General features: G+C 39.0%; 1 protein-coding gene across 1 annotated transcript; it reads right to left on the bottom strand.

The window, feature by feature from the left end:
• Positions 1 to 8729: 8729 nt before the first annotated feature.
• On the bottom strand, positions 8730 to 33639 carry LOC143942910 (uncharacterized). The gene is made up of 6 exons (XM_077464329.1): positions 33558 to 33639; positions 30717 to 31058; positions 19976 to 20287; positions 13811 to 13948; positions 11201 to 11235; positions 8730 to 10410 (listed from the first exon to the last, which is right to left on the bottom strand). Exons 1-6 carry the CDS (start codon positions 33601 to 33603, stop codon positions 10384 to 10386), a joined length of 900 nt encoding a protein of 299 aa, XP_077320455.1. The 5' UTR covers positions 33604 to 33639; the 3' UTR covers positions 8730 to 10383.
• Positions 33640 to 60948: the final 27309 nt, after the last annotated feature.

The raw sequence follows: 60948 nt of genomic DNA, 5'->3' as shown, positions 1-60948 counted from the left end.
ACTTTTTAAATGTTTCTCTGGCAATAATATCTCTGGCACAGGAAGTGAAAGGAAAGCTCTCCAATGGGACACAGGAAGCAGGGCTACAGTGCAGACCTACATTGCCAGGAGGCCGTCAATAGACGTCCTCCCCTTTGCACACTCCCTGCGCGCCCTCTGCAGGGCGTGTGCAGTGCGCTCTGTGATCACTGAGTCAATAAGACCCGGATGATCACCGATCAGAGTAAGGGGCCGATCTTCTGATCACATCATTTGATCAGCTGTCAGCCAATGACAGCTGATCACGTGATGTAAACAGAAGATCGGTAATCTTTTTTTTTTTTTTCACCTCACACTGACAGTGTGAGGAGAAAAAAAAAGCCGCTCAAAGGCTTCTATGTAAGGGACATCGGAAGAGGCACAGCCACCTCATCTGTGCCCACTAGTGCCACCTGCCAGTGCCCACAGTGCATTCAGTGCCCACCAGTGTATATCAGTGCCACATATCAATTCCCACGAGTGCCACCTATCAATGCCCACCAGTGGTGCAAATTAATGCTTCATCAGTGCCACCTAGCAGTGCTGCCTATTCTTCTTCTTCTTCTTCTGTTCTTTCGATGTTGACACAACACTATCTCCCGCTGTAATGCTGTGGACACAGTGGGCAACGACTTATATAGGCATTGGGAGGGGTCACCGGTTGATGTCACCGGGTGACCCCACCCCTTATGACTTCACAGTTCCAGCATGCCGGGACTGTGACACCATAAGAGGCGGGGTCATCGGGTGACATCACCCGTGACCCCGTCCAATGCCTATATAAGTTGTTGCGCACCATTCCCACAGCATTACAGAGTTAAAGAGGTCATGGTGATCTGGTGAGTAGGAATTTCACTCACATCCATGCTGTGTTTTCTCATGAAGTTTTGCCATTGGTGATGGTGTAAAGATTGAAGTTGCACCACAAAAGATTTATGGACTTTTATTTTTTGATGACATATTTGTCTTTTTAGGAAATATTGGTTTTAAAGAAATATTTAAAATCACTGTTATTTCAGAACTGAATTATTAATTAATCATTAAATACTATTTAGCTAATCACCATGTACTTTATTTGTTTATGCACAAAATGTAGTATAATTTCAGAAAGTTCAAAGTTCACAGCAGCCCCTATTACTGTACACCCCAAATCAGATAAGGTTAGCACTATATATTTATAATTTTCTAGAACTAGCTCATTTAGCTATTCCATAGCACAAGGTTCTTCTATTTCTCACTTATTATCAGAAGGTACTTGGTGCTTTCTTACTACAATTTTTTTGTCTTTGTGAATATTTAATAAAAATAATTATTTAATAAAAAGCATTTAGGAAGCTCACAGGGAGATACACATTTTGTCACCTTTGAAGTTCCAACCAACCACATACTATATCTTTTGGGAGTATTGGCATGGCTGGACTTATTGGTCCTCTGTATAGTAGTTGGAAGATTGAGGGTAAGATTTTGCTAAAATAATAGATTTTATGCTAGTCGGGCAATGTGCGGTGAGTAGAACATGATCTCTTACCTGTAACAATTAATGTGTTGGCCGCATAAAAGGTCTGGTCCAGTCCAGGCTCGGAGCAGTAATATACTCCGGAATCAGATTTGTCCACATTTTTAATTTCAATGGCAAGCTGTTTTTCTTTGCAGTTTGGTACAATTCTTTCTGATGGTGATGATGGTGCTGATGATGATGAGCATGTGCTTCGTCCCACATCCTGTAACCCTCCATCTTCCTTTTCTTTATACCACTGCCAGTTAGCATATTTACTGTCTAGAGTCATGTTACAAAGAATGGTGGCTGTCTCTCCAGCTTTCACAAATTGGACATGAGGAAACTTCTGGGCAAGTTCACTTGTGAATACACCTGGAAGAGACATGAAACCTACAACATTTTATTCATTGACCAAAATTGCACCCAGGGCCCTTTTATCCCAAAATGGGTCCATAATGACACAAAATCGCACTTGCGTCCCTTTTATCCCAAAATTCCCAAAATCGCACCCCCGTCCCTTTTATCCCAAAATTCCCAAAATTGCACCCCCGGCCCTTTTATCCCAAAATGGGTCTAAAATGACCAAAATCGCACCCCCGGCCCTTTTACCCCAAAGTGGGTCCAAATTGACAAAAATCGCACCTCCGGCCCTTTTATCCCAAAATGGGTTAAAAATTACCAAAATCGTACCCCAGTCCTTTCGACCTGATAATAATCCAAGATTACTAATATCGCACCCCCCCCCCCCCTTTTAACCCAAAAATAGTCCAAAATTGCCCCCGTTGACCTTTTAGCTCGAAAATGGTCCAAAAATGACCAACATCACACCCATTTCCCTTTTAGCCCAAAAAATAGTCCAAAATTTGGGGGGGCGGGGGGGGGGGGTTGTTTACTCGCCTTTTGAGAATTGACCACAAGTTCTCAATAGGATTAAAGTTTCAGGAGTTTTCTTGCCATGGGCCCAAAATGTTGACATTTTGTTCCCCAAGCCACTTAGTTATCACTTTTGCCTTATGGCAAGGTGCTCTATCATGCTGAAAAAGGCATTGTCCGTCACCAAACTGTTCTTGGATGGTTGGGAGAAGTTGCCTTCAGAGGATGTTTTTGTAACATTCTTTATTCATGAAGAAATGGGTGATAGGGTGTGCTTATGTGATTCTAATATATACCTTGATTAAGGCCATATGACATGGAATAAAGTGACGTGCAAAACATGTAACAATGTTAATATTGAGTACCTAGAATAGTACTATATAGCGTGAAGTAAAGTGAACGTGTGCATAAAGTGCGCCAATGATTAACCAATTGTGATAAACATAAAATGTGATTAATTATTGATTGGTATAAAAATAGTAAAGTCCATAACATATAAGTCTTGATAGCAGAGAAGAATTCCTTCACCGTTTGCATAGGATACACACCTAAAGTGCTCAAATATAAAAACTGCTCACCAGATGGATATGACCTCTTTACTTAAAAAGAAGGTCTTTTGCACTGTAGGGAAATCCTAATTGGATACCCTTGGTTAATGGATAAATCCTCTGTAATGTGTCCTCCTCTCCTCCAATTTATCTCATAAGGAAACAAAGGGACAATTGCGATATGAAAGCTGCTCGCCGCTGGACTCACATCCAGAGCTGGCGTGTGTTCCACTCTTGCATGGGAGAAAACCGGAAGCTGGGATCTGGAAGTGGTGTGACCGGAAGTGCCTCGACGTACATTTCATAATACGTCATCAGGAAGCGTACCGATCAATGGGCATGCTCGCCTTACATGTCTAGGAAGTGACTGTGATTGGTGGATCTGCAATTTTCCACCCTCCACATTTGCAAATTGTTCATATGGCTCTCCATTGATCTTAATGACTATGCATTGATCACCCATGCTGAATGTTAAAGACCCTAATTTGGAAGAAATAATAATTGAACAACGTTACAGATATATATATATATATATATATATATATATATATATATATATATATATATATATATATATTATACCCTGTTTCCCTGAAAATAAGACCTACAAGGACTTTAACTAGGGCTTATTTGGGGGGTAGGGCTTATTTTGCAGCCATCACCGACAATCACACTAGGTCTTATTTTCGGGGAAACAGGGTATATATATATATATATATATATATATATATATATATATATATATATATATATATATATATATATATATATATATATATATATATATATATATATATATATATATATATATATATATATATATATATATATATATATATATATTTATTATTTAATCAACAATAAAAAAAAAAACAATAGTGAAAAAATATAGCTTTAAATGCACAGTCCCATGATAGGATCAGCAATATAAACTTTTTGGTGAAGACACAATAGTTCGGTGCACAAAAAATTGGTGGTGACTTGAAAAGTGAGGTGATTCAGTACAGTGCTCCAGATTCATCCACCGCACCCCTGTGCTGTGCCGTTACAGCAGCAAACACGCACTCAGTGTAGATTTGCCATCTGTCGTGTGGAAGGCTGTTCAGCATCTCACACCATCCAGATGTAGCTGTAGTAAATAAAGCTCACAGGGAAGCAGAGGAAGTCTCCAGAGTGTAGTATTTATTGGATTTGTATGTTAAAAACCAAAATAAAATGAATTATAAAAACATATGACACAAACATATGTCGACCCAGTATCGAATAATGGCCTAAAGTCAGCACTAGTTTCTCCTTCCCGACGTGTTTCGTCCAATAGGATGTTATAAATATATGCTGTAATGGCAGCCAGCTTTTACAATGAGTGTCCATTTCACAGGGGTGCAGTGGATGATTCTAGAGCACTTTACTGGATTGCCTCTTCACTTTTCAAGCCACCACCAATTTTTGTGCACATCTTTGCACTGAACTCTTGTGTTTTCATCAATAAGTTTATATTGCTGATCTTATCATAGGACCGTGCATTTAAATCTATATTTTTCACTATATTGTTTTTTTTATTGTTGATTTCCATTCAAGATTGGACTATATATATATTTTTTTCACTTTAGCATTTTTTCCCTTCAACACTTATTTGGACTTTATTTCAATGTGCTGTCCATTTATAACACAGTATTCACATTACTTTTGGCGCTACAGACTTTTTCTTAAGTTGACTGAAAATGATGTGCCACCTGACTCCCTTGTCGGCAGCACCACTGCTTTTTCTACCAGTCCCTCTGCATGTGTTTCCCAGATCTCTTTGTTCTCTAAGCTCATTCACCTGTTAGTAGCAGTGCCCTGCTTCATGGTCCGCTCCTGGCCTCCTGATAGGGGTTCTCCTAACGCCTCGATAGAAGCCGACCTGACTCCTGGGACAAGACCTTCTGGCTACTGTCTGGGGCACCTCTGATCCCTGGTTGAGGCCTCTACTCTCTTGACCCCTGAGTAAGACCTCCTGTCTCCAATTGGGGAGCTGTCTCCAAACAGGGAACCCTAAGCTATCCTCAGGCTTGAGTATAGAACAACCCTGCACACCTCGGTACTCACACAGGCTGCAAGCTTCCAGTAAAATCTGGACACAGGATTGAAGGTTCCATGCTACGCAAGACACTTTGGAACCTTCAAGCTCCATGCCCCAATGCAGGTTTACAGTATCCAGAGAAAGCCAAAATAACAGCTTTCTCTACTCAGAAATTATAATCTGGAACCTCGCATTAAGCCCTAATGTGAATCCTGTGCCAGTTTCTTCTACGTTTCCACAGTGGCAGGGTCTGACACTGTCACATGGTCTAGAACAGGGATATGCAATTAGTGGACCTCCAGCTGTTGCAAAACTACAAGTCCCATCATGGCTCTGCCTCTGGGTGTCATACTTGTGGCTATCAGAATCTTGCTATGCCTCATGGGATTTGTAGTTCTGCAACAGGTGGAGGTCCGCTAATTGCATATCCCTGGTCTAGAATGAATACATTTACCAGTTCATCGGCTATATGTGAGAATCTTGCATAGTATGTAACTACACTCAAAGTTTTAATGCAGAGCAAATAAAAAAATAAAAAAACAACATTAAAATAGGGTCAGACTTGATGGTCCACTTAGTCTTTTTCTGCTGTCACTCTTCTATGCCTCTTCTATTTTAGCAATGTGTTTACTGTTTTTGGCTAACACCTCTGATTGCAAAGGACCTGTATCAACAAACAGGATGTTGCACTTAACGTCCACTATTTCTATAGTTTGCAACCACACATCATGTGACTACAGTTAAAATTGCATTAAAAAAAGCATGAATATTCAAAGCTAAAGAGAAGCATTAAAGAAAACCGGAGACTTAAATGCAGTTCAGCTAGCCATTTTACAGGCTAAGACAATATTTAAAGAGTAGCTCACCCCAGGGGAAATGTCTTTGTCATGGGTGGTGAATCAGATGAATTCTCTTTAATTGTATTCAATTTAAACTGTGATAGTTCTACCCAAAAGTTTCTAGGACTCATTTGGGGAAGGGATCAAAAAGTCTCTACAGCATTGCATTCCATTCGAGAACATGTGTAACGCATGGGAGGAAGGGCTTAGGGGCTCATTTACACTTGTGGCAGTCATTGCCACTCCTTTAAAAAGTAATGTTGGATTGCTTTTTATTTGTCAAAGTATTTTATTTTTCAGAAAAAATCATATCATTGTATCAGCAAACAGGATGTTGTGCTTAACATCCACTATTTCTATAGTTTGCAACCACACATCATGTGACTACAGTTAAAATTGCATTAAAACAAGCATGAATATCCAAAGGTAAAGAGAACCGGTTACTTAAATACAGTTCAGCTAGCCATTTTACAGGTTAGGAGAACATGTGTAATGCATGAAAGGAAGGGCTTAGGGGCTCATTTACACTTGTGACAGTTAAAATTGAATTAAAACAAGCATGAATATTCAAAGCTAAAGAGAAGCATTAAAGAGAACCGGTTACTTAATTAATTAACATTACTTAATTAAATAAGTAATGTTGGATTGCTTTTTATCTGTCAAAGTATTTTATTTTTCAGAAAAAATCATAACAACTAAACTCTTTCATAAAGTATAGTAAGGATATGTGGTATACAAGTCATGTATTGTCAGTAGACGTATAAGAGATGGGACTTGGCTAGAAGTCAGAAGATTGAGCAATTTTGTCCACCAGCCGTTGGCGTACTATGAAAGACTTGTACATATGACACTCCAGGCTGAGGAAGCCGCCAGGGGTAAAAGGTACTTGGTTCTGGAGAGTTGGCCCGTCCTCGGGGGAACACCGGGCCCCACCCCCGACACCCCGAATGGGATCATGCTGTGCCGGAAGATGGGGCACCCACATTGGATTGCTTTTTAAAGAGGAAATAAACCCTGATGGGTTTACTTCCTCTTTGATTCCCTGCAAAGGTAAAGCATAATGGACTACTATGCAGTAGTCCATTATGTGTCACTTACCTGACACAGGAGCAAGCGAAGTCACCGCTGTCCCCTGTAGTCCAGAGCCTCCATCTTCTTGGTGTGTCTTACTGCTCCGCTGCTGTCGTTCGGCGAAGCCACGATGACGTCACTCCCATGCCTGCGCGCCGCTGTCTACAGCACATGCGCCCTAGACAGTGGTGCCTGTCTTTCGCCAAATATCTCCTAAACCGTGTAGGTTTAGGAGATATTTCTTGGACCTACAGGTAAGCCTTAATCTAGGCTTACCTGTAGGTCAAAGTGGTTTGTAAGGGTTTACAACCACTTTAAAGGCATTACACAGGCAACTCAGAGGCAAAATGTCTGTTTCTTATTGCTTGTTTTACCCTTGAAGGCTGCAGCACAAACATGGCTGGAAGCTTTTTTTAATGTGCAGCTGGGTGGTCAAAGCGCAGTAAAATTACAATAGCTTATTTTTACCACTGTCCCAACCGCCTGCATAAATGAGGCCTATTAGTGTGCTTATTTTTCTTACTGTTGAGTCAGCAGCTGGGGGTAGGGATGAGACCGGCTGTATAACTTAACAGCAGTATAGAAGCATGAGGTCACCATTCTAGCTAGGCCTTCTAGAAGGGATGCTCGAATTATGAGACTAACTTTACAGAATTATAAATATGTTGGCAAGCAGTTGGTGTAGTGCGTGTGGTATGTTAGGGTTCAGCTTTTTAAAGTTTCAACTCTGTTTAGGATTCCTGACTTTTGGAAGCAGAACAAAGTCTAATTTTGGGAGTAAGAGCCAAAAGGCCCTAGTTCGGACTTTACAGGCAAAATGGACAAGAGTATCAATTTTACTATACTCTTGTACATTTTGCCTGTAAAGTCCGAACTAGGGCCTTTTGGAACTTACTCCCATTTTTCCCCCCAAGTTAACTTTATACAGATGTGGCCTTAGGAGTGTTTTTTATTATTTACAGTATCATTTTGATAACTAGTATAAACAGCAGACCCCAAACCTAGTATAGGATGGAAAGCATCATTGTCCGCTGCATTGTTTCTGCAGGACATTCATGGATCAATATAATCGTCAGGAATCAGCAGCAGAGGTGGTCAGATCTGTGTGGCTACACTTAGAAACATGAGACCAAACCATATATACAGTATGTATTAAAGTGAGTTTATTAATAGTAAAACAAAAGACATCCGAACACCAACAATCAGCTAACATAAAGATATAAGTGAACAATTATCAGAATGACAAAATGGCTAAATACCTAACAATAATAAAATATATACAAAATGAGGAACACAAGTCACAGGGAATACCAGAGATGTAAGGAAGGGTGAAACCAGGACTGGAATCAGGAACAAGGGGAGCAGATATAAAAAGCATCAGGGTTGCAGGATACAGGATGCAGAGCAAGAGCAAGATCAGGAGCAGGACAAATGGCAAGTACTGTAGCATCTGACTTAGTACAGCAAAGCAAAACACTTACAGTATGTTCTGCGAATGCACGTAGGTCTGCGAGTGCACATAGGTCTGCGAGTGCACATAGGTCTGCGGGTGTACGTAGGTCTGCGAGTGTTCTGCGAGTGCACGTAGGTCTGCGAGTACACATAGGTCTGCAAGTGTACGTAGGTCTGCGAGTGTTCTGCGAGTGGTCTTCGAGTGCACGTAGTTCTGTGAGTGGTCTGCGAGGGGTCTTCGAGTACCTGCGTGTTGTCTTGTTCAGTAACTGTGTATTGTCTTGAGTATTGTCAGGAAGCTAGTTGTTAGGTCTTTTGGACAGGGTATAATCCCCAATCCTCATTAAAAAGCACTGATTGCTGTATAAATGACAGTGGTCCCAAAAATGTATCAAAAATGTCCGATGTGTCCGCCATAATGTCGCAGTCACAATAAAAAAAGTTGATCGCCGCCATTACTAGTGAAAAAAAATTATTAATAAAAATGCCATAAAACTATCCCCTATTTTGTAAACGCTTTTCATTTTGCGCAAACCAATCAATAATCGCTTATTGCAATTTTGTTTGCCAAAAATATGTAGAAGAATACATATTGGTTTAAACTGAGGGAAAAAAATTTTTTTATATATTTTTGGGGGATATTTATTATAACAAAAAGTAAAAAATAATGCGTTTCTTTCAAAATTGTTGCTCTATTTTTGTTTATAGCGCAAAAAATAAAAACCACAGAGGTGATCAAATACCACCAAAATAAAGCTCCATTTGTGGGAAAAAAAGGACGTCAATTTTGTTTGGGAGCCACGTCGCATGGCCGCGCAATTGTCAGTTAAAGTGACGCAGTGCCGAATCGCAAGAAGTGGTCTGATCTTTGACCAGCAAAATGGTCTGGGGCTGAAGTGGTTAAAGTCTATGATTTTATAATCAGTGGGTTTTTATAATCCTCCATTTGATAGAACTTGATAGACTAGAGAAGGAATTGGCTATGGGCCGATCAGGTTTGCTGAATGTACATGTGCTAACAAGGAGCATATTGAAACGTGGAGAGAAGGGAGGGATAACCTTATCAGTTTGGTGCTGCTCCCTTACTGGCCAACCACAAGCTAGGGGCAGTGAGGGAACTAAGCTGCATTGTTTACAGAGACTCTGAAGGCTTCTAACAAGTATGGCGTGCGGGCACTCAGATTTATACCAGCTTTCAGTTTCCTCTGCTTTGCCCTAATGCCATGTCATTTTCACTGGGCATTACTTCAGCACAGTGCTTCCTCATCCGGATCAAGATTGGGAGTTAAGCGTCTCTGGGTACAAAAGTGGTTACCATTCAAATGTCTACCAAACAAAATGCTTCTTAATGCTTTCATAGGTTTTCCAGTTTTACACCTGGTGAGTAAACAATATCCTTACTTCCAGCTTTTTAGTACAGATTGAATTTGGAGGTTGAATTTCTCCACAATTTGTTAGACATGGGCGCCGTCAATAAATTTGTTTTGTTCTGTTCCATTACGGTTCGTATTTAAATGAATTCGTACTTCGTATTTCATGTCCGAAATTCAATTTCAATTCGTACAAAATATAAATTGTCGTTAGGTTCGTTAACTTGTACGAACGTTCGTTACGATGAATTTAAAGGCAAAAATATACCTCAACATGGCAGTCGATGCTGATGGAAGTTTGGTTTTTATCCGAAATACGAAATTCCGTTGAAGAATTTCCTATCTGAAATACGAATTTTCATTAGATGAGGGGCTCCCACCATCCCTGTGCTGTTCTGACTTCCTCCTGGGGATTCGTAAACAAAAGTTCATATTTCATACAAAATTCGGTCGCATGTCATTTCGTATTTCGGATCCTCCCGAACGTACGATTTTAGAGAAATTCGTACGAATTTGAGATTCGTACGAAACGAGTCACACAGGTCTACAATTTGTCACTTTTGAAAGAAAGAATGGCAATACAAGTCTGAAAATTTCCCTTCAATTAAACCCTGCAACCCCAAAGGAACTTGTAGAGGCTTCAAGTGGTTGATCATCCTTTTACAGGAGCATAAGTGACCTGCAAAATAAACACAGCAAAATATAACTAATGTGCCAAATGGTGTGCACTAGACTTATGTTCATGTTTTTCTGGTAGAGAAAGAAAAGGAGGTAGAGGAGAGAAAGAGCAAAAGAAAGAGAGAGAAGGAACTAGTCTAAAAAAGACACACAGAAGAAAAGGAGGGATGGGGGAGAGTAAAAAAAGAGTCAGAAAAAGAAAACAGAGAACAAGAAAGTATAGAGATGCCAGCCTAATTTTTTTCTGCTTAGTAAATTAATACCATTTAGAGCAGGGTAACCAGAAATCACCAGTTTCTGGACACAGTCCCTGATTTGAGGATGCTTGCCACACCTGCCAAGTGTCCCTGATTTGGTCCTTATTTTAAATATCTTTAACCTTTTTTCAAATATGGCATGAAGTAGATGCTGTCTGGTCCTTCCTTGTGGACATGTGTGTTTGTAAATAAGCATTGCCAGGTAAAGGGGAGCAGGGATGGTAGGGGAATTTTTGTTTGTAAGGTAATCTACCTTACACACTTCTCACCCCTGAACTCTGTACTTAATGTACTCTTGACCTAGAGTAGAGTGGGCTCAGATTTTATTTAACATACCCCTTTAAAACCCTCTCACAGTCAGCACAATATGGTCAAACTCACAATTCGACACAGAGTGCTTTGTTTGCAGCTATTGGTCTTGTTGTTGCTTTACCACTGTCCCACCCCATTCAAAGTGGACATGGTCAATAGGTTCCTTCAGATTTCAAATAAAAAAATCTGGTCACCTTAATTTAGAGATGCTTCTTGACTTACCATCTCATCCTCTGGACGAAATCTCACTGCTCGCTCTAGAGACAAAAATAAAGAGTAACATTAGTTAAATAAGTCATAATATATAAGTATAGAACCTTAAAAGCATCCTTTCCATCTTTCTACAATCCTGTTTAGTAAAAATCATCTGGTCTAGGTGCTCACTCTCTATTATACAGTGCGCCCTTATATTCACTTAAAGTAGAACTTGCACTAAAATGCAAGGAATGCTTATTATATCAGCCCCAAATCCAATTGTTGTGTGACTTTTTTAGGCCTGTGAAAAAAAAAGGAAATATACTTACCTTCCTCCCACTCAGCTTCCTGTGGTACCAAGGCTGGGGTGATGTCACAATCCTTCTTGCAAGATTCTGAGAGTACTTAGAATACTAAATCTCCTCGCTGTATTGAAGCATTGTTTATGAGATTCTGCATACCTGGGTTTCCAAGGACCATGTAGGAAGGATTGTGAAGTCACTCTCGGCATTGCGGAAGCCAGCTGTAAATTAGGTATATTTTCTTGTTTCCCAGTTTTTTTACACTATTATGTGACTATATAAGATGGTAGAGGCCTGATATAACAAGACCTTGCATTATAGTGCAAGGTCTAATTTAATTTCCCCCCCCCCCCCCACATTTGGTGCTTCCAGGTATGGAAGGAGCATTTGACACATGATTCTCTCCTACCCCCCGCCCCCACAGTTCAGTGCTGACTGAGCACTCATCAGGTCATGTGGGATCCCTGGACCGGTAAAGCACCAATCCAATGTCTCACAGTGGGTGATCATGGGACTTCAGGTCAGCGGGACCGGGGGGATGAGGAAGGGTATAGTGTAAGTCTACCTTACAGATTTTCTGTAAAGGTGGACTTACACTTGAAGTTCTAAAATGAAAGGACTGGTGACTCTCAAGTGTTAAGTAGTCAAGATCAAAAGCATTTTTCTCACACTTTACACATTGAAGGAGCATACAATGCAGGGTGCCAACTGCCAATGGTATGCTCACACTTAGGGCATACCAGGAGCTTTACTGGGATGTGGACACTTACAGTACATATGGAAAATATTAACCTAATAAGTTGTTGACTCAAACATTTGAGTGTTGGGTATGGTTATGGCACTATCTGGGTTAAAGCTTAAATTATATTGAGGCCTTGGAGTGAGGAAAGAAAGCCCTTTGCAAGCTCCAAATTGCAGTTGAGCTTACAGAGTGCTGAGGTTTCTCCCTCCACCCCCATGTGATGGCCCAATCACCATATCTTTCCATACCAGAAGAACTGGTTTACCTCTCTCTTCCCTCCCAGGAACAAAATGGAAATGCTGGGGAACAAAAAATAGATGAGTACTGTATATAGGGGGACTTCAGTATGCCCATATGAGCAAAGCAGAGTATTACTATAAATGTAAAGCTTAGCTTAAGGTTAAATAGCTGTGAAGGATTGCATTTCAGAATTAGGATAGCTTAAAGTGGTAAATCCTAAGAAGAATGTCAAGGATCTGAGTTAGCTTTATTTTTTGTTAGAATATAGAAGGGGTGGAACCTATGTTGGGTATTTTATACTATGGCCTCATGGGGAAGATTCTCTCACTCCATTTGACATGATGAGAAGTTCAGAAGGCAATGAAATACCCCAAGTTGTCACAGGAGTTGAAGGAAAATAATCTAATGAGGAAACTTGTTCTGGGGACAGTTATTTAAGAGGCATATCCTAACTTTGGGAGATCTTCACTCTTTTCAAAATGAAAACATTTTAGCTTTACATTGACTTCATTTTTATGGGGTAATTTAGGTTAGGTGTTAAGGTTAGGGGAAAGGATGTCTTATGTGATAGTGGGACAACTGTTAGGGATAAGTTATAGCTTGGAGGAAAGGGGTGTTAAATGTGTGCATAACCTGAACTTTGTTCTCAGTCTGTATTTACCTACACAGAGTATAAATGGAAACCACAACTTCAGTAAAACAGTTTATTCAGTTATTCTTAACAGTTATTCTTCTAAAAAAGCAACCCTCTCAATGAAGTACATGGTTTGGATACTGAAACTAGAGGATTTTGGTAGCAATTGAAGAGCGGTAACTGGGTCTTTTGGAGAAGCTTGGTGCTATTAGTCTCCTGCCCGCATGCCAGTTATGACAGTGGAGGGCCTATTGCCTGGCTGCATCTCATTTGCCCAACTACCTCTGCCTCATTTGGTTTGGCCTGAGCTGCTGAGAGAGGGAAGCATAATTACATAGTTAGTCAGGTTGAAAAAAGACATAAGTCCATCTAGTGCAACCATTAAAAGGGGGTTAAAAAAATCATACAATCCCATATACGCAATTCTATACCCACAGTTGATCCAGAGGAAGGCAAAAAAAAAACAGCAAAGCATAATCCAATTTGCTCCAGCAGGGGAAAAAATTCCTTCCTGATCCCCCGAATCAAATATTTCCTTACTCTGAAGCAGAGAAACCCTGAGCATGTTCAGCATCGGAGGAGAAAGGAAATAAAGAGGCCTCTACCTGCATCTGAGTATGGTGAGAAAATAGGCACTTTTTTATCAAATGACTTTAGTCCCAATGGCTGCATGAAGATAAATCTAGGCAATTTACTATCAATATTTAGCATAAACTTACCAGGACGAGTTTGCTTGTTTGGATCCTGTTTACACATGCTTCCCTGTCTTTTGGCAAGAATGATCTGATGTATCACTAGGAGAAGTACCACAAAGCCTAATCCCACATACAGGACAATATAACACTGACTTTGGTCATCTTGAAAAGTAAAGACACAGGATGGAGTTAGATGATGCACTACAACAATAATTGCTTTTAAAGAGTTTTTGGATTAGCATACAAACAATATAAAAAAACAAAACAAACATAAGTTAGAGGTGTAAGTGAGGCCATATTTATCAGCTCAAATCTATTAAAAAATATAAAGGTCAAAAATATACTATGCTTTTACAGAAAACAGCATGTTTATGTATAGCAGATAAATATGGCAATTTATAGGGTTTAAAAGTATGTTCATTTGCTAGCCGTTCACCACCATGATAGTGAAAATCATTGGCAGTTCCTAAAAGTGGAACCTAACAATCCTAATCAGGGCTTAAGACTAATATTCTTATTTGTAAAGTACATTGGCCCATTTCTGAATAGGAATACATTATACAATTGACAATTACCCTTGTCCAAACCCATATGGGGACCTATGGCTGTAATACCCACTATACAGAAGACACATTTAATTGTGCCATAAATTTCTATTCTCAGAATAGTAAATCCAGATATGTGGGAAATAATTTGAATCAGGTGATCACACAGATAGCAAATGTGCCAGATAGCTGCAATGATTGGGCTAGCCATTCAGTAGTGTATAACTAGAAAATATTCAGAGAGCCAGTCACTTACCATTTTATAAATAGGACCCAAGGGAAGCCTCTCTCAAAAGGGGTTCTGTAAAACTCTAAGGTTCCTTTTGAGGTTTCTAGGTGTTCCCTGAGCAATGAGCAATTTCTGCCTCTAAGGTGAGTTTCCCACTGACATTAAAGATCTTTTTAGCAATCTGTGAGGGGGGCAATGCTTTCAATTGACCACAAATGTAAACTCCATATTTCCCACTGACTTCCAAACTAGTGTACCATGAGCTGTAGCTATATTCATTATTACAATGGTTCTTTAAGACCAAAAAATGATTTCAAGGGTTCTTTCATGTTAGAAGCAGTTGAGAGGGGTAGTCTGAAGGAGTGGGGTACTATCTATGTGCACTATGTATTAGGTATATAAACAGTACTTGAATTTGACAAAACAGTATAAACATATTACAAAATAAAGTTTCTAAAAAGGTTTTAAATAAACACTTAAACACTTTTGGCAAAAAAAGTGGAACGTATTTAATTTAATTACGGTATATTTTGGAGATATAACTATAAAACACAACAGTGTAAAGTGAATCTCTTATTTGCCTGTACAAAGTAGGGAAAAGATAAAGGAGCTTATTTACTATAGGAAAAAAGGCTGTTTACTTCGCAAGGACATTTTCCTAATAGCTTAATGAATGATGGAGTTCTTCTGACTTTCCTCATCCATGTGCAAGCAAAATAGTTTTTTTTTTTTTTCATTTTCCTTGCACATAATCGGGTGTTCTTTGCAAAGTGAAATTTCACTAAATTCACTCTAAGTTCTGGAGAAAATTATTTTTCCATTAGCATACCAACCTTAAAATGTTAGTCATAATGGCTATAAAGATTCTTTTTTTAAAGTATAGCTAGGTAGTCAATTTCAATTGGACTTGTTCTGGTAATGTTGAAGGCATTTCGGGACTTATCCAAGTGGCTTCCTCATTTCTGTGGAAAGGTACTCGGATAGGTAGCGAAAGGTCTTCCAAATCACAGAACAAGTCCAGTAGAATTTAGCTAACTTCTACTAGCTACCTTTGCAAGATTTATAATTACGATTTGTCATCCTCATTGGGGGCATTTACATTTCTTATGGGTCTGGAAATGATGGTGGATCTCTCCAATGGTGACCGAATGCCAGCAAAACTTTTTTTTTTGTAAAATGGAGAAAAGTTGAAACCTCTGTCATGTTATAATTATTGTTTGTGGTTTCCTGTTCCGGTGCAGTCACAGGGACATGACGAGATGTTAAATCTTACCAACTGGGTCACAAACAGTAATAAAAATTGAACAGAAGTATTTACTCTTACCAAATCTATCCAAAACTACCATTTATTTGTTTTCTTTTAAATGTTTTGCTTGCATCATGAATATTAAATACTCTGGTTATAAAAAAAGTATATATATATGCCCCGTACACATGATCAGACTTTCCGATGGGAAATGTTGGATGTGAGCTTGCATGTTCTCAAATTTTCCGCCAACAAATGTTTGTCGGATTGTCCGATCGTGTGTACACAAGACTGTCTGACAAAAGACCAAAGTACAAACACGCATGCTCAGAAGCAGAAGCAGCCGGTCTTGTAAACTAGCATTCGCAATGGAGAATTAACATTCGTGACGTGGCAAATTATGAAATCTCCAAATGCAGCGCACAATTCTCTTCTTCTCTAATGGGATAATAATAAAGCTGCTTTGCTGGTGATACTGATGGGCTTAGTGCAAACAAAGTTTTAAAGGCTTTTTTTTTCTAGTGATATCAAGAATATTATTATGCTTTATTTAATTTTTTTGGGCAAGTTACCACACCATTATCCCCTAGCTTTTAAGATCAAAGATACAACTATGTTGCTGTCCCTTGTTAATTTTACATTACATTTTATAAAATGTAACTGCCTACTCCCAAACTGTCATTTGAAGTAAAACACATAGCCAAGTATTATTCTCCACAATTTTGTTATTGTGCATTAAAAAAAAAAAAAAATAGACATGCTATCTGCCAATAGAACTTAACCAAAAAGTGCATTCTATGCATTTAAAAATATAGAAAATATACCAAATCAAATCATTATTATTCAACCCAAAAAATAATGTCAAAGCAATAACTCCAAGGCCAATAATAAATAACATGTTATCCCCTCCGAAACCACAACATGTCTGGTTGATGAACAGGCGTTCAGAAACAAATTGAAAAGTACGAACTGAAAAGCGCTAAATGAAAAACGTGAAAAGAAAAGCACGACACTCACCAAACTTCTACTAACTTAAAATTAGCAGAAGGAGCCCAAAGGGCCAACATTTGTGTGACCGTGTGTATGCAAGACAAATTTGAGCCAACACCCTTCGGACAAAAGTCCACAGTTTTGTTGGCCAACAATCAGATCGTGTGTACGGGGCATTACAGTTGCAGAGTGAGCCCCACTACAAGGGTAGTTTTCAATTTAGAGTCCAGCTTTACATTTTTTTTAAATTTTTGGATAGAAGGGGAAAACAACATGGACATTATTTTTTTTTTTTTTTTTTTTTTTTTTGTGAAATAGAGGAACGCTAAAACCCCTTTAGATTTTTATTTTTGTGTGTGTTTCTATTGCAGATTTCTTCTCACTTTCTGTATATTAAAGCAACCGTCTGAAATACAGGAAGTGATTGTAAATCTTTTTTTAACAGAACCCTGGTTAGCAGTAAGATGTTTTCTAATCCTTCACAACTTTATTTAAAAAAAATATATATATATTTTGGTTTCACATGTATTTTAACCGGTTCCCGACCAGCGCACGCCGATGTACGGCGGCAGAAAATCTTTAATGCCACCGCAAGCACGCCGGCGGCAGTGCACTCGCATGCCGGTCGGGACCCCGTGAGTCCGGTTGCGGGTCCTGCAGACTCGATCGCCGCGGGCATACCCGCGATCGTCTCATGGGGCGGCTGAACGGAGAAATGCCATTGTAAACATCATTTCCCCGTTCTGCCTAGCAACTAGTGACGCTGATCTCTGCTCCATGTGATTGGAGCAGAGACCAGTGTTCACTAAATGAAAGCCCAGCCCCCCACAGTTAGTAATACACCCCTAGGAACACTTAACCCCTACACTGCCACCCACTGGTTAACCCCTTCACTGCCAGTGTCATTTACACAGGAATCACTGCATTTATATAGCAGTGATTGCTGTATAAATGACAATGGTGTCAAAAATGTCCGATGTGTCCGCCATAATGTCGCACTTACAATAAAAATCGCTGATCGCCGCCATTACTAGTAAAAAAAAATATTAATAAAAATGCCATAAAACTATCCCCTATTTTGTATGCGCTATAACTTTTGCGCAAACCAATCAATAATCGCTTATTGCGTTTTTTTTTAACCAAAAATATGTAGAAGAATACGTATCGGCCTAAACTGAGGGAAAAAATTTTTTTATATATTTTTGGGGGATATTTATTATAACAAGTAAAAAATAATGCGTTTTTTTTCAAAAATGACGCTCTATTTTTGTTTATAGCGCAAAAAATAAAAACGGCAGGGGTGATCAAATACCACCAAAAGAAAGCTCTATATGTGGGAAAAAAAGGACACCAAATTTGTTTTGGAGCCAGGGCACATGACCGTGTAATTGTCAGTTAAAGAGACGCAGTGCCGAATCGCAAAAAGTGGTCTGGTCTTTGACCAACAAAATGGTCCGCGGCTGAAGTGGTTAACCAATTGCGGACTGCCCACCATAGATATACTGAGGCAGGGCACCACTCTGCACCAGATCACATGCCTAGTACATGATCTGACACTTCCAGGTCTGGAGGTGATTAAATACCACCAAAAGTAAGCTCTATTTGTGGGGGAAAAAAAACAATATACATTTTTTTTTGGTACAGCGTAACTGTCAGTTAAAGTAACACAGTGCTTTATATCGTAAAATATGGTCTGGTCAAAGCTAAAGTGGATGTAAACCCTCTCCTATACCCAATGAAGTGAACAGCCTCAGATGATACACAGATATGAAACAAATCTCCCTACATACGTTTTATTTGTATATCTGCTGTATTTCCCTTTCTACTAGGGCTGTGGAAATTAAAGATGAATTCCTCAATTAATCAATACTTTTTTTGATCGATCAAAATTCTTTTGATCGGTACTCACCTCTACGCCAGCTTCCAGGTCTTCAGGGAGTTCCATCGGAGATCCGGTGACGTCACGGACATCAACGTCACTGGACTACTCCGGTGACGTTGAAGTTCTGATTGAACGTAGCGCATATGGGGGAGGAGCTACGCATGACGTCACCCGCTGCTGCCCTACGGAACTAACACGATTGTCAGCTTTACATGCTGTGTTTTTATCATCTTTATGTGAGTAGTTTGTGTTTGAACACAAAAATAAAATCTTATACTTAAGCGGTGAGATCTTTTCTTTCTACCCATGACCTGGCGTCCTTGCTGAGATCTAAGGAGACGTGAGAGAAGTTTATGGTCCGTGTTAACTCTTTTGATACCTGCTTGCATGACCACCTGTTTGCACAGGGGTCCGTGCCATAAGGTGAGATTAGTTAGACCGGTGGTGGAGGTACTGTGGGAAAAAAAATTACATCAGTGCTACAGTTTGAATTTAAAACGTATTGGTGTGAACTGTGAAGTTAAGTCATGGCTTGTGGAAACTAACTAACTAATCGGGTCACTGTCGGGTGATTGTATATTGTGTATACCACATTTACCACTGACTAATGCAGAGTTGCAATGCAAGGAGATCAGCTAAAAGTAGTTGGATCTGTATGTGAGTTATAATTCATCGAAATTAGTCAATTAATCAATAAAAAAATTTTTATTAATCGAACACAACAATTTTATTCAGTAACAGCCCTACTTTCTACACTCTTTGGAAAGTGCAGATCATGTTAGAAATCTTGTTTCCTCTGTCAGCAGTAGGTGTGGAGTCTGGGTTTACACTGTGTGAAAGCTGATTGGAGCAAAGGAACACACCTCCACTCCACATAGGCAGAAGAACAAAGGAACATGCAGAGCTGCAGTCTGAATAGACAAGCTCTCTGCTTATCTACCTCTAAGCTGCCTCCCGACACACATTTTCAGCGCATGTTATCTCATTTGTTGGAGAACTTGTCAGCTTATTGCGGGGTTTTTGCTAGAGGCGATTCAGTTCGCATTGTGCGCTATACAAGTATTTCATTCATTCATTCAGCAGTGACTCATGCTGGAGGAACAGAACAGCAGAAAGACATGGCACTTGGAAAGAGATAAGTAAACACTACAGATGTATGTGTCTAGGCCAGATATTATGAATGGGGTTTACAACCACTTTAATATACTCTTGGTTACCGTAATGATTGTCAAAAAAAAAGTTTACCAACAAACAAATGTTTTAAAATATCTGTGACAAAAATATCTTCAACACTTACCTTCAGTTGTTACATACGCAAATACAGTGGAATAATGGGCAGAGATATTTCTGCCTTCTTGAAGGTTTTTAATGTAACAGACAGCTTTTTCAATGTCACTGCTGGTGGGTAGAAAAATCAGATTTCTCAAACTGCCATCTGGATCAAGAGTTAGCCAACCGCCAAGTTCTTTTTCATCGATAGACCACTTAAGCAGACTCCATTTGTTGGACCAGTTGAGTGCAATACAGAGCAATACCTTTGTCGCAGGATCTGCATTTTGTTGTGCGACTGGAGCAAGTAAGGTTAGCGTGGGCTCTTGTTGGTTAGGATCTGTGAAAAGGGCAACAAACACATCTGCTACTGAGACAGCATGATAGGCACCAGTTGACGTGTCATATTAAAACGTAGGCACACTTCCCCAAAATCCCAATTTGTAATTATATATTGGCAATATAGAAGAAAAGCAATGAAACAGTTAATATATACAGTAGGTGGCAATGTGTATATAGCTGGGATTCCCTCCTTTTGACTAACAAAAATCCCTCATTATTTATTATTATTATTAGTGGTTTTCATTTCCTTTTTTTTTATACCAACCCTACACTCAGGAACCTGCTGCTGCTTGTTCACAATGGGATAGTTATAAAAGGTGACTTGAGAGACCATAATATACTTTTTATTACTATTTGACATACTGTATAGGGGATCCTTTACTCACTTTAAATGAATAATGATGATCAACGCAAAATAATTTAGAGACAGAGTAAAAACGACCCCCTTATAATTCAGCCCTGTAGTGAATTGTATTTCATTTAATTATTTATTAGATTGGTTTTGTACTATTGTGGGAATAGAAAGTGCTACATTTAATGTGAAAAAATATGCATATTATTTCACAGGAAACAAAATTTACATTTATTGATCTTTTTCTCAATAAGTTTTTATTGGATTTTTTAAAATATAGAGTAAAGAATACATAACATAGTGATAGTGCAGTAAACTTTGTAGTCCTAATAGTACATTGGAACAAAAGGTACCTAATGCTGTAAATATACCTGAATCAACGTCTGCCATTAACAGATAGTATTTATGGTTTCATACAGACCACGAGAGGTCAGTGCATGAATTTGTTCTGCAAAACTGATAATTCAATGAACTCCCAAAGTTAAAGGAAAGACAGTAAAACTGTACAAACATTAACAGTAACAATAGTAATTGCAGTTAGATACTATAGTCGTGACTTCCTTGTAAGTTTATCAAACATTGAGGTTAGGTCAAGAGTTGGAGAACTTTTTTACCACTCTCTCCATGGTTGCCAGAATTTGTCAGTGATTAGGTATCTACCTTCACTGGATGCAAAGAGTAATTTACAGGCACCATGAGTGTTAATCAGCTGGATAGTTACCTGGATATCAGGGGGTCTTGTGGTCTTTTCTGTTCCTGATCAGGTTAAGTCTGGCTGCCGAAAGGATGTGGGATATCATTATCCTCAGAGGGGAAGGAACAGAATCCACCTCCAAGGTTAACAGTGCCATACCCAGTGTTTGCTCTAATTTGAGTCTTAGGAGCTACGTTATGAGATTAAATACTAGGTACAAGTATAGGGTTATAATTGGGCAAGACCACAGAAGGTGTATTAAAGCTCCGGGCTCCCCTCAATTTCTCCAGCACAAGGGAGACACACCTGGGGCAAATCTGGATATGCGATGTGGAGTAAGATACCAACTTAACAAGATCTTTTGACATTTAAATCATATTTGATTAAACATTTGTACAAATATATTAACCAGAATGTTTTAACCATATATCTTAGACCAGGGATCTTCAAACTACGGCCCTCCAGCTGTTGCGGAACTACACATCCCATGAGGCATTGTAAAACTCTGACATTCACTGACATGACTAGGCATGATGGGAACTGTAGTTCCTGAACAACTGGAGGGCCGTAGTTTGAAGACCCCTGTCTTAGACCAAGCTGCTATCAGAAAATATTAATGCTTTGCTTCTAGTCCTTAAGTCAAAGTGTACTGGCATAGAGCAGTGTTTCCCAACCCCAGTCCTCAAGGCGCCCCAACAGATCATGTTTTCAGGCTTTCCACTATTTTGCACAGGTGATTTGATCAGTAATTTCTAGGGATGGGCCGAACACCTCCCCGGTTCGGTTCGCACCAGAACATGAGAACAGGCAAAAAAATTGTTCGAATACGCGAACACCGTTAAAGTCTATGGGACACGAACATGAAAAATCGAAAGTGCTAATTTTAAAGGTTTATATTGTCTTAAAAAGTGTTTGGGGACCTGGGTCCTGCCCCAGGGGACATGTATCAATGCAAAAAAAGTTTTAAAACAGCAGTTTTTTTGGGAGCAATAATTTTAATAAAGCTTACAGTGAAACAATAAAAGTTTAATATTCCTTTAAATTTCATACCTGGGGGGTGGCTATAGTATGCCTGTAAAGTGGCGCATGTTTCCCCTGTTTAGAACAGTCCGAGAGCAAAACTACATTTCTAAAAGGAAAAAAAAGTTATTTAAAAGTACTAGCGGTAGCAGCTATAAGGAATTGTCGGTCCGGGCAATACACATAAAAGTTCACTGATAAAAACAGCATTTATTCCCCCACAGGGGAACCCCAAACCAAAATTAAAAGAAAATAATGTGTGGGGGTCCCCCCAAACTCCATACCAGGCCCTTCAGGTCTGGTATGGATATTAAGGGGAACCCCATGCCAAAATAGAAAAAAAATGGGATGGGGTCCCCCTCAAAATCCATACCATACCCTTATCTGAGCACGCAACCTGGCAGGCCACAGGAAAAGAGGGGGGGATGAGAGAGCACCCCTTTTCCTGAACCGTACCAGGCCACATGCCCTCAACATTGGGAGGGTTCTTTGGGGTAGCCCCCCAAAGCACCTTGTCCCCATGTTGATGGGGAGAAGGGCCTCATCCCCACAATTCTTGCTCGTTGGCCAGGGTTTGCTGGTGGGGGGCTTATTGGAATCTGGAAGTCCCCTTTAACAAGGGAACCCCAAGATCCCACCCACCCCTGTGTGAAATGGTAATGGGATACAAATGTACCCCTATCATTTCACAAAAAATTTGTGAAAATTTAAAAAAAAACTAGTTACGTAACCGAGTGACCCCGCCCCCCTCTGCCGCTACAGCAACATCATCGTGTGGCCCCATCCTCAGTTATAAAAGAGCTGTCAACTGAGAGAGGCTGGTCATTATGGTGGGTGCCTCCCATGGATACAGATCTTAGGCGGCGTGTGGCTTTTTTCTTTTCTTTTTAGGTCTGTCGGAGCATGAAGAGAAGAAGAAGAAGACTCTGTGGGACAGTTTTATTTATTTATTTTAAATAAAAGACTTGTTCCAAGGAGTGTATTGTCTTTTGTTTTCACCCATTTTTTGTGAAATGGTAGGGGTAAATTTGTACCCCATTACCATTTCACACAGGGGGGCCGGGATCTGGAGGTCTCCTTGTTAAAGGGGGCTTTCAGATTCCGACAAGCCCCCTGCCTACAGACCCCCACAACCGCCGGGCAAGGGTTTTGGGGGCTATCCCCTCTTTTCCTGCGGCCTGCCAGGTTGCATGCTCAGATAAGGGTCTGGTATGGATTTTTGGGGGGACCCCATGCCATTTTTTTAAAAATGTTGGCGCGTGGTTTTATGTGTATTGCCAGGACCGACAATTCATTATAGGCACTACCGCTAGCGCAAGTACTTTAAAATTACTTTTTTTCCTTTAGAAATGTCATCTTGCTCTCGAACTGTTCTAAACATGGGAAACATGCACCACTTTACAGGCATACTATAGACACTCCCAGGTTTGACATTTAACCACCTGCAGATCGGACCATTTTGCTGGTCAAAGACCAGACCACTTTTTGCGATTCGGCACTGCGTCGCTTTAACTGACAATTGCGCAGTCGTGCGACGTGGCTCCCAAACAAAATTGACGTCCTTTTTTTCTCACAAATAGAGCTTTCTTTTGGTGGTATTTGATCACCCCTACGGTTTTTTTTTTTTGCGCTATAAACAAAAATAGAGCGACAATTTTGAAAAAAACACATTATTTTTACTTTTTGTTATAATAAATATCCCCCAAAAATATATAAAAAACATTTTTTCCCTCAGTTTAGGCCGATACCTATTCTTCTACATATTTTTGGTAAAAAAAACGCAATAAGCGATTATTGATTGGTTTGCGCAAAAGTTATAGCGTTTACAAAATAGGGATAGTTTTATAGCATTTTTATTAATAATTTTTTTTTTTTTTTTTTTTACTAGTAATGGCGGCGATCAGCAATTTTTATTGTGACTGCGACATTGTGGGGGACCCATCGGACATTTTTGACCCATTTTTGGGACCATTGTCATTTATACAGTAATCACTGCTATATAAATGCAGTTATTCCTGTGTAAATTACACTGGCAGTGAAAGGGTTAACCAGTGGGTGGCAGTGTAGGGGTTAAGTGTTCCTAGGGGTGTGTTACTAACTGTGGGGGGGTTGGACTTTCATTTAGTGAACACTGATCTCTGCTCCAATCACATGGAGCAGAGATCAGCGTCACTAGTTGCTAGGCAGAATGGAGAAATGCTGTTTACGCAGCATTTCCTCCATTCGGCCGCTCCGTGAGACGATCACGGGGATGCCCGAGGCGATCGAGTCAGCGGGTCCCGCGACCGGACTCACGGGGGTCCCGACCAGCGCGGGAGCGCGCCGCCGGCGGCGAGCTCCCGACAGCAGGGCGGCATTGAATATTGGACGTACCTGTACGCCAATATGCCTGCCTGTGCCATTCTGTCGACGTACATCGTCGTGCGCTGGTCGGGAAGTGGTTAAAGGAATATTTTACTTTAAGCATTATTAAATTCACTGCTCCCAAAAAAACTGCTGTTTTTAAAACTTTGTTTTGCATTGATACATGTCCCCTGGGGCAGGACCCAGGTCCCCAAACACTTTTTATCACAATAGCTTGCATATAAGCCTTTAAAATTAGCACTTTTGATTTCTCCCATAGACTTTTAAATGGTGTTCTGTGGCTTTCGAATTTGCCACAAACACCCCAAATTGTTCGCTATTCGGCGAACACCCAGTCAGGGCTGAAACAACTAATTGATTAATCGACAACTAATAGATTATGAAATTAATTGATTACTATTTTCATAATCGATTAATTGGCCAGTAACATAATGGGGTTAAAAAAAATATAAAATGAACCCTTTATAGTACAAAAAGAGCAAATAATTGCTACTGTAAATATTACTTTCACAGTTCTATAGTAAAAAAAAAAAATGAACCCCTTTACAGTAGTGATCATCTGCTTTTTTGTACTATAAAGAGCTAATTTTAGTTTTTTTAACCCCATTATGTTACTAAACATTTTAGACCTGGTTCACATCTATGTGTTTTTTGCAGAAACGCTCTACAGTTTATCTACATGATTTCCTATGGGACACGTTCACGCAAAACAGTGCTTTTTTGGTTCAATATACTTCAATAGATAAGCTGCAGAGAAGCATGTAATGCGTTTTTTTAGCAAATTGTGTTTTTTTTCTGCCCAACAACAAATTGGGCGAAAAAATATGCAAAATCGCAGCAAAATCACACGTGCAAAAATCAAAATGTATAGCAAAAAGCACAGCAGAAACATATCAAAACACAAACCGCATAGGTGTGTACCGAGCCTTATGCTGGCCACACACGGATCAATTTTCGGACAGGAATATTCAGAGGAAAAATGTTTGTCCATTCGCTGAATAAAAAAATGTTTGAAATTCTCACTTGTTTTAACATTCTGTTTTTAAAATTAATGTAATTTCTGAATGAAAACCACATACGCTGAAATTTTTTTTGACCAAGCGGTTTTCTATTTCCAAATTTTCCCATCACTGTGGTTGAAAATGAACCTCAATTTGACCCCGCTAATGATCAAAAAAAAGAGCGACCGTTCTTAAAATTACATTTTTATTTGAAGGAAGACTTTGTTTTTAATTATAAAAAATTGATCTCAGAGTCTGATGATATTTACCAGATTCACTCTCTAATAGTATATACAGTATACCTGTTCTAATAGTATATGCAGTATATCTCCTCTAATAGTATATACAGTATATCTACTCTAATAGTATATACAGCATATCTCTTCTAATAGTATATGAAGTATTTCTCCTCTAATAGTATTAACACAGTATATCTCTTCTGTCTGTTATTCTAAGAGTGGATTAGATATTTTGCTCCCTAACCATATAGTTGGTTATTTATATTTACTACTGCATAGAGATATTTAAGAATAAAGTACCTTTTTTTTAAACTTTACATAGTAACTAAATTATACACCACACTTTTTTTTAAGGGTTATTAGCCGATTAATCGATTAATCTAAACAATAATTGGCCAACTAATCGATTATGAAAATAATCTTTAGTTGCAGCCCTACACCCAGTGTTGGCTCATCCCTAGTAATTATCTTAGTTTCATCATCATCAGCCATTTCATCTGAGGGAAATCCTGAAAACATGACCTGTTGGGGCCCCTTGGGGACTGGAGTTGAGAAAAACTGGCATAGAGGTTAGCAAATCAAATGGGGTAGAAGGGAAGGTAATGCAAATTTGTTGGGAAAGGAAATCATGAGAATTCAAGTACATGCAGATATTTCCCACTTTAAATTGTGGTGGAAAAAACTTTCAACTGCCAAACAGTTAAACAAGAACATGTATACATATCTTTAAGAATTCAGTTATTTTTGGAAATTTTGGACTTCTTTGCCCTACAGTTTATCACTATTATTGTCCTAAAATGTTATATTAACCACTTGACCACTGGGCACTTAAACACCCTTAATAACCAGACCAATTTTCAGCTTTCGGTGCTCTCACATTTTGAATGACAATTACTCAGTCATGCAACACTGGACCTATATGAAATTTTTGTCCTTTTTGTCACACAAATAGAGTTTTCTTATGGTGGTATTTAATCACAGTTTTTTTTATTTTTTGCACTATAAAAGAAAAAAGACAGAAAATTCTGTAAAAAAAAATAAATTTTTCTTTGTTTCTGTTATAAAATTTAGCAAATTTGTAATTTTTCTTCATACATTTTGGCCAAAATGTATACTACTACATATCTTTGGTAAAAATAAGTACAAATTGGTGTATATTATTTGGTCTTTGTGAAAGTTTATAGAGTCCCCAAGCTATGGTGCCAATATCTGAAAATTGATCCCACCTGAAGTACTGACGGCCTATCTCATTTCTTGAGACCCTAACATGCCAGAAAAGTACAAATACCCCCCAAATTACCCCTTTTGGAAGGAAAACATTCTAAGGTATTTAGAAAGATGTATGGTGAGTTTTCATTTGTTGTCATTTTTTCCCACAATTCTTTGCAAAATCAAGATTTTTTTTCTTTTCTTTTTTCACAAAATTGTCATATTATCAGGTTATTTCTCACACACAGCATATGCATACCACAAATTACACCCCAAAACACATTCTGTTATTACTCCTGAATATGACGATACCACATGTGTGAGACTTTTGCACAGCGTGGCCACATACAGAGGCCAAACATGCAGGAAGCACCCAGAGCAATTCTGACATTTCTCTCCTACATGTAAAAATCATAATTTATTTGCTAGAAAATTACATAGAACCCCAAAACATTATATATGTATATATATATATATTATTATTTATTTATTTTTACCAAAGACCCTATAGAATACAATGGTGGTTGTTGCAACATTTTATCTTGCACGGTATTTGCGCAGAAATTTTTCAAACGCATTTTTTTTTTTTAAACTGTTTTGTGCTTTAAACAAAAAAAAAAAAAAACCCAGTAAACTTAGACCAATGTTTTTGCATAATGTAAAAGATGAAGTTACACCGAGTAAATAGATACCTAACATGTCACCCTTCAAAATTCACACACTCGTGACACAGAGCAGCAGAACAGGGAGATGCCTATGTAAACAAGGCATTTCCCGGTTCTGCCTTGCAACATGACAAGGATTTACTGCTCCCTGTCATCGGGTCAGTGATCTCTGTCATGTTGTAGTGAGCCCATCCCCCCACAGTTAGAATCACTCGCTAGGACACACTTAACCCCTTGATCGCCCCCTAGTATTTAACCCTTCCTTGCCAGTGTCATTTATACAGTAATCAGAGCATTTTTTTTAGCACTGATCACTGTATAAATGTCAATGGTCCCAAAATAGTGTCAAAAGTGTCCGATGTGTCCGTTGCAATGTTGCAGTCATAATAAAAATCGCAGATCGCTGCCATTACTAATAAAAAACTAATAAAAATGCCATAAATCTATCCCATATTTTATAGACACTATCAATTTTGCACAAACCAATCAATATACCCTTATTGCATTTTTTTTTTAATATGTAGAAGAATACATATCAGCCTAAACTGAGAAAGCTATTTGTTTTTTTATATATTTTTTGAGGATATTTATTATAGCAAAAATTTTAAGTATCTTTTTTTGTTTATAGTGCAAAAAATATAAACCACAGAGGTGATCAAATACCACCAAAAGCACGCTCTATTTGTGGTTAAAAAAACACATCAAATTTGTTTGGGTACAACGTCGCACAAACGCGCAATTGTCAGTTAAAGCGATGCAGTGCCGTATTGCAAAAGTGCTCTGGTCAGGAAGGGGGTAAAGTCTTTCGGGGCTGAAGTGGTTAAGGTACAGCAGGTGCCAACATTTCAGAACCTATTTTTAATTTTTTTAAATATTTGCTGTTTTATGGTTTCTTTTCAGCACCAACAATTTTCAATGTAGATGAAAGAAAAAAGGCGCCTCTAAGTGCTGAATTAAAGTGCCCTAAGTGTTTGAAGACTACTTCTTCCATCCAATAAAGACACTATCTGGTCCTGACATTCTGAGTGCCCTTGACATACTTTTTATCAACAATTTTCAATGTGATTGTGGTGCCAGGATCAGATGATGCAATTGCAATTATTTTTCATCAAAATAATGAGTACGTTCATATTAACGGTTGGAATGTTAGGCTAAGTTTAAGGGTTAGCTTTAGGATTTGTATTAAGATCTGAATTTGGGGATTCAGGAATAGATTTTAGGGTTACAGTGAAAATAAGATATACTGTTTGAAGTATTTATGGCATTTTTTGGAAAGAGAAGGTAAGGAATATAACACCTGCAAGTGTCTGTTTCCCTGTTGGAGAGACTGGTTACAACTGTCTACGAAGTAATTTACTCTCGCTTTTTAAATATCTCATCTCTGGCACAGGAAGTGAAAGGAAAGCTCTCCAATGGGACACAGGAAGCAAAAAACAAAACAAAAAAAAAACGATAAGGGCTTTAAGAGCCTACTGTTATCCAAATTGAAAAAAGTGTGGCTATATGCACATATTATTCTTAAAATTAGATTATGGTTTGGGATTAACACACTATAGCCAAATGAGGGCTACAGCGCAGACCTACATTTCCAGGAGGCCACCATTCACGTGATGTAAACAGAAGATCTATAATCTTTTTCTTTTTTTCTCCTCACACTGACAGTGTGAGGAGAAGAAAAAAGCCGCTTAAAGGCTTCTATGTAAGGGACATCGGTCCTGAAGAGGAAGAGGCACAGCCACCTCATCTGTGCCCACTAGTGCTACCTGCCAGTGCCACCTGCCAGTGCCCACAGTGCATCCAGTGCCCACCAGTGTATATCAGTGCCACATATCAATTCCCATGAGTGCCACCTATCAATGCCCACCAGTGGTGCAAATTAATGCTTCATCAGTGCCACCTAGCAGTGCTGCCTATTCTTCTTCTTCTTCTGTTCTTCCGATGTTGACACAACACTATCTCCCGCTGTAATGCTGTGGACACAGTGGGCACCGAATTATATAGGCATTGGGAGGGGTCACCGGTTGATGTCACCGGGTGACCCCACCCCTTATGACTTCACAGTTCCAACATGCCGGGACTGTGACACCATGCGGGGTCATCGGGTGACATCATCCGTGACCCCGTCCAATGCCTATATAAGTTGTTGCGCATCATTCCCACAGCATTACAGAGTTAAAGAGGTCATGGTGATCTGGTGAGTAGGAATTTCACTCACATCCACGCTGTGTTTTCTCATGAAGTTTTGCCATTGGTGATGGTGTAAAGATTGAAGTTGCATCACAAAAGATTTATGGACTTTTATTTTTTGATGACATATTTGTCTTTTTAGGAAATATTGGTTTTAAAGAAATATTTAAAATCACTGTTATTTCAGAACTGAATTATTAATTAATCATTAAATACTATTTAGCTAATCACCATGTACTTTATTTGTTTATGCACAAAATGTAGTATAATTTCAGAAAGTTCAAAGTTCACAGCGGCCCCTATTACTGTACACCCCAAATCAGATAAGGTTAGCACTATATATTTATAATTTTCTAGAACTAGCTCATTTAGCTATTCCATAGCACAAGGTTCTTCTATTTCTCACTTATTATCAGAAGGTACTTGGTGCTTTCTTACTACAATTTTTTTGTCTTTGTGAATATTTAATAAAAATAATTATTTAATAAAAAGCATTTAGGAAGCTCACAGGGAGATACACATTTTGTCACCTTTGAAGTTCCAACCAACCATATACTATATCTTTTGGGAGTATTGGCATGGCTGGACTTATTGGTCCTCTGTATAGTAGTTGAAAGATTGAGGGTACGATTTTGCTAAAATAATATATTTTATGCTAGTCGGGCAATGTGCGGTGAGTAGAACATGATCTCTTACCTGTAACAATTAATGTGTTGGCCGCATAAAAGCTCTGGTCCAGTCCAGGCTCGGAGCAGTAATATACTCCGGAATCAGATTTGCCCACGTTTTTAATTTCAATAGCAATCTGTTTTTCTTTGCAGTTTGGTACAATTCTATCTGATGGTGATGATGGTGCTGATGATGATGAGCATATGCTTCGTCCCACATCCTGTAACCCTCCATCTTCCTTTTCTTTATACCACTGCCAGTTAGCAAATTTATTGTCTAGAGTCTTGTTACAAAGAATGGTGACTGTCTCTCCAGCTTTCACAAATTGGACATGAGGAAACTTCTGGGCAAGTTCACTTGTGAATACACCTGGAAGAGACATAAAACATACAACATTTTATTCATTGTATCATTCCATGTGCTTAACAAGCAATCATACAATCAGCCGCTAATTGTTATAGTGATAAAGAGGAATAATTCTAATCCATAGGCCAAATCCCTAAATGTAATCCTTAACATAAACCTATCTTTATATTTAACCTTTAAACCTCAAATACGGCCTTTAACATAAGCTAACCCAATAAACACTAAAAACTAAATATAATCATCACTGAGCAAAGAATTATCACAATGAGAAATGTACCAATAAGAATCTTTTAGTCAGTGCCAGTAAATGTGACATATAACAATCCTTTCATGCCACTTTTCTGTAGAACAAATTTCCTTCAACTGGTCACCTGGGCTATTAGAGAGAGCCTACCTACTTGTGAAGGGCTGTTTCTCCAAGGGAAACCCAAGTAGCCATTTGTGCCTTTTTTAAAATGTATTTTTTATTAAACTTAACAGATAAGAATTATATCAACAAAGCCTATTGGGAATACCATGGCTTGAATTGAAAACAAGGTAAAAGAACAACCAAACATGATAAAACCTATCAAACAAGGTATTTGGTAACTAAGGCCTAAGGGGACTTTGTTTGCCATAGCTTTGTACAATGGGACCACTTTTTTAACAATAGACGTCCAATAAACTAAGGTACAGTAGGTGCCTGGTGAGATTTTCATCTAAGTAGTATGGACTTACATGCATAAAACAATAGCCTTTTTTAAGTTAATTTTAATTTATTAAAGGCTGTTGTAAAATTCAGTCTGACTGTACTATGCAGCCACCCAGTAATAAGGCAGCTCCTGTTATTCTGATAGTTGCATTGACTGTTGGTTGTTCTGTGTTTATTGCAAACCCCTATTACCATCTTCTTTGATTTGTGAGGTTATCCTGCATTCATTCAATAAAAAGTTGTACCTTGCTGTTTGTCTTATAATTTGCTGATACATTTGCATTACAGACATATTTGTTAACCTAAAGATGACTCTGATCACAATACACACCATTTCAGGCATAGGAAAACACCAGTGTTATAAAAAAAGTAAAAGATTTATTCAAAATTGGGGGGGCACAGTGGTGTACTGGTTAGCACTCTCACCTAGCAGTAAAAAGGGTCACTGGCTCAAATCCCAACCACAACACCAAATGCCTGGAGCTTGCATGTTCTTCCTGTGCCTGCATGGGTTTCCTCCCACACTCCAATTGGCTTCTGTCCAAAATTGGCCCTAGTATATGAATGGGGACCTTGGATTGTGGGCTCCTTGAGAGCAGGGACCGATACAGGGATAAGGACAATTGTAGACACTCAGGTTGGACTGGTGTCTTTATTCAACCTTACTAACTAAAAGATTAGAAAATATACTTGCTTGCTTTGTAATAATTGGTTGGCTATTGTAAAATTGCTTAAAAAAGTAATGTGCCCAGTAAACATTTTAGACACTACTATGCCACGTACACATGATGGGAAATGCCACCAGCACAAGACCAATGTGAGCTTTTGGTCAGAAAATGTGACCGCGTGTATGCTCCATCTGACTTTTGCTGGCCGAATTCCAGCCAGCAAAAGATTGAGAGCAGGTTCTCTATTTTTCGGTCGGAAAAAGTTCCTGTCCGAAAATGCGTTTGTCTGTATGCAACTCCGATGCGCAAAAAAATCACGCATGCTCAGAAACAATTTAACACATGCTTGGAAGCATTGAACTTAATTTTCTCGGCTAGACGTAGTGTTGTACATCACTGCGTTCTTGATGGTCGACAGTTCAGGGAACTTTTGTGTGACCATGTGTATGCAAGGCAAGCTTGAGCGGAATTCCGTCGGAAAAGCCATCCAAGTTTTTTCTGCCGGAATTTCTGATTGTGTGTACGGGGCATTAGGCTGATTTACTGAAAGGATTTGAGAATATTTGCACACAATAATGCGGAAAGATTTACTTCAGTTATCCAACTATGTGAATAGAACAACTCTTAGTACTTAATGCACACAATTGGATAATTGAAGCAAATCTTTACACATTTTGTGGTGGATACATCTTCAATATTTTAGTAAATCAGTCCCTTACCGATTTACTAAAGGAGGAGAGAATGCTAACTTAGGAAAGGTATCTAATCATCTGCAAGATTGGGTTATTAAATGTGAACACAGCTACCATTTATCGTGAACATTCTCAACCCCTTTAGGTAACCAATCCCAATAGTCTCTATCTATCTATCTATCTATCTATCTATATTTCTATCTATCGTCTGCCCGCAAATGATAGAAAAGAAAGAAAATACAAAATAAAAACTTTAATTGTAACCCAATGAAAAGTCTGACATACAAACCCAACCACATAGATAGTTTTTTCTTTTGAGTATAGAACATTCACAAAAAGAATCCCATACATCCTGCTATTAAAATTAAGAATCCCATATAACCTGCTAATTAAACATTCTTGATAAACACTGAATGAAGGACACTGCTGAATGAAGGAACAGGTTACTTACCATTAAGATTAAGAATATAAAACACGATCACCGTTTTGGCTGTCATGATTCCTTTGCTGGTTACCTGTTGTAGATTAGACAACGTGTGTGATCTGTGTTTGACTTCCTGCCCATCTCACATATATATATTTTCTGTGTATTGAACATCCTGTCCTTTGCTGGTCACAGAGGGGCTGATTCACACATTTATCAGCTTAGGCTCCATGCGCACTGGAGCTCAAAAAAGCTTTTTCTGGACGCCAGATTGCTGGCAGAAAACGCTGGTTGAAAAACGAGATTTTAACAGCATTTTGTACTAGCGGTTATGAGTGTTTATGAGCGTTTTTTAGCATTAGTGTTTATGGGTGTTTTTAATTAAAATACAGAGGACAATCCAAAAATCCCACAATGCATTCCCAAACTCCCACAATGCATTGAAAAAATAGAACACTGAATGGTAATTAACACGTTTATAAGCGTTTATAAGCGTTTATCGGCGTTTGCCATTTTTTTGTGGTCAGAAAAATGGCATTTTGAATGTGTTTTTATGGCATTCAGAGAACAGTTCATAAACTCCACTGCTGATAAAAGCTAAAATACATCCATGTGTGCACAGACATATAGGATAACATAGAGTGAAGTTTATGGGCTGTTAAAAAAAATGCCCAAACTCCAAAAAATTGTAATTTATGAGCTCCAGTGTGCATGGAGCCTCAGAGCCGGTTCAGACAGGGGCGATACGACTTCCAGGACAACTTTGTGAGGCAACTTGGAGACGACTTCAACACGACTTAGACACGACCTCTGGCGACTTACAACGCGACTTTAAGTCACCCCAGGCCAGGCGACTTTAGCCGTGTCCAATCAGAGAATGAGTTCTGAAGGGGGAACTCCACGGCAAATTAAAAAAAGGCCCTTAGGTCTGGTATGGATTCTAAGGGGAACCCCCTACGCTGAAAAAAATGGCGTGGGGGTACCCCCCAATCCATACCAGACCCTTATCCGAGCACGCTACCCGGCCGGCCAGGAAAGGGGGTGGGGACGAGCGAGCGCCCCCACCCCAAAGCACTTTGTCCCCATGTTGATGAGGACAAGGGCCTCTTCCCGACAACCCTGGCCGTTAGTTGTCGGGGTCTGCGGGCGTGGGGCTTATCGGAATCCGGGAGCCCCCTTTAATAAGGGGGCTCCCAGATCCCGGCCCCCCACCCTATGTGAATGAGTATGGGGTACAATGTACCCCTACCCATTCACCTGTGAAAAAAAATTTACAAAAAAACACAACACACAAGGGTTAAAATAGTTTATTGCACAGCTCCGGGGGTCTTCCGTCTTCGGGGGTCTTCTCGCCAGACTCCTCCGCTAGTAAAAGATCTAGCAGAAGATAGCGGAGGAGTCTGGCGAGAAGACCCCCGAAGACGGAAGACCCCCGGAGCTGGCTTTCTTCTTCGCCGCCGCCCTCTTCTTCCGACTTTGGGGGTCTTGTCCCCCTCTTCGGGGGTCTTGTCCCCCTCTTCGGTTCTTCTTGCCAGGCCACCGCGCCTTCTTCTAGCTCTTTTACAAGCGGTGGCCCGGTCTTCTGTCGCCACTTTTGCCGTCTTCTGTTCTTCTCTCCTTCTCTTCTTCTCTTCAGATGTTGCCTCTTCGCTGCCTCTGCTCACAATGGCAGGAACGCGACACGCGGCGACTTATATAGGGACATCACCGGATGATGTCCCTGCCCATTATGATGTCATAGTCCCAGAGGATGCTGGGACTGTGACATCATAATGGGCGGGGACATCATCCGGTGATGTCCCTATATAAGTCGCCGCGCGCCGGATTGAAGTAGTACAGGAACCTTTTCTGAAGTCGGAGCGACTTCAGTAGCGTGCATTAAGACGGCTCTCATTCACGTACATTGATTTTTACATGTTGTCCGACCTGAGGTGACTAGAGGCGACCTGAAGTCGGATCTGAGTCGCCCCTGTGTGAACCGGCTCTAATGCCGCGTACACACGAGCAGACTTTTGAACATCCAAAGTCCGACGGAATGATTCCGTCAGACTATTCGATCGTGTGTGGGCTGCAACGGACTTTTAATTCGCAAAAGTCTGACGGACTTTAGAATATGGAACATGCTTCAAATTTTTCCGACGGAACTCCGCCGGACCCGGTCCCTCCGAAAAATTCACTCGTGTGTATGTTATTCCGACGGACTAAAACCGACGCTAGGGCAGCTATTGGCTACTGGTTATGAACTTCCTTATTCGAGTCCAGTCGTACGTCATCACGTTCGAATCCGTCGGAGTTTGGTGTGATTGTGTGTGGCCAAGTCCGCTCAGTCGAATAGTCCGTCAGAACTCTGTCGGAACTCCGGCAGAACTCCTTCGGAAGTCTGTTGGACATAAGTCCTCTCGTGTGTACGGGGCTTAAGAACATGTGCATAAATGTCCAGCTGGGTTTAATCCACTAAATCAGCGATTCCCAACCTGGGGTATGCAACACTAAAGTTAGGGGTACATAGAGATTTTTTGATAATGGCAGAAAAAAGACTGTTGGGGTGGTGAGTCAGGAACTTTGCATTTAAGGGTACTTGAGCAAAGGATTCCAACTTATATTACCATTATACATTATACAATTATACAATGAAATTCCCCCCTACTCCATATAAAAAAAAATAATTAACTACATGTATAAAACGCATCATCACCCACATACTAAAAATAAATGACAATACTAACCTAAAGTAAAGTGGAACTTCACTCTTTCAATCAACAATGACTATTTTAAGGGCTTTTTTTCTCAAACGATAGGTGCTGGAACTCAACCACGACCCCCCAAAACCCCTCCACCCACACAAACCCTCCTAATCACACCAAATAGTGGGTATCGTCAGTCAAATTTCATGAACCGTAGAAGGGTCTTAAAGGGGCATTAAATACCATGATTGCATTACATACAGAGTGCAGAGTTCAGGGAGGTTACACCCAGAGTGCCGAGCTGTCACTTATAAACACAGGAAGTGGACTTCTGTGTTTACAAGTGATTGTGGTAAAAAGCCCCCCCGTAAAGGGTATAAGCCAGAAGTGGTGGAACCGAGTTAGCCCTAAAAAAGCCCTGACTATTTTTAATCCTTATGCTGCTGGCATTAGTAAATAGATAAGAAAGTAAATCTTATTTACTCTTATTTACTTGTTTTAAACTTTTTTTTCTCATTCTTTAGTTACTTCCTGGTTTCCTGGCCTAGGCAAATGATGTCATACAAAAAAAGGAGAAGTGCTCCAAAACTAAGTGCAGTATATATATATATAAAAAAAAGTTTAATATAATAAAATCACACAGCCAAATGGCTACTCACAAAAGCTGGTTGTAAGGCATATCTATACAGTAAAGGGGAGGTATCCAGAGTCACTGGTCCATGGAGAAGCGAATACGGCAAGTCGCTGGTAAGCCCAAGAGAAGAAGAAGTACAACCTCTGCAATTGTTTTTGAATTTGCGGCCTTGCGGATACTGTGGTTGTAGTGGTTTGCAATGCGTTCAGCGTCAGCGCTCCGAGAGGCCGGAACCAGAAGTGCGCCTCAGCATGGAACGCAGGCTCCGTAGACCAGAAGTGACATAACGACCATCAGAAGACACGTTTCACAATATCCATTGTTTTCTCAGTTCTATCAGTCTATGAAGGAAGTGAGACATATATAGACGAGCACAGGATTGTTTTAAACAGCGGAACAGATGACACATGTAATTACAATGAATTAATACCACATGAATTCATAGAAACCAAATGGAAAATGAACTTAATAAAGAAATTCAATATAAATAACCATATTAATATGTAAAATAATAAAATTGATGATGAGAAAATTGTGTATTGAAGTTATATTATTTAGAAATTGTTTATTTGCAAATTAATGGGAAAAGATAATTAATATAGTAATAAAGGCTAGTAATATTCAAATTAATAGGGGATGATAATGAATAGAGGTTAGTAATTGGAAAATTATGTAAGGGAATTGCTAGATGAATTTAAATATTATTATTTTTTTTTTTTAAACAAGGGGAGCAATAGCACCAAAAAATGTAATTTAGTATTCCAATAAATCATACAAACTATGTGTATATGTATAAAAAAATGCATAATTAATGGGAATGTATATGTATATGTAAAGAGAAAAAGGGGGGAAATAGAGGGAGGTGGCTCGGGGGGGGGGGGGGGGGGTGCACCGAACAACCAATTATAACTATACCAAGTTTAAAGAAAAACATACGGAGAAAATATATATAGAAAAAATTGTAATAAATAATATATATATATATATATATATATATATATATATATATATATATATATATATATATATATATATATATACATACACATAGGCCTTGTATATACAAACATTATGGAAAAAGCTTTCGGGCCTTGTATATGACCTAGTTAATATGTATAAAGGGAAAGAACTCAGTCTAAAGAGCATGCGTGCAAAGCGGTATTAGGTTCAATCTAATACTACCACTAGTGCGGTTTCCGAAGAAAAAAACTGTTTTAAGGATACTCCTGCTGAACAACAAACATTTCAAGATCTTTGTGATCTTTGGAATTCAGATGAAGATGATGATCTTCTAAAATGGTCCCAATATTCCCAGTTTACTCCTTCTATAGTACATACTGTACCTTGTTTAGGCCAAAATTAATCTTTAACCCCACTCAGTCTAAAGGCCCCTATCTATCCACCTTTTATCAAGTCATCTTTCAACAACTTACAGATCTTTGTGCATCTGAATCCTCCAGGCCCCATCATTCTCACCATTTCCATAATAATCTTAGCCCCCTGGAATATCAAGCCTTGAAATCCCTCAGCAACAATCAGGACATTATTATAAGATCTGCGGATAAGGGTGGAGGAATAATGTTACAAAATAAAGCTGACTATATGATGCAGGCATACCGACTCCTTTATGATAGCAACACTTATGAGAAACTGAAACCAGACCCCCTGCAGAGATTCATAGAGGAATCTAATGCTATAGTCACACATGCTCTTGCTGAAGGCACACTCAGTAAAATTGAGCCTGCTTTTTTTCAGAAACCATTTTTTCAAGTACCCTAATTTATATAATTTACAGGACACATAATCCTATAGTAGCCTCTATGGACAGTATTACTACCAGTTCTCACTTTACATAGACTATTTTCTGCAGCCCTTGGCCCAGGGTCTCCCCTCTTTTATTCGAGAGGGGACTCATTTGATAGACCTACTTACCCCATATACCTGGGAACCAAGATATATTTGGGTGTCTCTGGACGTTTGCTCTTTATACACCTTGATACCCCATACAGTTGGCCTCTGGGCAGTAGCCCACTTTCTCAACAATGACCCCTCTCTCAACATACAACAAATTGAGTTTATCCTCCTTGCCACTCGTTTCTGTCTAGAGCATAATTATTTGTATTTGATGGTGACTTCTATTTGCAAAAGCAGGGCACAGCTATGGGGGCAAATTTTGCCCCCAGCTATGCTAATTTGACCATGGGGCTGTGGGAGACCAGGTGTGTAAGGGTTGATAACCCCTTTTCAGCACACCTGGTCTTCTATGGTCGTTATATTGATGACATTATTATCATTTGGGATGGCCCTGTAAGTTTGGTAAACAATGTTGTTGCTTATTGTAATAATAACGACTTTGGCCTAACATTCAATTCTGTTATGGACTCTGAATCCATATGTTTCCTGGATTTAGAATTATCCCACTCTGACAACACCATCATAGCCAAAAATTATACGAAACCGATGCCTGGAAATTTGTTCCTGCATTCCTCCAGCTGCCATCATCCCAGGTGGATAAATAATGTACCAAAAAGCCAGTTTCACTGGTTAATATGCAACTGTACAATGCTGGAAGATTATATTTCTCGGTTCATTACACAATACCATTCCAGCTATAAAAAAATGGAGATTATTTTTAAAAACATTGGTCTATTCTCAAACAAGACCCACATTTATCTCAGTACGTATCTGATAAACCCAAGTTTGCCTATCGCAGGGCCCCAAACATTAAGAGCAAGATTGCTCCTAGCAAAATGAAATCTTCAGTTTCCCGTAAAAATGGTAGTTTGAAACAGCTTACACTAATCCCACTTTTAGGCGTGTTTCAGTGTAAAAAATCACTTTGCCTCACCTGTAAGCATGTTCAGGTGAGGCAAATAAATCTTTTACAACTAATGGTAAGACCTTTACCATAAGCTCCTTTTTTAATTGTTCCACATCATATGTGGTCTACTGTATTTCCTGCCCCTGTGGCCTTTTATAATGTAGGTAGAACCATCAGGGCCTTACGGGCAAGGTTTGGAGAACATCGCCATGCTATTCAAGTGGGAAATTCTAAATATAATATAGTAGTATATATAGTATATAGTATATTCCTTGAATACAATGTCACCTCATGGCCTAAACGAGGGAATAGAAATCCATACGGTTATTTAATTCTGATTTGTGGTATGCATGGAAGTGCATATATACATATGTATATACATGATATACACTTATGTTGGGTGTATGTACGTACATGCTTGCCCCACATCAGGTCATATATTTTCTTTGTTTAGCACAGGTATACTCTGCTTTTTTCTGTGATATATTCCATGAGATCTTCTTTAATTATATAATAATTATCATTCCATTTCTTATTTACACAATCTTTTAATTCGCTGTTATCTAGGTGTATATTACTGTCCCCCACATAATCTTGAGTTCTTTGTCTTTATACATATTAACTAGGGCATATACAAGGCCCAAAAGCTTTTTCCATAATGTTTGTATATACAAGGCCTATGCACATATATTTATATTTATATATATATATATATATATATATATATATATATATATATATATATATATATACATATATATATATATATATATATATATATAAAACTGTATTACTATTTTTTCTATATATATATATTTTCTCCATATACTTTTCTTTAAATTTGGTATATTTATAATTGGTTATTCCCCCACCTTTCCCTCTCTTCCCCCCTTTTCTCTTTACATATACATTTCCCGTTAATTATGCATTTTTTTTATACATATACACATAGTTTGTATGATTTAGTGGAATACTAAATGTAATTTTTGGTGCTATTGCTCCCCTTGTTTCAAAAAAATATTTAAATTCATCTAGCAATTCCCATACATCATATTCCCAATAATATCCCATGTTTGTCCCCCTTCTCACAATTATATTTTTTCCTGATTTGTCAATTAGTAATCACCAGTTTTTATTCTTATATTTTTTTTCTATTTTTATTTTTTATTTTTATTTCCATTTTTATCCTTATTTTAATTTTTATTTGTAATTTTTATTTTTATATTCATCATCAGTTCTCATAATTTTATATATACACACACTTAATAAATAAAAATGTATCTATTTATTACATTCAGTGTTACTGCCCCTTCCTCTCATAAAAAAAATACCCCATCCATCCATTCATAAAACATTTTATTCATTTAATAATTCCTATAAATTTCATAAACAATTTCTAAATAATATAACTTCAATACACAATTTTCTCATCAACAATTTTATTATTTTATATATTCATATGGTTATTTATATTGAATTTCTTTATTAAGTTCATTTTCCGTTTGGTTTATATGAATTCATCTGGTAATAATTCATTGTAATTACATGTGTCATCTGTTCCACTGTTTAAAACAATCCTGTGCTCGTCTATATATGTCTCACTTCCTGCATGGACTGATAGAACTGAGGAAACAATGGATATTGTGAAACGCCTCTTCTGATTAGCCGTTACGTCACTTTCCGGTCCACGGAGCCTGCGTTCCACGCTGAGACGCACTTCCGGTTCTGGCCTCTTGGAGTGCTGGACGCTGAATGCATTACAAACCACTACAACCACAATATCCGCAAGGCGGCAAATTCAAAAACAATTGCAGAGGTTGTACTGCTTCTTCTCTTGGGCTTACCAGCGACTTATCATCTTCGCTTCTCCGTGGACCAGTGACTCTGGATACCTCCCCTTTACTCTATAGATATGCCTGATTACAACCAGCTTTTGCGTGTAGCCATTTGGCTGTGTGATTTTATTATATTAAACACTTTTTTATATATACTGCACTTAGTTTTGGCGCACTTCCCCTTTCTTTGCATTATCTTTTTTAGAGAGTGGTGCTTCTCCTCTCAAGATTGCTGCTGCCACTGGTGCATTGAACTTGAACTTTTATTGACTATAGATATATTTACATATATTTTTTGGACATTTTCTTTTAACCCCTTATCCCCCCCCCCTTCTTTTTACTGAAAAGGAGACTTTACTGTGATTGGTCTTTTGCTCCATCTCATCCTCCTTTTAAATTATGTCATACATCCCAGGAGTCTTCAGGTGGGGAGGAGGTTTTCCTAGCTAAGCACACCCTCCTGCCTGCATGACTGAGCCAAGGGCAGATGGATTCCAGGACATAAATGCTACATGAATCATCAAAAATTGGTTTCTCAGCAAAATAAATCATGGAGACATAGATGAATGGATGAGTTTTCTTTGAATATTAAAAATGAATTCAATTCAATTAATTAATTAAATAGCATTTCAGTTTGTGGTGCTCAAATGCAGCATAGTTCTGCTTTAAAGACCTAAATGGGGCTCAACATACCTCCCTAACGTTTAATTACATATTCAAAGCAGGAGAGGTGAGAGAAATTGTAAATGTACAAAATATACACATGTATTTATAAAAAAAAACTCATGGTATTCCTTTAAACTCTTGGACAATATCTGCACATAAAAAATCCCTATCATTGACACATCAAGTTGGAGAGATTGTATCACAAACGTGGCTGCCAGCATCATATAATGGAAACAGTCTTTGTAGCCCGGTCTGTAGTTCCAGCATGAGAAATGGACTTTGTGAATGTGTTACAATGGAGACACTCACATCGACCCCGTTATAATAGGGACTGCTGACATTTAATACATGCAGCTGGGGTTGAACTGCTCTACATACACCTGGCTTCAAGCTGAGGACATGAACAATATGAGACTTTGAAGAGGGAAGATTAAGAATTGGGCGGAATGTATTTTACTAACAAGACTCAGCCATTACTACAGGCTTGCTCTGAACTACAGAGACCCAGACAGCAGAGGTGACACTTGCAGAGCAGCCTTGCGTGCCAAGCCAGGGGCGGAGCAGGCCAGTCGGGTGACACTTGAGGAGTATCTGTTGTAAATGCATAGCTAGGGACCCAGCAGGGGGTGATGCTTGAGGAAGATATTCAGTGAGAAGTTTGAAAGAGCTCTGGAGATCCAGTGGCAGTGGATCAGCAAGTATAGTGAGAGTGACTGGGAGCTCAGTGGAGTGAAGATCTACAAGAAGTGATTGTAGAGAAAGCACAGAAGTTTGTTACAACTTGTGTTAGAAACTGTTATAAGACTGTTGCCTAAGGAGACAGCAATCCTACATATGTAGATTGGTGTCCTGCTTGGTGCCTTTCCCTGTATAGTTGTCTACCTATAGAAGTCTTGGAGTCTGCTAATTATTATTGTAACTACTAAAGGGTATCCTGGCCCTAAACCCTCTCTCCTACAGTTCTGTTCAAGAGAAAATAAATCTTTGCATTCAAGAAGTGTCTGGTGCCCATAAATCTATCTTGCATTACACCCACAATGCCTTATAACCTACTCTACACAGAAAGATGCCATCTGTCCCTGACTCTGGAGGTTCTTATTAGACCAAAGGGGACCCGGGACCTTGCTACAGAAATATACCTGTATATAAAACTATAAATTCTCTTCAACAAGATGCTATAGCAAAATTTGCTCATTCGTTTGCAATAAATAAGTCAAATAAGTAACACACTCAAACACAGAAAAGCAAAAGGAGACTGTGATGTTCAGCCTCTGTGGTCTGTGGTTAACAGAATGGAAAAATTCATTGCATCATGTCCAGAAATAAAGTACTTTACACCGAGTCAAACGCTATTTGGCTTCCGTCATTTCAGTAACAGGAAACTGAATGACATTGCCACTTTCTACAGGTGTTCGGCCACTTGTGTAGCTGATAAATAAGTACCATAAAATAAAACTGTAGCTAGAAATAAACAATTGCTGTTTATTTCAGTTATATTTTCATTAAAAGATTATTAAAGAAATTCCAGCAAAGTGGCGGATTCTATTGAATACCCTTCAGCACTGATACTTACCTTCTCTGTGATCCCCCGACTCTCTATTCCTACATTAGTGATGGGAGTGCATAGCCAGTGTGAGGTCTATGCCGGATAATGTTAGAGCTTACACAGTGATAATGTCTTCCATCTCTCCTTCGCATTTTTTATGTATAATACAGGAATGCCGGTAAAACCATGACCCCGACCACCTGTCTGAAAGAGACCTATTTCATGACCTATTCAGTACCTATTATTTCTACCGCCAGGTGTTTTCTATATGTTTATATATTTACAGACCTTCCATGGTCCAAAATTATTATTGAACAGGAAAAAATTTGGCCCTCCACAACAGTCCTAGTTCATCACGTAGCCCCTTAGGAAAATTAATTACCTTCCACTGATATAGAGTATAGAGAGTATAGTGTGTATGTAAATTATAATACAAATTTAAAATAAAAAATCAGACACCCAACATCCCATCATATAAACCATGATTAAAAAAAAAAAAAAAAAAAAAAATATATATATATATATATATATATATATATATGTATGTATATATATATATATATATATATATATATATATGTATATATATGTATATATATATATATATATATATATGTATATATATGTATATATATATATATATATATATATATATATATATATATATATATGTATATATATATGTATATATATATATATATATATATATATATATATATATATATATATATATATATATATATATATATATATATATATATATATATAAATATGTATATATATATATATATATATATATATATATATATATATATATATATATATATATAAATATGTGTATATATATATATATATATATATATATATAAATATGTGTATATATATATATATATATATATATATATAAATATGTGTATATATATATATATATATATATATATAAATATGTATATATATATGTATATATATATATATATATATATATATATATATAAATATGTATATATATATATATATATATATATATATATATACACAGTTGTGCTCATAAGTTTACATACCCTGGCAGAATTTATGATTTCTTGGCCATTTTTCAGAGAATATGAATGATAACGCAAAAACTTTTCTTTTCCTTATGGTTAGTGTTTGGCTGAAGCCATTTATTATCAATCAACCATGTTTACTCTTTTTAAATCATAATTTCTACAGAAACTATGCAAATGACCCTGATCAAAAGTTTACATACCCTGGTGATTTTGACCTGATAATATGCACACACAAAGGGATTTGAATGGCTATTAAAGGTAACCATCCTCACCTGGGATCTGTTTGCTTGTAATAAGTGTGTGTGTATAAAAGGTCAATGCATTTCTGGACCTCTGATAGACCCTTGCATCTTTCATCCAGTGCTACACTGACGTTTCTGGATTCTGAGTCATGGGAAAGCAAAAAAAATTGTCAAAGGATCTGCGGGAAAAGGTAGATGAACTGTATAAAACAGAACAGGGATATAAAAAGATATCCAAGGAATTGAGAATGCCAATCAGTAGTGTTCATACTCTAATCAAGAAGTGTAAAATGAGGGATTCTATTGAAACCAAACCATGGTCCATGGACCAAATTAAAATTTCAGCCACAACTGCCAGGAAAATTGTTTGGGATGCAAAGAAAAACACACAAATAACTTCAAGTGAAACAGAAACTTGTGGTGTGGCTGCTTCAAAATGCACAATAAGGAGGCACTTGAAGAAAGATGGGCTGTATGGGTCAAGTTGCCAGAAGTAAGCCATTAGTACTCAAATGCCACAAAACATCCCACTTACGATATGCCAAAAAGCATACAGACAGTCCTCAAACCTTCTGGTACAAAGTCATTTGGAGTGATGAGACGAAAATTGAGCTTTTTGGCCACAACCATAAACGCAACAAGGCCTATGATGAAAAGTACACCATTCCTACTGTGAAACACGAAGGTGGATCGCTGATGTTTTGGGAATGTGTGAGCTACAAAGGCACAGGAAATTTGGAAAACATTGATGACAAGATGAATGCGGTATGTTATCAAAAAATACCGGAGGAACATTTGTATTCATCAGCCGGAAGCTGCGCATGGGACGCACTTGGACATTCCAACATGACAATGATCCAAAATGCACAATAAGGAGGCGCTTGAAGAAAGATGGGCTGCATGGTCGAGTCGCCAGAAGAATGCCATTACTACGCAAATGCTGCAAAGTATCCTGCATATAATACCCTAAACAGCACGAAGACAAACCTCAAACCTTCTGGCACAAAGACATTTGGAGTGATGAGACCAAAATTTAGCTTTTTGGCCACAACCATAAATGTTACATTTGGAGAGGAGTCAACAAGCCCTATGATGAAAGGTCCACCATTTCCACTGTGAAACACAGAGGTGGATCGCTGATGTTTTGGGGATGTGTGAGCTACAAAGATACAGGAAATTTGGTCAAAAATGATGGCAAGATGAATGCGGTATGTTATCGAAAAATACTGGAGGAACATTTGCATTCATCAGCAAGGAAGCTGCACATGGGACGTACTTGGACATTGATATGTGACAATGATCCAAAACACAAGGCCAAGTCGACCTGTCATTGGCTACAGCAGAATAAAGTGACAGTTCTGGAGTGGCCATCTCAGTCTCCTGACCTCAATCTCATTGAGCCACTCTGGGGAGATCGCAAACATGCAGTTTATGCAAGACAGCCCAAGAATTTACAGGAACTGGAGGCTTTTTGCCAAGAGGAATGGACACCTTTACCATCTGAGAAGATAAAGAGCCTCATCCACAAATACCACAAAAAACTTCAAGCTGTCATTGATGTTAAAGGGTGCAATACATGGTATTAAGAACTGGGGTATGTAAACTTTTGATCAGGGTCATTTGGGTAGTTTCTGTTGTCATTATGATAAAAAAAAAATAGTAAACACAGTTGATTGATAATAAATGGCTTCAGCCAAACAGTAACCATGAGTGAAAGAAACGTTTTTGTGCTATCATTCATATTCTCTGAAAAATGGCCAAGAAATCATAAATTTTGCCAGGGTATGTAAACTTATGAGCACAATTGTAAGTATGAACAGGAGTCCACAAACTGTTGGCCAAATAGTCTATAAATAAATACAAAAGCCAAGAGGAAATCCATCATAATGGCCACCACAGGCATGCAGACCTGGCAACTCAATGCAGAAATCTCGCCAATATAGTCCATGAGAGTTATTAGAAATGATAAGGTAGTTTACCTCTTTAGCGTCTACCTGAAATGTCAGTTCTGAGAGGACTGAACCTTTGATATTGTAAGCACTGGATTTCCTGCACTAAACTTGCAAACTGAGTAACACATTTAAAATAACTTCTACAAATCAAATTGGTTGATAACTTCTTGTGTAGTGCCCAGCAAGCTGAGCTCTGGCTGATACATTACGGAGAAATATACCACAAGTTATCTTCTATTTTAAGAATGTATTTATTGTTTTTGGCTAACACCTTTGATGAAAATAGACATTTGTCTACAAACAGAATGACACGATTAACGTCCATTATTTCCATGGTCTGCAACCACACATCACGTGATCACACTGAAAATGTCATTGAAATGCAAAAAAAAAAGAAGTTACATTTGTATTCTCTATCCATTTCAAATTTTAAGAGGCTTTTAAAATCTATTCAATGCCCCTCTGTGTTTCTATCTGAAGGCATACATTGTCAAGCCCCCCCCCCCCCTCCACACAAAAAATAAATATGCAGCTGCCATGACTTCTCATACACAGGCATTTGGGAGATGTAGATCTGGGGGCATGCCCAGGAACTAAGCTCCCAGCAGCTTTCCCTGGATACAAATGTTTTCTCACTCAAGGAACAGGGTAAAAGAAAAATATATTGCAGGAACTACTGCAGAGGGATTTGGATAATGCTTGGACATACCCTTTAACCACTTGCGTCCCACCTACCATTTTAAAACATCTCAAGGATAGTGGCTATTCATTCCAGAACTGTTCCAGCACCATTTTAAATATGTTGGGTGGTGTCTTAGATTCCTGCTTCCCCTGGCAGCTTTAGGACTGGAACTGCCAAGACACAGCACTAAGGCCAGAAGCTGAAATTATCAGCTCCTTGGCTTCTGATCATGCTTAACCACTTCCCGACCGGTGCACGCCGATGTACGTCGGCAGAATGGCACGGGCAGGCATATTGGCGTACAGGTCCATTTCTATATGCCGCCCTGCCAATCGGGCCCCCGTGAGTCCGGTCGCGGGTCCCGCGGACTTAATCGCCAAGGGGATACCCGCGATCGTCTCACGGGGCAGCCGAACGGGCAGATGCCGTTGTAAACAGCATCTCCCTGTTCTGCCTAGCAACAAGTGACACTGATCTCTGCTCCATGGGATTGGAGCAGAGATCAGTGTTCACTAACACAAAGCCCAGCCCCCCACAGTTAGTAACATGCCCCTAGGAACACTTAACCCCTACACTGCCACCCACTGGTTAACCCCTTCACTGCTAGTGTCATTTACACAGGAATCCGTGCATTTGTATAACACTGATTGCTGTATAAATGACAATGGTCCCAAAAATGTCCGATGTGTCCACCATAATGTCGCAGTCACAATAAAAATCGCTGATCACTACCATTACTAGTAAAAAAAAAAAAAATGTATAAAAATGCAATAAAACTATCCCCTATTTTGTAAACGCTATAACTTTTGCGCAAACCAATCAATAATCGCTTATTGCAATTTTGTTTGCCAAAATTAAGTAGAAGAATACATATTGGCTTAAACTGAGGGAGAACATTTTTTTTTATATTTTTGGGGATATTTATTATAACAAAAAGTAAAAAATAATGCGTTTTTTTTCAAAATTGTCGCTCTATTTTTGTTTATAGAGCAACCGCAGGGGTGATCAAATACCACCAAAATAAAGCTCTATTTGTGGGAAAAAAGGATGCCAATTTTGTTTGGGCGCCACATCGCACGACTGCGCAATTGTCAGTTAAAGCGACGCAGTGCAGAATTGCAAAAAGTGGTCTGGTCTTAAGCCAGCAAAATGGTCCAGTCTGAAAGTGGTTAACAGCCCTCCATAGGAGTGCCTATGGTAGGATATGTATTACATCCCTACAATGGAGGAGTTGTGGTATATATCCTAAAAATAATAAATTCCCTCCCAGAAGCTCTGCTGACTTCCATCATCCAATCATGTGCAAGCAAAATGCTGATTAGGTATTCTTTGAAGTGAAGCTTCACCTCATTTACTAAGCTCTGGAGCAACTGCACTTTGCAAAGTGCATAGTCTATTTGCTTTTAGTAAATCAACTCCTAAGTACCCTCCCAGCATCAGAGCCAAGTGGAGACTGATTACTAGAAACTGCTGACTACTGGTAGACAATGAAACTACAACTTTCTAGGAAAAACTGCACTATATTATCAAAAGTATTAAGACACCTGCCTTTACACGCACATGGACTTTAATGGCATCCCAGTCTTAATCCATAGGGTTAAAACAGACAAAAAATAAACTCAGCACTCATTTGAGGAGAGACCCTAGAGGTGTACACAGATCAAATAAATGTGATTAAAAGAGTTTCTCAATAGGAGGGACAAAGTCCATAGCAACAGTCTCTAAGAGGAAGAGGGAGAGGAATCCATGTACCAGCACTAAGGTCAGCCAGTGTGAAGAGCTAGAAGCAGTGTCTGAAATGCAACAAAGGAAAAGAAACACAGCGCCTCTAAGTGCAGCATTGGTAAACCATTTAATTATAAGTCAAAAGTGAAACTACTCACAAAGGGAGCATAAACACAAGCATGATAGTAATCTTGCAGAAAAATCCGGGGGTGGTTTTCTACTAAACATCCATGTCTCTGAAGGGCAGCTGATATCTCGTGCAAGTGGATTCCAGCATTCGCAGCCTATGAGAACAGCAGGGAACACAGGGGAGATCGGAAATGACGTCACTTCCGGGTGCAGGGTGAGAGGAGGTGGCTTTGCGTTCGGAGCATGCTTGCTCTTTCCTCAGGCCATACAAAACGCCATCTTTGTTGTAGTATATGTGTGCTGGGGAGAGAAACCTACCCAGTCACATGATCCACTAAGGTGGAACTCTGACTCTATGAAATACATTCAACGCTTGATTAAAATGGGGATGAATGGTAAGATGAGTATAAAAATCAATGAATAAAAATTATTAACTAATAAAAACAGTAAGGTTGATAAAAATGTATGAAATTGATAAGAATAGGTAGCAAATGTTCCAGTAGCAGATAGACATACATACATACATAATTTCAAACAAATATTATGTTATAAAGAAAAAAAAAGAATTAAATAAATAAAATATATACATATACACATACATGAAAAAAAAAGGATAACATATTGGACAGTTCATTAGAAATTACTGAGGGATTATTAAAAAAGTTAATTAAGAAGTAGATTATGACTGTATAGATATGCGTATAGATCTGTTCACATGCATATACACATACACATATACAAGGGGAATAAAAGTATGTATGTTTGAAGGTTTAGGAGTGTGTCTATGGGAATGTTTGACCATTCTTCCAGAAGCGCATTTGTGAGGTCAGGCACTGCTGTGGACAAGAAGGCCTGGCTCACAGTCTCCACTTTACCTTATCCAAAAGGTGCTCTATCGGGTTGAGGTCAGGAATCGGTGCAGTCCAGTCAAGTTCCAGTCAAGTTCCTCCACCCCAAACTTGCTCATCAATGTTTTTTATGGCCATTGTTTGTGGACTGGTGCGCAGTCATGTTGGAACAGGAGGGGGCAATCCTCAAACTTTTCCTACAAAGTTTTGAGCATGAAATTGTCCAAAATGTCTTGGCATTTTAACACCTTAAGAGTTCCCTTCACTGGAACTAAGGGGCCAAGCCCAACCAACCCCTGAAAAACAACCCCACACCATAATCCCCCTCCACAAAATGATTTGGACTAGTGCACAAAGTAAGGTCCATAAAGACATGGATGAGTGAGTTTGGGATGGAGGAACTTGACTGTCCTGCACAGAGTCCTGACCTCAATCCGATAGAACACTTTTGGGATGAATTAGAGTGAAGCCAGGCCTTCTCGTCCACATGAGTGCCTGACCTCACAAATGCACTTCTAGAAGAATGGTCAAACATTCACATAGACCCTGTGGACAACCTTCCCAGAAGAGTTGAAACAAAGGGTGGACCAACTTAATATTGAACCCTACGGACTAAGACTGGGATGCCATTAAAGGTCATGTGCGTTTAAAGGGAGGTGTCACAAAACGTTTGGTAATATATTGTATGCCACCAGCAGGTGAACTGGGTCCTGGCAATAATATTCATCTGTCACTTCCCCCTCACTGGTTTTTTTTTGTAAATAAGGTCCAGAAATAAAGAAAATGTAAATACCATTTTCAATATAGTTTATTTTAGTATACAAAGTGAAGCCCTATATCACTAATGACCATTTAAAGGACATTGAAGATAATATACAGAGCAGACACTATAAACTTGGCATTGGCACTACCTGCTACGTGCAAAGCATAATAGGAGTGACAATATCATTAACTGAAAAAAAACTGAAGAGGATTCATCATATGAAAGAGGGACTCTTTTTAAAGGTCTTTGAACCCAAACCTATTATATAGTTTAATATTTAGTAGGCGCAATAAATTAAATTAACGCTGGCTCCAGTTATATATTTATGGAGCTAGGGAGCTAGGGAGGAGGTAGAGCTCAAAAGGGATGAAGCTAAGGGGAAAATAATATTGGGAGTATGCTATAGGCCCCCTAATCTGAGGGAGGAGGGGGAGACGGACCTCCTATCACAATTTGGATTAGCAGCAAGGATAGGAAATGTTATCATAATGGGGGATTTTAATTATCCAGACATAGACTGGGCAGAGGGAACCACGCATTTGTCTAAAGCTTGCCAGTTCCTAAATGTCTTGCAGGACAATTTCATGGGTCAGATGGTAGACACACCAACTAAAAATAGTTACTAGATTTTAGACATGTGCACACTGAAATATTTCATTTTGGAATTTCGTTTTTGTCTGAAAAATAAATTGATTTAGTTACTAAGAAACATTTTATTTATTTATATTGTTTCGTTTAAAAATGCATTTGTCCGAAAATCCGAAATAATTAAGATTGAATCTGTCATTGAAGGCTTATGGTGTCTGTTGAAAGTTCTAAGAAGATTTGACGGAGCAGCTAAACAGTACGATGCCGCAATCATACATTTCTGGTCAAATGTTCCGCCTACAAGCTATAGTAGAATTCTAATGTTGTATGACACTAGTAATAATTATATTTATTAAATATTATTACTAGTCAACCAACATTATAATTCTTCTATAGCCTATGGGCAGAGCATTTGACCATAAATTCTGCTTCGTCGAATCGTCATGTCAAATCTTTTCTCTCTAAATAATCTTGGACTCATAGAGTTAGGTTAGGCACATTCAACCTTTTTTGCTATTGTCTCTATAATGTCAAATCTTTTCTCTCTACGTCTAATCTTTTCTCTCTATGTAGAATAATCTTGAACTAATAGAGCTAAGGTTAGGTACATTCGACCACAGGTTCGATGGACACAGATCGCTATTATCAGCATCATGTCCAATCTCCTATCTATATCGAACTGTTGCAACGAAAACAAAAATAAAGCATTTGTTTATGTCGGATCTTTCGGTTTTCGGATCCTACATGTTTGTTATTGTTTGTTAAAACGATAACAAAAATACTTGAAATTCAGACGAAAATGCATTCAGATGAAAACGAATGCACATGTCTACTAGATCTACTGATTACCAACAATACAGACCTGATCACGGATGTGGAAATACGGGGCAATTTAGGAAACAGCGATTACAGGCCAATTGGCTTCAGTATAAATCATACAAATAGGAAACATAAGGGCAATACAAAGACTCTGAATTTCAAAAGAGCCAACTTCCCTAAACTACGAACCTTGCTAGAAGGCATAAATTGGGATAAAATCTTAGGAACAAAGAACACGGAAGAGAAATAGGTTTGCTTTAAGAGCATATTAATGTTGTGAGTGTGGTATGTAAATTTAATCATAATAAGTATGGGGAATTTTAAATAAATGTAAAATTTTAAACGGATAAACAGCTCTGTCTCTTTAAATTGTATATTAGCAGCCAGCACAGCAAAGGCTCAGTTTGCAAAGTGAAAAACTATGTATATAAAAAAGTGCAGTGCTGATATAATATCTGTAGAATAAACCACAATAGGATATTAAAATTAATACTCAATAAAGTGAACCCCTAAACGGGGAAGGTGCATGAATGTGTACAAAAAATATCTATACACTGTAACAAAAAATCAAACAATACTTATATAATTTGTTTAAAAATCATGAGATAACTAGCATTCAATATAATTGTGAAGATAATCATGTGAAACAGATAAAACATCCAAAAAGTGAATAATACAAAGTCTATAAACCAATGTACATGGTGACTTGAAGTACTGTATATAGTTTGTGCAGATACAATTTGCCAGTAGATGATCCACCACCAATAAGTACAAGGCTTACCTGAAAATTGAACCCAAATATCCATATGCCTAATGAGTCAGTTGAGCTTGTGGTGTAATACACCCAAGGGAACCATTATCAGCATACAAGGCATCCAATTAGGGATATAGACTCCTATGGTCCTTCACAGCACTGCTTCTAGTAAGTACCCTCCAAAGGGGTAATAACGGAGGATTGCATTAAAAAGGTCTCTCCCACATGATATAATTTATAAGAAGAAGAATAAAGAGGCCACATAGTGTGATTCCATTTCAATAAGAAAGGACATTTATTATATAAAAAAGGAACACTCGCATTTGTGAAGATAAAAAAAAACACTTGTAAAAGATATGGAATGTGACGCAGTGGCATCAGCAGGGCTGTTCCGATGCTTTTTGTCTAATAAGACATCATCTGGGGTGCTTGTCCACTGCAGCCACTGCGTATATATACAGAATTACATCCCCCTTAATGAGATACAGCTCCCTGGTACTTGAATGTATTGTATTGCACTTACTTCCATTCATAGCCATCTCATTCGATAATAAACTCCCTGATGTCTGAATGGATTAGTGCGTACTTCCGGTCGCCGCCAAGATGGCACGAAGATGTAAGGGCCAAGCTTCTACTTCCGGTCACCCCCAAAATGGCACAGAAAAGTACGGACCAAGCCCGATCAATAAAAACAGAAGAATGCGTTTCAAGCCTCGTTCTCAGAAAATTGATTAAGGAAGCTGCAAAAATAACATCACCACATGTGTTGAAATTGGGATATCTAGCTTAACCACATGTCAAACCACGAATCACAATCAGATACCAAGAGCAATACTCGTGCCTCATTTGGAAATAATTCTACCATTACCCTTGATCTGAGAATGAATCGAGGATAAATATTACCCTGTCTATATTCAGAATTAATATTAGGCCGCAACATCCAGCACTAAAACCGAGTGAACGTGTATGACTATAAAATGGATCAGCACATCATCTTGTATCGATAGATGGCCATTGATAAAAAATAATATGAATTAGTAAGCCAAAAATATTTTTACATTTTAGTATACACCCAAGGAGCTGACACTCAAGCCGGGGCTTACATCAATTGGATAGGTGACTAAGACAAGTATAACAAAAAATGTATAGATAAATATAAAACGAACCATAAAAATATGGAAGTCCAAAGTGACATCTAAAAGTACATATAGATCCAGAACTTCAAATAGATTAAAACCAACCAATTCTTCTGGGCTTTATTTAAAGAAGTGCTTTATTCCAAGTGGGTAGTGGGACTGCAACTCATATATCCAATACATTTCAAGACGTGAAACGCCCCTTGTCATTGCTCCACTTCTCCAAGGGTGGATATATCTGTCAATGACAAGAAACTCTGTACCTTTGGGGTCACAGTTATGATATTCCCTGTAGTGCCTAGGTACACTATGTTTGGTGTCACCATTTCTTTCTTTCTTTTTTATTTTGGCGATATGTTCACCTACTCTGATTGTAAAAGTGTGAATTGTACGACCCACATATTGTTTGCCACAGGGACACGTTATCATGTAGACAACATGTCTAATGGCACATGTGCACAATCCCCTAATTGAATACACATGGTTAGTGACCATAGATTTAAACTCCAAAGATTTGCATCTACCTTGTGTGTTGTGTAAACATACGACACACCTCTTACAGGGGTAATAACTCACTAAATTGTGAAAAAAGAAGGGGCGAACAGGTGGATTGATAATATTAGAAGCAATTTTACTTTGAAAGGAGGGGACTCCCCTAAAAGTGACCTTGGCTTGTTGGGGCAACATAGGACCCAAAACCTTGTCACTCCTGAGAATGTTCCATAGTTTTGTTTAGGATAGATTTTATGTCTCTATGATGGACTGAGACTAACTAATAACTAATAAGTACATTGCATACAGTGCAACATTGTAATTTAACATGTTATATATCCATACCTATATCGATACATAATATATATAAATATATACATATATACATATATACATACACAGATATACTCTTGGTTCTGTTTCAACGTGTGAATGGTTTCCTTTGGGTGTATAATTAACCAGTAGGGGTGGTCTTTATGGTCGAGTCGAACATGAGTTCGACTCGAACATTTGCTGTTTGCCACTTCGCCGAACAGCGAAAAATTTTGGGTGTTCGCGGCAAATTTGAAAGCTGCGGAACACCCTTTAAAAGTCTATGGTAGAAATCAAAAGTGCTAATTTTAAAGGCTTATATGCATGGTATTGTCATAAAAAGTGTTTGGGGACCTGGGTCATGCCCAGGGGACATGTATCAATGCAAAAAGAGTTTTAAAAACTGATGTTTTTCTGGAAGCAGTGATTTTAATAATGCTTAAAGTGAAACAATAAAAGTGTAATATTCCTTTAAATTTCATACCTGGGGGGTGTCTGTAGTATGCCTGTAAAGTGGCGCATGTTTCCCGTGTTAAAAACAGTCTGACAACAAAATACAATTTCTAAAGGAAAAAAAGTAATTCAAAACTACTTACGGCTATAATGAATAATGAATTGTCGGTCCGACAATAAACTTTACAGTTCATTGATAAAAAACAGCATGGAATTTCCTCACAGGGGAACCCCGAACCAAATTTTTTTAAAAAATGTGTGGGGGGCCCCCCTTAAATTCCATACCAGGCCCTTCAGGTCTAGTATGGATATTAAGGTGAATTCCACGCCAACATAAAAAAAATGGCGTGGGGGTCCCCCCTTAAAATCCCCACGCCAAAATTTAAAAAAAAATGGAGTGTGGTCCCCCAAAAACCAACGCCAGACCCTTATCCGAGCATGCAACCTGGAAGGCCGCAGGAAAAGAGGGAGCACAAGAGAGCGCCCCCCTCCTGAACCGTACCAGGCTACATGCCCTCAACATTGAGAGGGTGCTTTGGGGTAGCGGCCCCCCAAAGCACCTTGTCAGGCCGGTCAGGAAGGGGGTGGGGATGAGCGAGCTCCCCCCCTCCTGGACCGTACCAGGCCACGTGCCCTCAACATGGGGGGGTTGGTGCTTTGGGGAAGGGGGCGCCCTGCGGCCCCCCCACCCCAAAGCACCTTGTCCCCATGTTGATGAGGACAAGGGCCTCATCCCCACAACCCTTGCCTGGCGGTTGTGGGGGTCTGCGGGCGGGGGCTTATCGGCATCTGAAAGCCCCCATTAACAAGGGAACCCCCAGATCCCACCCTCCCCCCCGTGTAAATTGGTAATGGGGTACAAATGTACCCCTAACCATTTCACAAAAAAGTGTCAAAAGGGTTAAAAAACACACGAGACAGTTTTTGACAAGTCCTTTATTAATTTCTTCTTCTTTACGCTTCTTCTTCCATCTTCTTTCTTCTGGTCTTCCTTCTTCCTCCATCTTCTTCTTCTCCATCTTCATCTTCTTCTTCCTCCGCTCTTCTCGTCCCGCATCTTGCTCCGGCTTCTTCTCCGCTCTGTCCGCACGATCCGCCTCAGTGGGAGTCTTCTGCCGTGTGATGCTTCTGTTCTTCTGAAACTTGTTATATAACAGAGGGCAGGGCCACCCGGAGACCCTGCCCCCTCTGACGCACGGGGATTTCCCTATGGCTTTCCCCGTATTGTCAGAAGTAAGAAGAGAAGAAGATGGAGAAGAAGAAGAACACAGAAGGAAGACCAGAAGAAAGAATATGGAAGCAGATGCGGAAAGAAGAAATGAATAAAGGACTTGTCAAAAAACGTCTCTTGTGTTTTTTAACCCTTTTGACACTTTTTTTGTGAAATGGTAGGGGTACATTTGTACCCCATTACCAATTCACATGGGGCCGGATCTGGGGGCCCCCTTATTAAAAGGGGCTTCCAGATTCTGATAAGCCCCCCGTCCGCAGACCCCCACAACCACCAGGCAAGGGTTGTGGGGATGAGGCCCTTCTCTCCATCAACATGGGGACAAGGTGCTTTTGGGGGCCTGCTACCTCAAAGCACCCTCCCAATGTTGTGGGCATGTGGCCTGGTACGGTTCAAGAGGGGGCGCTCTCTCATCCCCCCCTCTTTTCCTGCAGCCTGCCAGGTTGCGTGCTCGGATAAGGGTCTGGTATGGATTTTTGGGGGGAGCCCACGCCATTTTTTTTATTTTGGCACGGGGTTCCCATTAAAATCCATACCAGACCTGAAGGGTCTGGTATGGATTTTGAGGGGGACCCCCACGCCACTTTTTTAAATTTTAGCTCAGGGTTCCCCTTAATATCCATACCAAACCTAAAGGGCCTGGTATGGCATTTAAGGGGACCCCACGCATTCTTTTTTAAATTTTGTTTTGGGGTTCCCCAGTAGGGAAATTCCATGCCGTTTTTATCAATGAACTGTTATGTGTATTGTCGGACCAAGATTTCATTATAGCCACGAGTAGTTTTAAATTACTTTTTTTCCTTTAGCAATGTAATTTTGCTGTCAGACTGTTCTAAACATGGGAAACATGCACCCCTTTACAGGCATACTATAGACACTCCCCAGGTACAAAATTTAAAGGAATATTACACTTTTATTGTTTCACGTTAAGCATTTTTAAAATCACTGTTCCCGAAAGAACGTCAATTTTTTTAACTTTTTTTGCATTGATACATGTCCCCTGGGCATGACCCAGGTCCCCAAACACACTTTTGCCATCGTCTGGGGAAAAGCTGAGTCAACACTAGGTTCTTACTAAGAAGACAATCTCACCCTTTGCAACAATGGGTATATTTAGCATGGCTTTTCCTTAAACAAAAGGCCTTGATATCTGGAACTCAAAATACCAGTTGACCAATGTACATTGGGTTTGAGTATGTTGCTTCATGGTTCAGGTTACTCTGTTTTAACATAAGGTTTGTATATTGACCTCAACCCTCCACTGGAGAGGATAATTAAATCAACCTTTTCTGGTGGGGGGGAGGCTCCCCTGGCATGACGACTTCTTGGCTGAGTATTTCATGAATTATGAACACTTTTATGTATCCCGGCCATGACATTAAATAAGGGCATTAGCCAATGCATGCCATTGGGTAATACATTTAAACGAGTGAACACAAGTCCTGGATGGTTTAACACCAATGTAAAAATGCATAAAAAAGCAAAGGAGGCCTTAAAAAAATACAAGGTTGAGAGATCATCGTCAGCATTCAGACTTTATAAAGAATGAAACAAGAAATGTAAGGGTGCAATTAGGGTGGCTAAGATAGAACACGAAAGACACATAGTGGAGGAGAGCAAAAATAAAATCCCAAGAAATTTTTTAAGTATGTAAACAGTAAAAAAGGGAGGACAGACCATTTTGGCCCCATAAAGAATGAGGAAGGACATCTGGTTACAAAGGATGGGGAGATGACAAAGGTATTGAATTTATTCTTCTCCTCAGTCTTCACAAGGGAATCAGAGGGCTGGTGTGAAAACTGGAGTGTCTATCCTCATGACACATAACATGAAGCACCTCCATGATTAACAGAGGACAGAATTCAAATTAGACTTGGGAAACTTAACATTAGTAAATCACCGGGACCAGATGGCTTGCATCCAAGGGTACTTAGGGAACTCAGTCAAGTAATTGCCAGACTGTTGTTCCTAATTTTTACAGACAGTCTACTAACTGGAATGGTACCAGCTGGTTGGAGAAAAGCCAATGTAGCACCAATATTTAAAAAGGGCCAAAATACATCCCTGGGAATTACAGACCAGTTAGCCTAACATTCATAGTATGTAAGCTCTTGGAGGGGGTGATAAGGGACTAGATTTTAGTAATGAAAACGGTATCGTTAGCAGTAATCAGCATGGATTCATGAAGAATCGTTCTTGCCAAACCAATCTATTAACCTTCTATGAGAAGGTGAGTTGCCATCCAGATAAAGGAAGACCCGTAAAAGTGATGTATCTGGATTTTGCAAAAGCATTTTACATAAACGTTTACTGTACAAAATAAGGTCAGTTGGCATGGACCATAGGGTGAGTACATGGATTGAAAACTGGCTACAATGGTGAGTTCAGAGAGTGGTGATAAATGGGGAGTAGTCAGAATGGTCAGGGGTGGGTAGTGGGGTCCCCCAGGATTCTGTGTTGGGACCAATTCTATTTAATTTGTTCATAAACTACCTGGAGGATGGGGTAAACATTTCAATCTCTGTATTTGTGGACGATACTAAGCTAAGCAGGGCAAAAACGTCTCCACAGGATGTGGAAACCTTGCAAGAAGATCTGAACAAATGAATGGGGTGGGCAACTACATGGCAAAGGAGGTTTAATGTAGAAAAATGTAAAATAATGCGTTTGGGTGGCAAAATATGAATGCAATCTATACACTGGGGGGAGAACCTCTGGGGCAATCTAGGATGGAAAAGACCTGGGGGTCCCAGTAGATGATAGGCTCAGCAATGGCATGCAATGCCAAGCTGCTGCTAACAAAACAAACAGAATATTGGCATGCATTAAAAAGGGGATTAACTCCAGAGATAAAACAATAATTCTCCCGCTCTACAAGATTCTGTTCCGGCCGCACCTAGAGTATGCTGTCCAGGTCTGGGCACCAGTCCTCAGGAAGGATGTGCTGGAAATGAAGTGAGTACAAAGAAGGGAAACAAAGCTAATAAAGGGTCTGGAGGATATTAGTTATGAAGAAATGTTGTGAGCACAGAACATATTCTATGTGGAGAAAAGACGCTTGAGAGAGGATATGATTTCAGTTTACAAATACCGTACTGGTGACCCCACACTAGGGATAAAACTTTTTTGCAGAAGGGAGTTTAACAAGGCATGTGGTCACTCATTAAAATTAGAAGAAACGAGGTTTAACCTTAAACTACGTAGAGGGTTCTCTACTGTAAGCCCTTGTACACACGATCTGAGATTCCGACGGAATGTGTCCTATCGGACAGTTTTGTCAGATAATCCGACTGTGTGTGGTCTCCATTGGACAGATACTCCGACGGACCAAGTTTTCCAACTTGTCCGTAAAATTTTCTGACAAAATGCTCCGATCGGACAGACTCCAATCATGTGTAGCCTACTCCGACGGACAAAGTGCCACGCATGTTCAGATCAAATTCCTAGACCAAAGCTATTGGCTACTAGCCTGAACGTAGTCCTGTCGTAACGAAATAACGTCATCATGTTATGTACAATCGGATTTTCCGACAACTTTGTCTGACCGCGTGTATGCAAAAGTTTCGGACAAAATCCGTCGGACAAAATCCAATGGATTTGGTTGTCAGAATGTCCGACCGTGTGTACAAGGGCTTAGAGTGGTAAAGATGTGGAATTCCCTTCCACAGGCGGTGGTCTCAGTGAGGGGGCATCGATGGTTTAAAAAAAATAGATAATTAGATAAGCACCTAAACAACCACAACATACAGGGATATACAATGTAATACTGACATATAATCACACACATAGATTGGACTTGATGGACTTTTTTATTTTTTTCATGTTTTTTTTCAACCTCATCTTCTATGCAACTATGGTAAAGTCTCTATTAGCAGTTTAGGAGCTTTGGTTCCCCTACCTTGCAGTTTTACCCTCTAATTTATTTGAAACATGGCCCACACATTTTAGGGGTCATGTCACATCTTCATCAGGGTTGCAAAGAATTGAAACTCAATTATTTTTTTTTTTTTTTAGAGAAAGTAGGGGAGGGTTAGAATCTGTGCTAGGCTTTGATTACTAA

This window comes from Lithobates pipiens, unplaced genomic scaffold (assembly GCF_037356315.1).
Source record: "Lithobates pipiens isolate NorthernLeopardFrog02 unplaced genomic scaffold, aLitPip1_a1.2 Scaffold_30, whole genome shotgun sequence".
Lineage (NCBI taxonomy): Eukaryota > Metazoa > Chordata > Amphibia > Anura > Ranidae > Lithobates > Lithobates pipiens.
The sequence above is the reverse complement of the archived record's forward strand: the minus strand, read 5'-3'. Positions and strand labels throughout refer to the sequence as shown.

Coding starts and splice junctions, on each gene's coding strand:
- LOC143942910 (XM_077464329.1), bottom strand. CDS start 33,603: ATGACAGCCAAAACGGTGATCGTGTTTTATATTCTTAATCTTAATG. Junction 13,949..19,975: donor TGCGTATGTAACAACTGAAG/GTAAGTGTTGAA, acceptor TTACTTTTCAAG/ATGACCAAAGTCAGTGTTAT. Junction 10,411..11,200: donor TTCGTCCAGAGGATGAGATG/GTAAGTCAAGAA, acceptor TTTATTTTGCAG/GTCACTTATGCTCCTGTAAA.